Genomic DNA, 72089 nt, shown 5'->3' with positions numbered 1-72089 from the left:
CACTAAAGCTATTATGATTAATATAGTTACTAGTAACCAATTATATATTTCTGAAATGCTCAGAAATCAAATGAAAAAAAAAACTAACACCAAATAAGTGACCATAGTGTTACAAAACAACTGCACCAAACACACTCTTAAGTGTTGAAGGCAAAGCCTTTGCTTGTGAGAAGTAGTGTGCTGTGTCTCCTGATCAGATGCAAAGCATGGGAATACCTGTGCCAGAGCCTGCTCTGGACATAAGGTGCACCACAAGGTGCATGTTTAGAGGGAAGGGATGTGCCAGAAAGGTTAAGCTGCTGCAGCTCACCTTTAGGTAAGAGATGAAAGACAAGCTCCTGGGTGAAGTCAGACAGTCACTGTGGGCTGAGGAGGGAAACAGCTGCTTTTCCCAGAACAGGATCAGGCTAAAACTCCTGGCAGGAGTAGCTGTGATGTTTGGAGTAGAAAAGGAACCAAACCCAAAGTATATCAAGGCTTATTCTGGGAACTTGATAGCAAGATACTATCAGACAAACATCCTGGTATAATTCAGTATTTACAACCCAGAAAACAAAACAAACCATAGAAGAAAGGGAGATGCTGAGGGAATCAAATTCAAATATGGGAACAAACAGGAAAAACAGTTTTGAAAGACAGAAAAATCTTAGCACAAGATTGTTATGCTAAAGTCAAGCATAATATTCCCTCAAAATAAATAGTATTATAGGCATAAATTATGGTGACAGAGGAATTTGAACATTTGTGTATATCTAGCTATTTGTACAAAGACACTTAAAGATATATGCACAGGTACTTACACATACACATAAAATCACACACATACAAAGAAGTTTATTTAAAGAATCTATCCAAAACAGAGAAGATTACCTAGAATTAAAAAACAAATGCCTAAAACCTTTTTTTTTTTTTTTTAATAACTAAAAAATACTATGCAGACCACACTCAATATTTTGGGGGCTTTTGTGGCTATTTAGGAAAGACAGGGAAGAATTAAAAATCCATATCCCTGTGATCACAAGTAAAACAAGCTCCAAGGGCTGAATCAGGCTTTTACCATGAAAGACAACATGAAACGCTGGGTCAGCACAAAAGTGCCTGACTTGCTCCTTTTGTACCAAGAGGCAGCCAAAAGGCAACTTGTGTGCTTTTACAGGAACTATCCCAAAAATAAGTGAGCAAGGCATCTCTACTGTAAGACAGAAAGGGAAAAAAAAATTTTAAAAAAATGGTAGAATGTCTAAAATCTAGAACAATGTTTGAAATAGCCCTTAACCTAAAAGAACCCAGGTAGAAAAACTGGAAATGTATTTCTTGCACATTGTAATAAGCTGTAAAAGGCTAAGAGAATGTATTAGTTGTCGGCCTAGCCCTACAGTCCTGTAAAACAAGCACACTATGAGAAGCCCCATGGGACATAACACAGATGTGTAGGAGACCTGCTGTTGCAGGGGGAGGAAGGCAGAGCAGCAGCAGCAGCAGCCAAACTCATGGCCCCAAGCTCATCACACCATACTTACAGGGCATCAGCCCTAACAGGGTGCTCAGTAAATCAAAGTCTGACAGAGGACACTTGCTGGGTTTAAACCACCTATAATTGCTTCTCCCTTTACGAGTACAAACTCAAGAAATGAAGGGTAGATGTTGGGAAGACAAGATGGGCCATCCAGACAACCTTATTATCAGGGGAATAAAAAGAAATCACTGTGGCAGTGGTGTAGCCTTGAAAGAGGTGTTCAAAAGTTGTTGAATCTCCATCCTTGGAGGTTTTGAGGTTGGACTAGACACCCCAAAGTTTCCTTCCAACCTACATCCTTCTCTAACCCCATGGCTTATTTCACTTCTAACCTTGTACAAAGTGTATCATCATTTAGTAACTCACATTCTTATCCATAAGATTCTTCCAAATGGACATTTTTATAGACTGTTTATACATAATGTTTGTTTATATGTATACTTTCAATAAAACAAAAAAAAAAATCTGTGTGATGAAATACATTATCAGTTGCTGATATCAAGCTCAGACAGTTAAAGGAAGCAGAAACTGCCTAAAGGAAACAATAGTAGTTGCTGAGTTCTTTGGGCCTGTGTGTCTAGAAACAGGATCAGACATCACGAAAACCAAGTTATGGTGGTGGGAACAAGAGGGAATAATGACTTTCTGAAATATTGGTAGGAGAAAGATCTAGATTTGAAACTTCCTGGATTCATAGTAAACTATCATCAATCAATACATAATCTGAGAGAGTAATCTCAGCCAAACTATTCTTCTCTTCCTGTACAGTATTATCAGACATAGATATTAGCAAATACCTGCCACATTTCTGTTCCCATGGCAGGTCCAAGATATACAACATGCAGCAGTAGGAAAAGAGTTTTGGCATCAGTTTCTGATACAGCAACACCTTGTGCCAACATTTTGAATATCACATTTAACAGCTTACTGGTTCAGATACCCTCTATCTTATTAGCAAAACCCTAGTTTTCATTGGATTCAAATGTTTTCACCAATTCACACACAGAGAGTGGGTTCATCGATTAGTGTGGTAGGACATTAACATCAAAAGGAGCAGTGGGGCATCCAGGTGATGGTAATGCTGCCTCTGTTTCCCTTTTATTCTCCCATTTTATTGGTATCTAAAATTTCCAGGTTGCCTCCACATACACAAGAATATGCTTAAACAGACCAAAAGCCCACAGTCCAGAACAGAGTCTCCAAGCACAGTATCTGTCATTACCTCCTGAATATTTGATTTAAATTTTTCTAGTGGACAGACTTCCTTATGCTTTACAGTAAAAGGATTTTTGGAACAGGGAAGTGGCAGAACTAGTTTTATCCACTCTCGTGCATCACCCATGTATTGAAGCAGCCCTGCAGGTGGTACACTGCCAGCAGGCCACCTTTCTTTCAGGCTGAAGCCCTGAAATTAGTCACTTTGTCATGTAAGCCACACTGTAAATTGAACAGCATCCAATGCAGATTTCTGTGGGACTTTATCAGTAACTCTTCACACCTTAAAACAAAAAACAAAACCAACCAAACAGAAAAACTGAAACAAACCAACGAAAACCATCAAAAAAACCCAAAACAAGAGCTTCACAGCTTCTACTCAGTTATTTATAAATGCAAGGAGTTTCCACATTATTTCACAGTTAAGGAACTCATCAACAACACGCTTCTTTATCCATATAATTACAACCTTCAAAGAACTCGGATATGTGATACACGTCATCCTTGACAAAAACCTTGTTGACTTTCTCGATAGATCACACCCTCCCATCTGTTACTAATTCTTTCCCTTACCACAGTTTGTAGATAACATGCCTGGAAAAGATCCAAGCCTTACCAGCACACACTTCTCTGGTTCTCTTCTGGGACTCCACTGAAAAAATGGTGTATTTGTTATCTTCTGGTACCAAAGTTGTTTCACTGATTACATCTAAAATTTAGCTTTTGTATCATTTTGGTGAACTGCTGAAGCCCAGTTGCCATCTACCATTACGACTTATTTCCCATCACTGTAGCCTCACTCATCACCAAAATGTTCATTAAAGGTCATAAATAATCAAGCATTATAGAAAATCAAATCAAATCCCTAGACTTGAGATTTCAAACTGTAGAACCTCTAATCTTGGAACAAAGTACCATACATTTTCTATGGCTGTGGGCTTGGTGATACATTTTTCAATTTTTTTTTTTTAATTTTTTTTTTTACTTCAATCTCTTTCATGGTCCTCCTTCTTGAGGGAAGGAGTTAATACTTCATTGCAAAATTGCCTTTGGGAAAGTTTTTTACATTTCCTGAGTGAGTTGGAGAGATACTCTGTGTCATTTTTGCTATAATTTAGATTTAACTGTGCACAAAGGCATGAAACACCTGCCAACAGTACAATACAGCCCCAGCTTCAGAAGGCAATTATCTCTGCGATTATGTCACTGATGCTTCTGTGATTCTTTTGGTTTGGATATATTTTGTCATTTCAGCATCCATATATTCAAATCAAAAAGGGTCTGCTGTTGTAGCAAAATCTATTTAAATTATTTTCATTTCTAGAATAGTCACCCACACCCATCTATAATGTTCCCTATTCAACAACTGTGACCTTCCATTTATTCTAACATCCTGTCATAGAGAAATGGCAGAAGTCCAAAATAACTCATTGAAATGATTTAATTCTTCCCATGGAAATGAAACTAAAATGGTCCTTTTTGACCTATGGTCTACAGACTGCTTATAAAAGGGGAATAATAACTAAGTAAAACAAGCCTAGTGTCAGGCTTAAACTTATGATGAAAAGGCCTTGCATTTGCACTGCAACTTTTTTAAAGCCATCATAAGATTCATATTTTAGATTCAGCACTTACAATTAGAGTTGGTGAAACATTGGGCAGGATACAGAGGGATGAAGTGAACTCACGGGAGAGCCAGAGCCCTGCTTTTTCCACAGCTTTTTGCTACCACATCGTACAAACCTGTTGCAACGAAACAAACCAGCTGAAGCCAAGCTGAAGTGTAACAGAAGTGAGGGCTGTGAGGAGTCAGTAGCAGCCGTGGCTCCATCCCATCGCCTGTGATGGCTAGCATATCCCCTTAATCGGCTAGCCCTTCCTCTCAGCAGCAGGCAGCTCATTCACAGGAGAGCCCAAGACGGTGCCACACTGACTATTTGCATAAGGGCAGAATAGTCAGACCTCTAGTGCCACGCTGGCTTCACAGCCACACTGAACTAGCCTGTAAACTAGAGCCACCTCATCGAACACTATCTCACCCTTTGTTTACAATTGCCTATGCCATTATCTGCCACTGGTGTCATAACTGTAAACATAACTTGTAAATGTAACTTGTCCCAGCAACTATGCATCCCAGAACAAGCACAGTCCCTCTTCAGAATACCATTACCCACCTCTGCGAGCACCATTTCTAGCTCACTCCTGGTAAACCTGCCAATAAAACAATCTCCTTTAAACTGTGTCTCTTAAGACATTTGAATACAATGCACAGCTGAAGTCTGGGAAGCGTAACATTTGTAAAGCTGGGAGTGACTGAAAAAGTATGCTGCTGCCCATGGTGACTTACCCAGGGGACAGCAGCAGCAGGAGGGGACAGCAGCCGGAGAAACACGGCAGAGCAGCGTAGCTTGAGGACTGAAAACACACTGACAGGGTTACGTGGGAAAACAACCTGCACACGCACCACCAACACGCGACTTTGTGCTGCCTTGTGTAGGTGCGGCAGCCTGGAAAAGTCACCAATCGACTTGACACTGAGAGAGAGCGCTGTGATCCAAGAGCGTTTGTGACGGGAAAGTTTCCAAAAGCCTCCACGCTCCTGAGCGAGAAGTACTCGAGAGAGAGACACGACCACGCCGCGCTGGCCGCTGCCAGCAGACACTCCGGTTTGGCGGAGCGGCTCTCCGAGCCGCAGCAGCGGCAGGCACGGCTCCTGTGCCCCGGCCCCACCTGCCCTCGGCGGTACTCACAGCGGGTGCCAGCGCTCGGGCAGGCGGCGGTGCAGCGAGATGCGGTCGCTCAGGTAGATGTTGATCTGGTGCCGGCGGATGCTCTCCTCCTGGCGGCGCTTCTCGGCCGGGCTCAGCTCCAGCCGCACCGCCCGGCCCAGCTCCCCCAGCGCCCCCGGGTCCAGGGCCGGCTTGGCGTACACCGGCCGCCGCAGCAGCTCGGGGTCGTGGGACGGCGGCTGCGGCGGGGCGCGGCGGGCGGCGTGCCGGGGCGGCGGGCCGTGCCGCCACACGAGGAAGCCGAGGGCGGCCAGCAGCCCCAGGGCGAGCAGCGCGCCCTCGCCCCGGCAGCCCCGGCTCCGCTTGCCCCAGCACATCCCGCGGCCGAGGCGGCCGGCCATGCCGAGCGGGCGGCGGCTGCCGTCTCACGGACAGGGGCGCGCCTCGGCCCCGGGCAGACTCGGCGAAGTTCTCACGGACCTGCCCACGCCGCGACACCCGCCTGCCGCCAGCGCTGCCCCGCCAGGAAGCCCGCACGGCTCCTCCGCCGCCGGCTCCTCCCTCCTCCCCGCCCCGCCGCCGGCCAGCCCGGAGGGGCGCGGCGCGGAAGAGCCGGGCACGGGCGCTGCCGCGGGGCGGGGAGCGGTACCCCTGGGCGAGCTTGTCCCTCAGGAGTGCTGCCCGCCCCTGCCGCCCGCCAGCCGCCTCACCGGGAACGATGTCCCTCGGTTTCCTGGTGGTCGGAAGGCTGCTTGGCCCCCGAGGGTTCCAGCACCCCAGGGAAGACACATGGCTCCAGCCTACTCCGCGTTCTCCCTGGGGATACAACCGGTGGAGCTAGTAGTGGTCCTGACCCATCCCGGGGCAGGGAGGGAGTGGAGGCCATCCTGGTTCTGCCGGATCACACACAGCTGGGATTTGGGGAGGAGGAAGACATGTTCCCTTCTTTGCTGTCACCCTTTGAGGGAAAGGTGATCTGGTCACCCTGAAGCTTGAGGGACCTTCATAAGCACTGGTGGCTTCATGGCAGATGTGCTATTTCCCCAGCAAGGGAAAACTCTCCTGGCACTGAGCTGCCAGGGCAGCAGCAAGCTGCTTTGGCCATTGGAAGTGACTGGGATAGCCCCAAGGCTTGCTGTCTGCAGACAGAAATTTTCAGAGCTGCAGGACAGCAAGGGAGGTTATTTCCCACAGACAGACTAGGAAGAGCTTAGGGGTCAAAGGAAACAAATTGATAGGAAACCAGGCTTCATCCATTCTGCTGCCTCTAGAATAGCATGTGCTTCAGATGTAGAGCAGAACACAGGCTAAGAAGCTACAGGCACTAATGACAAGCTTTTTTTTCTGAAAAAAGGCATGTTCTTGATTGGAAACACAAGTCAACCAATGTGGCCACATTGAGAGAAATTCAGAAGACTAGTGAAAATCCCAAATTTATTATACAGATAATGGACATGGCTTGACAGAATCATGGTGGGGGGGAAAGTGTAGCGTTAGTTAGAACTTTCAGATTTGCTTCATACTTAACAACATATCCATACTGCTTGTTTTACTACAGCCCCTACTAGTATGAGGCCCCATCTGCCTAAATTTGTGATCTGGAGGCTCTGAGATTATGCCAGAGTTTCTGATTTTCCATTTGAAATACTTTAACATATATGTAACATAAATGGATACAGTTTCTCTTTCGCATGCAGAAGGGAGCTGGAACTGTTTTTGAGGTGTCATTTGCTCGGTGCATTTTCCAGAGTGTTCACTGCATTTTCCTCTGCTGTTGGAGGCCTGTCAAGATCAACCCAGCAGAGGAGTTTGGTCATGCCCAGAGAGAGAACAGCACTGGGCAGTGCTCACCAGCACTGCTGAGGAGTGAATGAAACTAAGGAAGGGAAAAAGTTTCATCACTGCCAGGGTCAGAGCATACAGCTATGAGCTCTTTCTGATTGTACATGACAATAAATATTGTATGTGACAACAAATGCAGACTCAGCTGCTGTGGAGGCCATGCTCTGGACAGAAGGGTGCTGAAAACCAATGATTCTGATTCTGGCAAGCTAGAATTCAAGTCAAGCAAGAAATCAAGTAATTTAGGTGGATTTGGAATGGGTGGGTGTATAGATTATTTCTTATTCACCTATACAGCTAGGTGTCACAGATACTTATATTATATATATATATCTATAATATATATTATATAGGAATAAAGTGTAGTTTCAGTACACTTTGTAGACAACAACTAAATATCAGTATGTTGGACATGAGAATTTACATTGCATATAAAGGAAGCCGTGTCTGGCAAGAGTTGGGTGGCACCTGTTTTTGCATGCCCAATGTTTGCTTTGTTTCCTTGCTTGCCATCTTTCTGAATAAAGGAAGCCTATTCCTGGAATGAATCAAAGGAGGGGAAATCCTCCAGGACTCCCAAGAGAAGTTACTTAGGAGATTGGGAAGAGGTAAAGAGCAAAATGTAGGACTAAGAGTTAAATAAGAACAGAGAGAAAAAACCCTCTAAAACAAACACACAAACATACAAAAAATCCCAGAGTTCTGCTGCAAAGGTTCTTAAATATTATAAGAATCTGTATTTTATTTAAATATTTTGAGTATTATGAATATATATATAAAACAATATGGATGAAGCATAAGAACATGATCACATATAAAACAAGATCTGAAATTAAAAAAAAGGGTAACAGAGAACCAAATATAACAAAACTGCTCTCAGCAGTGATAATGCTCTTACAGCAAAGTAAAGGGTGAAGACTTTCTGTGATCACCATCACAGTAGGGACTGAAAATATTGCTAGTAAGCAGTAGCTCCCTAGGGATGATGTCCAAACACATAAACCAGAGGAAATTCATCAAGAGAAAGTAATGAGGTTAATGAAAAAAGCAGAAGGAATCAATGATTTGCATTCATTAAGAAATTTGTACAAGATGTAAAGAATATGAAGGCAAAAACATGTTTTCACAAACCTTTTCAAACATTTTTGGGAGGTAAATGTGATGGGAAGACTGAACATTCTGAGCTGAAATATTTAAGGTTTAAAGAATTCTCTCTGTTCATACAAGTAAGCCCCAGAGGAAAAATAAAAAAATCTACAATTAATAAGGTAAATGAATGAGTTTAATGTTAGCCATAAAACTTGTAGCAAAATTTTCATGGAAGTTCTTTTAAGTTCTTGTTTCTTTCAGGTTGAATAACAATGGAAGTAAAAACAGTTTGTTATGATTTTTTTAGTAAGTTATAATTTCAGAGTTATGATGCTAAATACAAAAAGATAAGTAGAGTAACCAGTCATATAAAAACTCTAATTACTTATCTAGAACTATCTATTGTGCCCTTAGTTGTTCAAATTAAAACAGAAGATCAGTAGAATAATCAATACCTTTGAAAAGTTTATTTTTAAAAACAGAAAATTTTTTCTTCACCTCAAAAATGATCCAAAATATTAACTAAACTTTTCAAAAAGCACTAAGAGAAAAAGCCTTACCACAACAATATGTAATTGTACATAAGAATTCACATTATAGTGAATGTAATAGCTGAAATTAAGGATGTATCTCTTGGTCTCTGAAATATGTTTGAAATGCAGGTAATATTTAGTTAATCTGAAATACAGATTGCTTATTGCAATCTGTATTGCAAGGAATAGGTTTACTATAGGGAATACCTAAAGAGGTAAGATAATCTGAACTATTTGACACCTGTATAGTTATTAAAAGGTATTCTTATTTTTAGTGATGACATATACATTACAGAAAAAACCAGAGCTATTAAATTTTGCAAAGGATTTAAAATTTACCTCATCCAAACTTTTCCTTTTTTTCTTTTGTGTGTAAAAAGCAAAAATCTAAAATGGAAATAGAGTGGGAAGACTGAATTTTCAATAAGTTAAACAGCTTCCTAAATTCACACTTCCAGAGTAAAAATAAAGTATCAAAAAATTTATTTCAGAATAAAATTCCTAGTTTTAGAAAAAGCCAATGCTTACATATTCTAAAGGAAAAAAAAAATCGGAATGACAGAAAACATGATGTATGAATACTTTGGACATAGATAGGAAATTTGTTGAAGGAGAAGAGGAATCATCCAAGCCATAAAACATCCCCATTGGAGATAGTATTGGACCTATGGGGTCATTGTTCACCATTGTTTTAACTCTGCATAAAATCATGCTGCTCTGCTACATCTCCCCCCCTCCCCCCCCCGCAATTCTCACCTTGGCTGCTCTTTCTCTCCTTTGTTAGCACAAATATTTTTTAAATATTATTATTCAGCCTATTGTACTACCAGTGCAAAGGATTTCTTTTTTACAAAGGTGTTTGCATTGAAAGTCTCTTTATTTGAGACAGCTGTACAGCACAAGCAAAACATGAAATGAGTTCCCCCCCGCTTCACCAGTGCCAAAGGGTCCTCGGTGCTTCAGCAGGAACCCTGTTTTATAGGGTAGGCTTTGGGTCAAGAGGGAAGCTGGGTGTATAGTGCAGAGGCAGAGAGATTGAGGAACTGAGATGAGATGAAGAGCCCTAAAAATAAACAGATTAAAAACACAGACCTGATGACTGAGAAACTGTCTCCTATTTCAGAGATGTTTTATCAGGCTGATGAATGGTGTGAAATTTTCCTAGTGACAGGTCAATAAAATGAGGCAGCATTCAGTGGATTACTTGGGCAAGACCTCAGCTGTACCAGTTTGCAGAATAGTCTGTAGAACATGTATATGAACATGTACATGTGTACGTGTACACATATATAATGTACAGACACACAAAATGTCTTGCTCAAAAGGTCACATACAAGCCTGCACAGCTTAAAAACAGACAGAACATGCATGTCAAAGGCATCCATCAGTATATTTGCTTGCTGTAGATATATATTGATTGTGTATAATTTTTCTCTTAAGCTAAATCGCAAGCATGAACTGCAGGCAGTGGAAGATAAAGGCCAGGAAGCTTAGCTGTCATAAAGTATTGGAACAAATCTGCAGTTCTGCTCACAAAGCAGTATGATCTGACATGTTAAAGAAGGTATGTTATGCATGGAAACCTGACTGATTTTTCATACAGTCTCATGCAGACACAATGAATTAACATACTGAGCTGCAAATATTTTTTGAAAGTTTGTTGAAATTATGGCATATTCTGAAACCTATAAACAAAGTAAATTCCTCATAATGGTATAGCAGCTGGTGGTAGTAGAAAAAGTGAAGACGGTAATTAAAATTCTAAATCAAGAAATTAAGCAGGTATTATGTTGTGAAATTAATCTTTGTCACCCTACACTGTAGCTACTAACTACCATTTGGTTTTTAGGAATTTTTTCAAGGTTGGTTCTGATTCTATGCCTGAAAGGACCACAGTTAACTTACATAAGTCAAATGATTCTGGGGAAGCATTTTCTCTTCTGTGATGGTATTTCTAATAAATGTGTCTTCCTTCCCATTAAGGCAGAGATAAGTGTCTTCACACAAAAGATGTACTAAAAAAATCGGTTTTCTTTTTCTCGGAAGTATGATTTTCTTGTGATTCACGTCAATAAGATTTTACAGTAGAAAATAAGTATTTTACCTCTTAAATTGCCATGAAAAAATGCCATCATACTTGGGGATTTGAGATGCTACCATTCTCAGACTTTGACAATACAGATCATAAGTGAGTTAGCTGTTTCTAGTTTTATGGATTTCTATGGAACATATTGCTTGACTACTTGCATTTTTACATTTCTGAGAGGCTTTTGATTATGATGGCAATTTTATAGTTTTCCATATTACATGATCCTGAATTATATATGAGGTAGAGTGTCATGGTATGTGTCCAAATGTATTACATCCTATTACTACTGTAAGAGCAACAGAATTTTTTGTCACATAACCTGGCCAATTTGTAGTACTACATCATTGCACGTTTGCCGTATTATACTTACTTTACTACTTCCACAGGTACATTACATGCTGTAATGGTTTTCTAGGCTTTGTTTGGCAAATGATGAGTTCTGAGTCTTGAAGAACAATGACTCTTCGTCATTTATCTCTTTTATTTCTTATTATATGATGAGTAGCATCAATAAAGCTTATATCTCCTTGCTGGTGTTCCTGGTGTTTTGAGATCATTAGCAGTGGAGACTTAGGTTAGAAAATTTTCACAGATGTTGACTCACATGTGTATTCCTGCCTTATCTGTTCTGCACTTTTATGTGGGCCTCTTCTGTTCCTTGCACTTTTCTCATCTTCTTTATTTGAAAGTAAATTCTTCATTCAGTAGGGTTTTTTCTGTAATTTAAAATTATTTTAACTTTGTAGCAATCTAACATTGACCTATACAAATTAGCACAGAACTGATGAGATTGAATATCTTGTCAAAAGCAATGCATTTTTCACTGATTGGACAAAGATGTAGTTTGGACAAACCTGAACAATGTGCACTTGAGCATCTTGGTTTTATTTTGTCCCATCTTATCTTCCAACATAAGTTTTCATTATTATCTTATCCTAATGAACTGTTTGAAAGGCTTAGGTTGTTCTTTCATTGGTGAAGAAATCGAGTCCTGTATATTCCAGGGAGCTTGGTACTGCATCATCCAGGAGAATATTCCATAGCATCAAAATAAATTTGATTATTTTTCTTTTCCTTGATTGTCAGGTATGAGTTATCATACCTGTATAAATGCCTAGGATGCCAACTGAAGATGGTAATGACCATCAGACGACAGCAGCAGAACTCAGGACAAATAATTTTTCCTTTCATTTTTAAAACCCCATCAAATATTTCCTACATCTTATAAACTTATTAAAATAAGTGTTGCATCTTTTGCTGATAGGTTCCTAATAACATTCATGATATCTTTGTCTGGAATTTCAAACCATTAGTAGAAATTGATAGCATAATCATCAGCTACATAATATAAATTTGTAGGATCAACATGTTCAGTAGCTTATCTCAAAGATAAACTGGAGTGATCCTGTCACTAATTTGACTATATCTGAGCATGCACTTTGATATGGTAAGTATGACCCATTTTCCTTCAATCATGAATAATGCATTGCATTAATCACTCTTGCCATTCCCTTATTCCAGGCTCTGAAATCTTACAAAAGGTGAATTGCACCATCCAGGGTTTATTGACAATGAATAGTAAGATCCTCATACTGTTGTAATGTAAGGATGGCTGTAGGCTGTTTTGGCTGGACCAGAATTCTCCCTAGCCATGCATCTTCACTCTGATGATGGCCACTGTAAGCTTCTTTATGCTTAAAGAAATTATTTAACATAAATGTAGGCGACACGTAATTAAATATACTACACTAACACATGCTATCTGTAATGAAAGAAGTATCCCTGAAACTGTTCTATTATTTCTGTAATGATAAATATGCAAATTTTATTTTTTTTTCTATGAATGGTACTTTCCCAAAGGAAAAGTGTCCATAACTGCAGCCAAGACTGTTGTTTGCTGTAGACTTTCTCCAAGTGTAACTTGTTTGGCCCTTTGCCATGATGGTCTGGCAATCTGGATTTGCCTGTGTGTTAGAGCCCAAAAGCTGTATAACTTGGAAGATAAGGATGCCACTGCCTAAAACCAGGGGTTTGCTACATTTTAGTGGCATTTGGTAGTTTCATTATTCTCAAACTTTTAAGTTTTCCTAGTCTTCTCTTCCCCAATCCTCCTCCTGTAACAAGTGCCCTGTCCTGCCATGGAAGTCACTGATTTTTATAGAAAATTACCTGTCTGAATTTACAGGGACACAAAATGATATCCCTGAGTGACGAAGTTCAAGATTTTTCTTTTATTTTTTGCCTTGCTTTAGATGTTGTAAACCAGTTTAACCTAGAAAAGATTTCAGGATTTCCTGGGGGGTTGAAACTGAAGACACACAAGAAATTCACACTTTATGTAGAAAGATTTTAAACTGAAACACTAACCAGCACTCTCAGGAGATGGGAAATGGGTGTTTGAAGCAGAAAAGACTGAACTTCGAATCCTGTATCTCACTGAAGGGAGAGACCACTTTGGAGCTAAAGGAGACACAAAGTAGGATGGTGCAAGTAAAGGCTTAAGTATCACGTAAACGGAGTGGGGCTGACAGAGGGACAGCGCCAGGCTGTAGGAAGTCGCGTTGTGAAGCAAGAAAAAGGGATTGTTGTGTCAGGTGAGAAGAAATAAGCCCCATAGCGAAGGCCTGCTGCCATGACCCAGGCAGAAAGACACGTAACGCGGACACATTTAATTGTGTGGCGCTCAGTAACGGCGGGGAAAACGGCCGCATCCCGGAGGGCAGAAATCGCTGGCCAAGGGGACAGGAGCCGTGAGGACACAGGCGCTGGCTGGGCGAAGCGGGGCGGCGCCGCTGGAGCTGCCAGCTGGGCAGGAGAGGCTCCGAGACCCCCGGCCCAGGCTGGGATAATCCTCGCCGGCTCCGAGGAGCGCGGCCCAGCCCGGCTCCCCCTTCTCGCCGTGCGAGAGCGGCCGCGGCGCTGCGGCCGCCCTGGGCCGGCCTCCTCCTGCCAACCGAGTCCCCTCCTCCCTGCTGCCTTCCCGGCGGCGGCGGCGGCGGTCGCGGGCGGCCGAGCCGCTCGGGGCCCGGCAGCGCTGCCCATGGGGGAGTGCGGGGTGTCCCCCCAGGTCCAGCTCTTCCTCCGAGCCTGCGAGCAGGGCGACTGCGAGACCGCCCGACGCCTCCTGGGGCTGCCCGACGACGGCGGCCCCGCCGATCCTGCGGCCCCCTCCTCCTCCTCGTGCGGCCCTGAGGAGGCGGCGGCGGAGCCCCGCGGAGAAGCGTCGTCCCCGCCGACCCCCGCCGTGCCCGTGGACTGCACGGACGAGGCCGGCAACACGGGGCTGCAGTTCGCGGCGGCGGGGGGCCACGAGCAGCTGGTGCGGTTCCTGCTGCGGAAGGGCGCCTCGGTGCAGAGCAGGAACCACTACGGATGGAGCCCCCTCATGCAAGCGGCCAGGTAACGGGGGAGAGGGAGGGAGGGATCAGGGCCGACGCGGGGGTCTCCGACCGCCGTCCCGCTTCGCCGCGGAGCATCGGCCTAGTCGGCGGCAGCCCCGGGGCGGGGAAGGGAGGGAGGGCCGCCGAGGCTCTGCCTTCCCCGCCCCCGGGCTGCCGCGGGCGCTCGGCTCCCTCTCCCACCGAACTGCGGTCCCTGGGCCGAGGGAGGGCGCCCGGGAGCGCCGGGGAGCTCCGGGCGAGTCAGCGTGGGGGAGAGAGAGAGGGCGGGCGCCATGTTGAGGGCCGCGGTCGGTCGTCGCCGGTGGAGCCCCGAGTTGTCCCGGGGGATCGGCGTGGGTGAGGAAGGGCTGTCCAGTGTAGAATTGTTTAAGTGTTATCCTGGGGCGTTAGAAACTTTACATGTTAATGACGCGGTGATTGAAGCAGTGCGTGCTGTTTCTTGGTTAAGCCAGCGCAAAATTGGAGATAACGTGAACACGAAATACTGCTCTGTGACAATAGGTATATGCACGTAGCCTTACTTAATTTTCCATGTGTTTTTTTGGTTTTAGGTTTTTTTGTTTTTTTTTTTTGTTTTTTTTTTGTTTTTTCTTTGTATGTGTGTGTCTTATTGAAAACTACATCTGACAAAAAACATACTGAAGTGAACAGAAACAAGCAGTTTCACTTGACTTGCCCACGTTTGCCTAGGTGTCTTGCTGGAGGATAGGGAAAATCATTGCTGAGGGTTTTTAATGACACACCGTTGTTTTCTGCATCGGTGATGCTGTCTTTTGCGTAACCAGTGCTGTGGTAGGTTCCTGTGTTGCTAATGCTGGTGTTGGTGCTTGTCTTTATTCCTACAAGGACACCTTGCGCTCACAGGTGTGTTTTGCAGGGTTGGAGGGCATTGCTGCCCTATAATAACTGAATGCTTAACCAAGAGAATAAATGGTTTTTGTTGTTCTGGTGGTGGTGGTGGTGGTTTGGTTTTGGTTTTTTGATTATTTTTTTGTTTTTATTTTCGCTTTTGTTTTTTTGGTTTTTTTTGTTTTTTTTTTTTCATTTCATAACATTAAAATACTTGGAAGAAAAGAATCCATTTCAAAGTCAACATTTCTCTTTTCAATTAATGGCCAGAGAAAGTTCCCAAAGAATGAGTCACACAGCTGGTTTCCCGGTAAGAACAAGGAAGACAAGGTTCAGCAATTTGGTTACTCTATGCAAGTTGAAAAAAAAGAAAAAAGTTACAGAAAAAGTTTTAGATTTTTTTTTCCCTTTAATGAAAACCATATGCTCATTCCCTAAAAACAATAAAGTCAGATGAGTATAACCCCTCTCACTGCTTTCAAGAAATTACTGGCTGACATTTGAAAAATACTGTATATATAGTTGAAAAGTGTAAAGCAGAAGAACATGTTTCTCTTTTCTTTTTAATGGATAACCAGAAAAGAAACACAGTGTTTGTACAAAGGAAGGCTTTAGACTTATGTAACTGTTAATTTTCTGGCTGTGATTAGCTGTATTGCAATTGAACAGGAGGTAGCATATATATACAAAGTTAACTGCATGAAGGGGTTGCAAGCTCTATTGAGGTGATGCAGTGAAGGGTACCAGGATAGACCTCGGGAGTACACAGGCTCCAGAGGCTTCCTCCTGTAACTGTGTACTTTCTGGAAGGAAGCTAAGGACTTTGGGGCTCGTGGTTGCTTTAAGTGGTTAGTAACATTTTTTGGGGTTTCCCCAACTAACGTTTGCTTTGCTGTTGTGTACAAAGGCTGCCTTCAGGGTCAAAGTTGGGTTGTGCTAAGTGCAGTGTGCAGGAGCATTAGTAGTGCATGATACCTGCAACAAGAGCATGACCCACACATCCTGTCAAGGTATTACATTTAATAAAATATATTTTAATAAAACATATTTAATAAAATATATTTAATAAGATATTAAAATATGGGGTTGCCATTTTCTCACTGATAATTGACTGATTTGGTGTATGGCTTACAAGATTGTCTTTTGCTTACTGACAAACTAGCAGAGCCTCTGACATTCAAGTGATATCAAAACTGGTTTGCTGGTAAAACTGGTGTCAGAGTTCAGTACTCTGATCAAGTTCTTGTAGATATTCCACATAAGGAGGGTTTGGTGCCAGGTTTCCTTATTGGAAGATACTTGATATTACAAGGTTTTAACTTAGTCTTGTCTCTTGAAATCATAGTGCAAACCTGACATAGCAGCTGCAACAGACAGTTGAATCACATGGCACACCCATTACCAGTCCCTGTAGTCTCATCACCATAATGCTGGGTGTTGGAAGGAATGGGTTAAAAAACACAAAACTGTTGAGGAGGATTGTAAGTTGCACAAGTCATCTTGTAGACAGGAGTAATTCTTGAGGAGCCTTGTGTGAACTGCAGGCCAGTGGTCCTTTAGCATGAGCTGGTAATGGTGAGTGCTTCTCAACTTCTCTATCTCTGTCTGTGTGTTGCTTTGGAGATCCCCAGGTTCCTGAGATAACAAATAAATTTACTCTTTGCATTCTAGCTGCGGGAGTTTGTGGTTGTTCTGGCTGCATGCTTGTATCAGCTTATGCACTGGGTATCCCCCATTAGCAGGGAGGAATATGCGGCTGGAAGCCAACTCAAGCGCCTTTCTTAAAATTAATTTTCTGGTTGCTCAGTTTTGGTGCTTGGTGTTGTGCTGTGTATGTGACCATGTGGTCTTTCTGACTGAGGAGCAGAATACTTTCCACTGATTGTTTTAGGGAAGGCCATTCACATGGCCAGTTGTCCCACTCTGCTTGTAAGCCATTTCTCTTAAAGGTCACCTCTGGTCCCCTTGGTATTGAGGGAAGTTCAGCTAACTTTACAACAGTGATGGTCATTCACCGTGTTCTTCTCTGAGCTTCATGGGCATGTCTGTGTTCACTGAGACTTCTTCCATTGTGGGATTTCATTGGTAGTTAACAATTGGAAAACAAGGGATAATACAAATATAGGAGACTGACTCTCCAGTTGATAAAATGGTCTTTTTTTCCTTAGTTAGCACTGACTCTTTGCAGTTTTTATTCCAGTTGTTCAATAGTAATGAGGGTACTTAATAAAGATCTCTGGAAACAAGCTGGCTTTGATCTGTTAATGTGGTACAGCTGTGGAAATAAAAGGGTGACAGTGATGCTGTGGGTCATGGAAGTTATGAGTTGGTGCCCTGCAGCAGGAAATGAGGCTGGCACTTTGTTGCTTTGAGCAGACCATCCTCTTCAATAGGTGCCTGCTTTTATGAGCATGGTCACTGGTACATGTGGAATGGTTTAGTTTACAGTCCTCAGCTGATGATTGCTTTCCTCCAGAAAGGTGCCAATTGTCATATTCAGAGATGTGTGTATGATTCCTCAAAGTGTACATATTAGTCAATAGGCAAATTTGGTAACTAAGTTTTCTAGGTTCAGAGTAGGTTGTTTTTTGTAATTCAAGGTGTTAATTCTCTTCTGTATCTCTTTCTCCCAAGGTTTGGACATCTAAATGTGGCCCACATCTTGCTGGAGAATGGTGCTGATCTCAATGCGCAGAACAAGTTAGGAGCCAGTGTCCTCACAATGGCTTCCAGAGGCGGTCACATCAGCATGGTGAAATTCTTGCTGGAATCCGGAGCTTTTGTGGACAATTATGACCATTTTAGCACAAATGTACTTAACAGCAGCAGAGACGACCTTCCTGATATCACTCCACTGATGGCAGCTGCTCAGCATGGGCATGAGGCAGTAGTACATCTGCTGCTAGACTGGGGAGCTGATTGTAACTACTCTTTAAAGACAATGGGTTGGAGTCCTTTAATGCTGGCAGCTCTTAGTGGAAAGGTGTGCTTGGCACAGCAGCTCATAGAGAAAGGTGCCAATCCTGATCACTTGAATGTACTACATAAAACACCTTTTGAAATCTCTGTTGGTTTCAAACACAAAGACATGAAGGACTATTTGGAATCTCTCACAACCATCAGGCCGCAGGCAGGTATGGAATGTTATTTTTTTTCTCACTTTCTTGCACTTCTGATTGTGTATTTAGAAATTGAGGAGCTTATTTTGTATGGGCATGACATTCTTTGTAATTTGCAGCTGGATTTTTGAAAGTGTTGGGGTAGGCACACCTTCTTCAGCAGAGGTACGAGTGCCCAACTTCAGCAGATTTTTTTCCACGTTAGGATAAAATTCTTGTCTGTATGTGGCTGTTTTGGGGACACTTTTCTAGATATTTATGCAATAAATATTTTCAAGATATTTATGCAAACCAGCACAGGGAAGTGCTTAACAAAAGGGTTTGAAAGAGCTGGATTTTCCAATTTTGGACTGCTTGCTATGAGACGTAAGTATGTGGCTAGCTCTAGAAGGATCACTTTCCACTGCCATGTGGACATGGCCAAAACTGTTGTCTACATTTGGTGTCACTCTCGCAGGTCAAACTTCCCTTGTACTTGAAGAAGTAAGGCAAAAAATTAGACATCTGTTTCTGCTGTAGAGAAGATGTTAACTCAGATATTGACTTATAGGTTATTGGAGCTTTCATGCAGCCATGCTGCCAGGCAGAACTGATTCATTGTAGATGTTTGCTCATGTCCAGTCTCTTGAAAAGCAGACATCAGTTGGATAGAGTACACAGAGATCCATGGGATTCACTAGTGTCCACGTGTCTGCATGTACAGGATGTATGTGCAGGCAGAGACGGCCTCATGAATCTTGAAAGTGTTCTGTGGTCATATGACTTGAAGAATTGAAGGACCCTGTTTAAGTGAGGGGACTGAGCTTGCTTTAAAGATTAATGTTTATCAATTGTGCTGGGGGGGAATTTCTATCAGCAGGAGGGTAGTAACTCATTTGGGCAGGGAGGGGAGTAAAAACATTATTCTTCCACACAAATTCCTGCATTAGTTTTTGACCATACTTCAGTCTCCTCCTGGCGCTGGAATCTTGAATACCCTGTGAAGAAGAAAGATAATTTCTGTCATATGGAAGACAGGAAAAAAGGAACTTTTTATCTGATCCATCGGTGTAGGTAGGGCGAATTGCCTCCTAGGAGAAAGCAGCTCTCTTCCCACTGCTGTTCTTGGTAGCAAATTCAGAACTACCTGGAATGGCTTGAGTGTTCCTGTCCTTGTTCCTTACATAGGCTTACCCAGATGGGAGTCTTTCCTTCTGGCATCTTCTCATGGTCTGCTCCCTGAAACTGCCTCTTTTCCAGGGCTTTCACATGGCAAGCATGGAGACTGGTCCCTTCCTAAACTAGTCTTTTGAAATCTGTTTTACAGGGGTGAGCTCATACACACAGTTCCTTCTATAAGACCACTTTCTGAATCAGGAGAAAATGTAGGACCTATCACTTTATTTCCTTAAATAAGAATTTCCTTAAAATAAGAATTTCTTGGGAGTATTTTTGGCTTTTCAGCAATTGTTTTTGTTCAGCATATTAAGGTGACTTCCTCTGGAATCAAACTGTGAACATAAACCATCTCTGTATTTCATAAAAATGCCAGAATTGGGCTCATGAAATCTCTCAGTGTCTCCTTGTTTTCCATAAAATTTTGTTACCCCATTGATTCTGCAGTAATAATTTGTCTGTAATAATTTGTAAGACAGATGATGGTATTTTCTGGCATGAGTGGAAGGTGAAAAATATATCACTATTTTTCCCTCATCTTATATAGTGCCAGAAATTTTGAAGCACTGGTAAGCCATGTAAAAAGAATGATTCTTCACTCAAAATATTTCAATTTGTAGTAATTACAGTTCTTATTATGGGAATGGTTATGTGGGAACTGAAGAATATAATTTCACAAGTAAATTGACACTATTATTTTTGTGACCTTTCCAAATTAACCTGGAAATACTCAAGAGGAAATAAAACTGGAGCAGCTTGTAAAACTCCTTTTGAGTCACCTTTCAAAATAATCCCATATTATTTGAGTGTTTGCTATTGTACAAGGGATTTTACCAGATTGCAGACCCATATTGTAGTTCTTTAGTGGATATTTTGGACTTCTAAGCAGGAAACAAAAGCATTTCAAAATTGAAAAGCCTGTGCTGGTGTCTTATTATAGTTTCTAGCTTTAGCTCTGCACAGAGGACCTTACAGGTGAGTCATTCTTGTCAAAGGTAATAAAGAAGTTGTCAATAATTTTTTTGTTCTTATTAAATGCATGCCTAAACATATGTTTTATAGTGCTTTAAATTTTTAATAGTTTTTCCTTTAAAAATTCTACTAGAAATTTTTGCCTTTTTTTTTTTTTTCTGATTGCTAATAGGAACATTTATATTCTTTCAGATTCAGAAAAGAGTCAACCTGATATCTTTAATGCTTTGAAACTGGGTAAGTACTGCCTGATTCTTCCACCCTGTCTAGTTCTGTCTATCAAACATGTTTGTTTGATAGCATGGGAAACATGATTTTTGTGTTCCCACTTTTTACATGTGAGCTACCAAAACATCTTTGTGGGAAAGCCTCAAGTCTGTTAGATTTTTAGAGTGATCATGTGCCCTTCTTCTACCCCTGTGATTTTTGAGATTTACAGATGTTAGTGCTGGGTCAGAAGAAATATTATAGGAGGGGCCAAATAAATACTGCTCAGCACAGTGGGTTTCATCTTTTTACTTGACTATGGATGGCAGCACTGTTAAAAAAGCAATGCATTAGGTTAAGGAGTGTCCAGGGTTCAAAGTAAATTCTGGCATCTCTGTAGGTTCCAGGGTTTCTGTTTAACAAAGTCTGTGCTCTGGGTCTGTGTTAAAAAAGTCACCTGCTGTCTTTTACCAAATTGGAACATACAAATAATAGTTCTGTGCTTTTCTATCGTTCCTGTTCCAAGAAATTAGCTGAGTGGCATTGGTGGCTGTGAGTTTCAGTGAGTGCATTCAAGTGGCTGCGGGGTTTGTCTGGGATTCTGACTGACTTTCCAAGGAAAATGTTCATGCCTGTGATTGAGTTGAAAGCAGCCTATGCCATGAAGTAGTTTACCTTCTGAAGGTCTTTATAAAGGTGAAGATTTTTCCATTTGCATGGCAGTTGATGATTTACTTGTTCTTGCCCCTGTTCCTGTGGTGGTGCACACAGTCACGCAGTTGTTTTGTTTCTTTATCTTCTTCTCTGCTTTTGCCTGCCATAGGACATCAAAAAAATGCAGGATGTAGGTAAGCTTAAGCTCTCTGTTTAAGGTAATCCTGAATACCTCATACATATCTTAAAAGTGGTCCTACTTCAAGATTTAGGAAAAAACGCACAACCTTGTTCAAATACGTTCTGTAATGTATTTCATACTGCTTTTCCTAATCTAGACAGGAACTCAAGTGACTAGAAGCTCCTTTATGTGGAAACCTGAAAATTAGATTAACTTTTAAAGAGCTGCAAAGATGACTAATGATGACAAACAACTTTGCTCTTGAGCAAGGAGTAGGGAAGTTTTGTATTGGAGGCGTAGCTCAAATACAGGAGGCAGAAAAAAAGATCATTGAGAGTATAAGAAAGCTGGAATAAACTCCATGGGATCTTGCGGAATTCTATCAGCAGAGGTTTTTAGAAGCAGTGAACTATCTCTGTAAGAGGAACTTAAGGGTTAGTGCGAGACAGGGCATTATTCTACCTGTTTAAGGCAGTGGATGGCCTCCAACACTTTTTAGAGTGCCTTTGCATCCACCTACTTAGATTCTAAAATCCTTAGTTCTGTGGTTGCAGCCTGTGGAAATGGAACAGGGATCTTTGAAGGAAAAATCATGGTGCCTCAGTACCATCAATTTTCCTTACATGACATCATCTTACAGTAATTTAATAGAAATATTCTTTAGTTGTGTCTTCACATGCAGGATACACTGCAGTTCATACAGCCTTTCTTAGTCATTAATTTAAAAAATAATTCTTGTAATGGGATTTCACCTTAAGTGTACAGATAGAGAGAAAATGAGGAAAATACAGTGCCTTATGCAATTTTACGTAGGCTGGAAAGATGTACTAATTAACTAACATTTAGATTATGTTTTATCACTGTTTTACAGGAAACTTTCAGCTGGTTAAAGAGATCATTGATGAAGATCTGAGTCAGGTTAATATTACCAATGTTGACGGTGCATCTCCTTTAATGATTGCAGCTGTAACTGGGCAGCTGCCCCTTGTTCAGCTCCTTGTTGAGAAAAAGGCTGATATTGATAAACAGGATAATGTTCATGGCTGGACAGCACTAATGCAGGCCACGTACCATGGGTAAGATACGTGCTCTCTTTGTGTCTAGCAGTAAAGAAGTTTAATTTTTCTTACCTCCAAATAGAAAAAACCCTTTTTGATACTGACTCTAGAAGCAGAGAGGTCTTACAAGAAATTAGGAGACTCATGAACTCAGTTTTTCATGACTCTTGCACTGCCTTCAGCTTTTTGGAGCAGATCTGAGTCATGTTTTGATAACCACAGTATAAGAAAGACATTAAACTATTAGAGAATGTCCAAAGGAGGGCAGCACAGATTGTGGTGGGCCCTGAGGGGAAGCTGTGTGAGGAGTGGCTGAGGTCACTTGGTCTGTTCAGCCTGGAGAAGTCTGAGAGGAGAACTTGCTGCAGTCTGCAACTTCCTCAGGAGAGGAAGAGGAGAGGCAGACACTGATCTCTGTGGTGATCAGGACCTGAGGGAGTAGCCTGAAGTATCAAGGCAAGGTTTAGGTTGAATATTAGGAAAAGGTTCTTCCCTCACAGAGTGGCTGGGCACAAGAATGGTCACAGCACCACGCCTGACAGAGTTCAAGGAGTGTTGGAACAAAGTGCTCAGAGACATGGTGTGACTCTTGGGCCAGAAGCTGGGTTCAGCGATCCTCATGGGTCTCTTCTAAGTCAGGTTTTTCTGTGATTCTGTGATGTTTGGACTTTAGAATGAATAGAACATTTGGGAACCTGAAGCAAGCTCAGTAAGTACAGGGAACATAGTGCTCCAGGCTGTCCCCAGGAGTCTTGCGCACATTTCGGCTTCCATCCTTTGATGTTTTTCAGTATTGTGAAAGATACTATCACCCCTCCTGCCAGAGTTGTAAGCCTACATGAAGCTATGAAACTTCAAGGCAATCAGCCTTCCATGTGCAACATTTACCAGTCTTAAAACTATTCCTGTGTTCTCCTACAGCTTTTAGTTTTCATGGAGTTTTTGGAAATGGAACCAAAAGAATTGTTATTTTCTGTAAAGCTTCTTCCTAAATCTAAGTAGATGGTTAGGAGTCAGACCTCAGAAATTGCCCTGGCTGGTACTTCATATATGATATCTATCACATACTTGACACTCACTGAATACAGGATATTCAGTTTAGGAAGGTGAACTTTTCTTTGTTGTTGTAGAAGAGACCCTCAGCAAGGTGAAGGTTCTCTTCAGTGGTAGTACATTAATTGTATAAATGCAGGTATTCTGCGCCAGATTTTATTTCTGGTCAGCAAATCTCCTTGGACTATGCAAGTGCAACAAAGAGGGGAAAAATAGGAGGTCAAGTTGTTTGCCTTGTGAAACTTTTCTGAAGCAGTTCTTGGGACCTTTATTGACAGTAGTGACAGACATTCCACAGAAATCCACTAACATCAGTTTTTCTGGTGCAGCTGTTTCACTTAGCAGCAGTCACCCAACATGCAGCTGGAACAGAAGCAGCCAGCACAAAGTGATGGGCAGGACTGCTGGTATATCCTCTTGCTGGTACTCAGGTACTTCTCTTGTTGAAGCGCACACAAAGCTGAGTCCTGCATGTTTTCAGATACTGGCTGTTCAGTTTACTGGAGGACTGGGTTATGAAGATTCCTTTCACTAGTATATCAGTCAGTCTTCATAGTTAGGAAGCTTTGTTAGTAATTTTGTTAATATGCTTAACATTTGAGGTAGTGGAATTTTAGGAGTCTTTGGTATTGTTCATGCTTAAGTAAAGCTATCTAAAGGACACTATCTTAGTGAAAAGACCAGAAGGACGTCCCAGCCCTGGAAGTAAGGGTGTGACTTTTTGGGAACTTACAGCTATCCATGAAGATACCCCTAGTCACCCAAGATAGTCCCAGCATCGCAGCCATCTATGAAACCATCTCAGTGCTGTCTGGTGTCATAGGTAAATAGTGACAGACAGACTGCATCCAGGAACATCTGGATCAGTAGAAGAGCAGCATGAATGCTGCAGAAATACAGTTGCTGTGCTAAGTTTTACTCTGATGAGCAATCATAGTACAAGTGGTGGTAGTACACTAGCAGTGTACAGGAGCCCTGTGTGTAAAGCCACATTCAGAGTGCCCTAGTGTGGGTAGAATACCTCAAGTGCATAAATAAGTACTTATCCTTGTAATTCTGTGCTTTGTATCTGAGCCTTTTTCTTAGCATGGAGAGTTGCAAATTTTCATAACATCTGGAAATCTTTGGCCTCCACAGAGCCTCAGCTAACCCTTCCTCAGGACCACAAATAATATGAAGGGTCTTGGGCTTGAAAGAGGGAGCAGGCAAGGTCTCTCTGAGCCAGAGGCACTAAAAAATTGTGTCTCTCCAGGCTCTCAAGGTGCAGCACTGGAAAGCAGGATGGAGGGATGATAGTTTTAAAGAAGAGGAGAAAACTAATAGGAAATGCGCAGAGGAGTTGTGGTGAGGATAAGCAGAATTTTTGTTAAAGGAGTAACAATTCTCCATTTCAGGCTGATATTGTGTGGAGTGAGTTCAGGAGTGGAAAAGTCATCTGTATAAGAAATGATGCTCTGGAGTAGAGATGTTGAGATCCATTTTTCAGCTTCATTATTAGAAGTTGAAGTTACCTGTTTGTGCTTGAGAATGTTTTTCTCTGTGTTGCTGATGCATGTCAGAGTTTGATTTTGTACAAGATCAGTCACTGCTCAAGAGTTTTGTATTAAATATATTTTCCCTAGCTTTGTTGTCTGTTCTGTTATTTCATGGGCTGAATTAAGTATTGTTTTTAACTCACAAGGAGTCCTGCTTATTTATTCAGGTGTATCAGAGGGGAGAGGGGCTAACTGAAACAGGATGGTGAGTGTCTTTTTTGCAGCTAGCTTTGAGGAGCTTTTGTTGGAGGTGTTTGTATTAGTTGGCATTTAATGTTGATTGGTTTTGCATTTTAAACACCTCAGGGAAGTGATAATGTGCCTGTTCAATTATATAATTTATAGCTGTAATTAGGTGAAGTACTGCTTGGAGTTTAAAAGTTACCTTCAGTCAATTTGGTTTTTCTGGATGCAATTTCTTAATGTGCAAGTTGTGAAAATGACGTTGCACTGAAGTATTAGTGATAGCATATGATTACTACTGAAATGTCCTTTGTTGTTCCATCTGCTTTTCTGCCCTAGGTATTCATTGGCTTTCATGGGAAAGGTGTTCAGCAATATATTGCAGTCATTTCCAAAGGATCAGCTTAAGAAACTGATTATTCAGATTAGGCCTTTAAGGCTAACTGTCTGCATGTCAATTAATGTAATTCATCGTGGGTAAACAGTGACTGACAAAGGATTTGTGGGAGCTTTTGAAGAGCTCGTGAACAAATTTTACACTAAGTTAGCTGTAGAACATGTAACACTGATCTCTGATTGAGGAACAATGTTATATAAGGTTGAAAATGGAGTATTGGGGGCTTCTTTCTTAATTTACTTGTTCTTTAACATGATCAATGTCTTTTTTTCTTCCCTTAAAGAAACAAAAACGTTGTAAAGTACTTGTTAAATCAGGGAGCTGATGTTAACCTTCGTGCAAGGAATGGATACACAGCTTTTGACCTGATAATGCTGCTGAATGATCCAGGTATGCTATTTCAAAATGCTCTGGAGAAATGTACGACATAAGCAAATAAACATTCCTTTCAATCTAGAAAATACATTGCAGTTGCTAGTATCCTCTCATGTCCAGGCTGGACTGGACTGAGAAAGGACACTCTGAAAGTAGTGGGGTTTGAGTTAATTGGTTAGATGAGTGTATCATCTGATACACTCATGGGTGATACATCATGAGATGGGTTAACATTTGTGCATTCCTCTTGCCTTTGGTTCCTAAGATGCTTGGAAACTGTGCTGTTTGTGTCACCAGAGCCAGCTGAGTGGCATTTGATTGTGGACGCACTGGTATTCTGTAGTGTCATCAGCACAGAGCTATGAGCAGGAGCTAGAAATTGCCCCTTGCCAAAAAACACCAAAGGGACAAGACAAGGAGAGCACAGTAGGAACAGAACTAGGCAACTCCTGGCTGAACCTCCCTCTAGTTCTGCAAAGGCTGAGAATAAATCACACCGTCAGGGTTCAGGTTTGTTTGGGTGTGCTGTCGGACAAGGCAGCATGCTTTGGGGAGGCTTGAATGAAACTAGTATTTTTTGTTGCAGTTTGTTTTACATGTATAATTTGTTATTGTTAACCTTCCTTGGTAACTGACTTGATTTATCTGAAGCTAAAACCATTACTGCTAATGAAGTCTCTGAATTTACATGTTATGGTGATCTTGGTTACTGGCAGATTCTTTTCCATGTCAAAAGTAGATCACTAATAGCAGAACCTTTTAGACAGTAAATACAGAGCATTATTTTAGAACTAATTTCTGTGACAGAATAGTTTGTCGTGCTACTTCTTTCTCTTTTGTTCAGTTCTCTCTGCCTTTCTGAAAATCCTACCTGACTCCTGTACAAAATGCAGATTTACAGAATTTTATTTTTTTTTTGCTTTCCTGTCTCCTGTCATGCTTGTTCTTTTTTTGTCCTCTTATTTTTTTTCTTACTTCTTTTTTGTCCATCTTTTTTCTTAACATTTCTTTTCAGTTCCTGTATTGTCCAGGCTGAGCATCTTCTTTCTCTTTGGGATTTACTTTCGAACTTTTTTTCTGCAACTTACACTTGAGGAAAGAGTCTTCATTTTCCTTGAATCTATTCTGTGTCAGGTGAGGAAAGGGAGCATCTCAGTACTGTTCTTAACTTGTACAAAATGTGAGAGGAGGCAGTTCACTTGGTCACACATGTCTGATTCCAGCTGAGTAGCATGCTTATTTTTATTGATAAATACCTTTAGAGAAATAATAAGAGCCCTTGTTGTGGGGAGAAAGCATGGGAAAAGAGGTCAAGAAAGAAGGAAGTTTTGGGGGTTCATTTGCTTTGTGTTTGAGAGGTAGATCCATTGCTACTTATGGGATTAACAGGGAAAGTGTCAGTGGCTGTAGTTTGGGAAAGCAAAACAGGCCAAACATTATCTTAATTTGCTTCCTTTCAGACACAGAGCTTGTAAGGTTACTGGCATCAGCATGCATGCAAGTAGATAAAGACAAGAATAAACTGAACAACAGATCATCTCTGCCTTGTTCCAGAAGCAGGCAATCCTTAAATGTCCCAATGTTGCCAGATGACAAAGGAGGCCTAAAGGTAAATATATTCATTCTTGATAAAAACTCATTAATTCCTGTAATGTATAAACAGAGAAAGCAGTTGCTAAGTGTTTTGGATCTAATATGTAACTGGGTTTGTTGGGGAGTTGTGTGTGTTTCTGAATTCCTTGTTGACAATGTGTTCTGTTTTTGTGGAGCATAGCATGTATTCACCTTTTTGTCAGGTGGCAAGGCAGTGCATTCAATGGTTTGCATTGAAGCATTTCAGTGCCTAGAAATAGATTGCATGATTAAGTGGAAGGTACTGCGTTCATTAGTTTGGAACTCAGTTTCCATTATGATCTTGCTTATAAGTCTGAGCAGAGGGTAGACTCCTTCATTGCCATAAATGTTAACAGGCTACTGACATTGAAAATTAAAAAGATCATAGCAGAGATTTGAAGAGTTGTGGAGGAGTGTGCACTTCAGGCTTACATGTCCTCTGGCATGCTGTATCCTTAACTCAAAACTGATGTTAGTAGGAAACAACACGGAGTTAGAATAAACGTATGCCAACTAAACAAAGATACTGCAACTTGCATTGACTGTTTGCAAAAGAGAAGGAAAAAGAGTAATTTTTGTAGTTGTTCTCATTATTGTTGCTTATTTCCAAGCATTAGTTTATTTAGGTGAATAATCTTATGGTGTATGTCAGAATTTCCTGGAGTCCATGATGTTGTCCTTTAAGTGTAAATATTCCAGGATCTTGAAAAAAGTCATGTTAATTTCCAGGCTATTTTTGACATGAATTTTAAAGGCCATTTAAAGTTCTGCTTTAGAGCTCAGATCTGTTTTGCAGATTTAACTGTGAAGGAACATGTGGTTGTTTTCATATGATTATGCTATTATTCAGTATGATAAAACTTCATTATCAATTTAGATGGACCTATTTTACTTAGATGGGAAATTGACAGATTAGTTTATGGCTTTATGGAGTACAGATCTGTGAAAGTGTCCAGTTCTTTTTCTCAGGATTGGGATTAATGAGCAGAGAGACTGCTTTCACATTTGGATTTAGGATGTTTATTTTTCTTATCTATATTACATTTTTATAGACAATAAGCACTTCTACATACTAGTCTAATGAGCTGCAAATGGCAAGGTAGGGCTCTGTCTATAAGGCCTTTTAAGTATAAACTGTTTAATTACCAAATGCTAACTAATTTATTTTTACTTTTAACCCAATAACTAAACACCCATGTTCCACACTGCACACTTCTGTCTAATCAGTCAAAACTATGAAGAAGAAAGAAAGGCAAAGACAAGCTAACACCTTAGAACCTCCATCTAGTCTGTCATTCACTAGTATATCTCAAACTAAATTTTAAATATTTCACTCAGTGACTTAACATAATTTTATCTAACTCACACAGTCACATTCTTAGTCTTATTTTTGGAGTTGTTAATATGTTTTTGTACTTGATATGGCTTTACACTCTTAGTTGAATCCTTCTTTAGTGGAAGTTTTTGTGGAAAAACAAACATAGCCTTTGCCTTAGGTTATTAGCAAAAACACTTTTAATTTGCTTTGTTTTTGAGTTTTTGATAGATGGTTTTAGCTGTTATATTGATGGGGTCAAATTGCTAAATTAAAGTGACTTGAACATTGTTTTGACAGACAAAACATTTGGGTCTGGTGGCAAACCTTCTATCTAGGTAAAGTTAAGGCCTGGCTAGGGCCTAGGCTTTAAACTTGAAGGATATCTTAACTCATTTTTAAAACAAAGGCTCTAACACAGATCAACAATGGATTGGATTGCTACCCTTCCAGTGTTACGATACAATGGCTTGAATTAGGGTCATAGAAGATTGTGAGGTGAAAAAAAAAGATTTCTCAGTGATAAGGATATACACACAAATATTGACACAAATGTAATATTCTGGAATATTTACATAATTGGTCTCAAAACTACAGAATATTACAGTGCTTACTAGTCATAATCAAACACTTTTTCAGCAGAAACTGTGTTCTGAATAGTTCTATAGTAAATATAACCTGGAATGTAATCTATTCTTCCATCACTTCTTAATGCTTTACCAATCAGCCTGTCTGACCACGAGGATCTTACATATTTACATTACATTTACAAATACTCAAAAAGGGCAAAAATGATATTTTCAGGTTTTCTGGCTGGAGGGCAGTGTCATAACAGCAATATCTCTTTGGGCCAGCATGTGATGAGAGGCTGTAGTGAGGGTCCTCTCCTGGGATTTGTAGCAATAGTGTTTCTGTGCAGGCAGTTGCTCTGTGGTGAGCTGGAACTGTAAACAAAAATACTTCTGGCAACTCAGCGAGTACAGCATTTTTTTGTCTAGATCAGTGCAAATGACAATGTGGGGTCTGCAGGAACATGGCAGTGTAAAAGTGAGAGGGAATTCATGAAGCTTTCTTGGCTTTACATCAGGAGACAGAATAAACACGCCAAGAACATCTTTGACAGATGTTCAGTTCTCTCTTCTTTCACTTGGTGAAGAAGATTCCCTGATCCCATGGTCTCCATCAGCACCCAATTCCACTGCTTGATGCTTTTTGAGGTCAGAATTTTTTTCACCCTGATTTAACCTAGATCTCTTTTGTTGCCCATTAAATTGATTGATTCTTGTTCAGCAATCACCTTCATTTTAATAAGAACTGTATAAATACTTTGAGAACTATTATATTAATTTTTTTTTCTAGTCCAAACAAAATTGATTAATGCAAATTTGTTTGTCGGTTTTGTTTCCTAAACTTTTTACTATTTCTTGTTTGTATGTTATCTGTGAAGATGAGGATTCTAAAATGATTGCTGAGACTCTGACTAGGATCACAGTATCACGTAAACAAAACTACATGCAAAAACTATGTCACAGATGTGTTTCCTGTTATCAGTGAAATTCACTTTTTTTTTTGCAGCAGCAATAACACTGTGCATCTATACTTAGTTTCTGCTATGTTGTGACTGATTTTTTTCTTTAGTACACCTGCTTTGTTCCTTTCCTATATAAGTACACTTGATTTCTTCTTGCATTCCAGTTTGACCTCTACTGAATAATGTCGATTTGGCAGTGTTTAAACTTAGAGTGTTAAAGATCCTTACAAAACTGTCTAGATGGATGTCTTCTATAGACTTCAGAAAAACATGTTATGTTTCTTTGTTGTAGTTGCTCGTGAACATTCCTAAACCTACTGCACAAAGTATGTGTTGGGGTTAGAGGCATAGAAGATAGGCCCTTATCTGTGGTGCCTGGCTCTGACACCCAAGAGAGCACTGAGTTTAGCCTGAAACCATGGAGATGGCTTTTGAAGTTAAGCAGAGAAACTAACAATGTGAGTGTGTAAGTTAGAGTTCTCTTAAATCACTGGATGAAAAAGAGTTTGGAGTTTTAGTTATATTAATAAGTGAATCCAAAATGGAGACTTTGGGGTGTTGTCTCTTCTTCTTGTTCTTCTTTCTTCATCTTCTTCTTCTCAGGGTTTTTGGGTAATAATGAGGGATTGGATGGAAGAGTCCGTAGTGCAGCACACAGGTGTCAGGTCAACGGGTCACTAAAAGAAATAACTTACTTGGCATTTGATTATGGGATAATAATCCAATATAAAGACCAACATAAAAGACCTTGAAGAGATTCTCCATTTTGCACCTTTCTATCCTACTTTATGTAGCTCCTTGTACTCTGTATATATGTAATATAGATAAGGAAAGAATAAACAACTGAGCCTGAACATGAGAAAATAGCCTCTGTATTGTCAGTCTTGGTCCTGGGGAAAAAAACCCAACCACCAGTGTCACCGCGACAAGTATGTTCTCCCATCTTGAGATCAAATAATTTGCAATTCATCTCATTTTTTTGGCTGTGGTCTTTTCCTTTTATTAATTTTACTTGAAGCATATGTTTCTCAATTGTTTGATGAATGCTACATGAAATAGCAGTAAAAGCTTTATTAAAGTCAAACTGCATTCCAGCTTTTCCTCCCTTCTGCTCTTTTGACTGGTTACTCTGTCAAAAAGAGATTCATTTGGTAGAATTTATTTTCAACAAACCTATTCTGGCTGTGTCTTATGAACTGTGATGACATAAAAAGTTTTTTCAGTTATGCCTTTTCGTGTTGAGCATTTTGATCAGTAAATTTTCAGATTTTCCTTTTTCAGTAGTTGTATATTTGCCTTTTGCCTGATTTCTATTAATTCTTCCATACTCTTTAACTGAAGATAATCAATATTTGTTCAGAGGTCATGTTGCCTATAATTAATCTGGGGTAATTTTAATCTATATTGTCTGGTTTTAATTTGTGTAAACTCATTTAAATACTCTTACTCTGTTAAGCAAATGTACATATATTCCTGCCTTCCTCCTATTAATGGTATTCACACTAAAATACCTGATTACAGGTAGGCTGCTTTTGAAGTTTAAGAAAAATAAACACTTTTCAGTTTCACCTTTTGATCACTATTGTCGTTAACTAGTAGACTTTTTATTTTGTGATGTGTTTCTTTTATTTTTAATTTGTGTGTGTTATTGGTCCTTGTTCCTTTACATGCTGATAATGTAGTGGATATTCATGATCTCATTGTTCACCTCTATCACACAAGAACTGTTAACTGCTTTGTTTCTAACCATTTCATGGCCTCGGTGTGAATAGGTGGGTAACCACAGCAACCACCAAGCCACAGCTAAAATGCAAGGAGAAGATTTATTTTGTTACCTCAAGGAAGAGGCTGGGTGCCAGAGACGCACAGGGACCCAAGCTCCAGTAGGCTCAATCCATCCTGTAACAAAAAGCTTTGGGCGTGTCTGTGAGTGTGTTACCTCTACACAGGAATTCCACTTCTCCAATCAGGCAGAGGATGAACAACACTAGGCATAATAAATGGAGTTTTCCACACCTACATTTTTAGCATTCCCAGCTGAAAGGTCACTTTGAGTAGAAACCCTTCTCTTCTTCTGTTTGATTTTAACCCTTTCCTCCCAACAGTCTCAAAAACAAAGTTGTCCCTTTTCCATATGCAAAGATTTTATTTCCTTTTTTTTTTCTTCCTGCCTGTTCCAGTTCAGCATTCACATTCAGTTTCTATTTTAGATTAAAATTGTTTGAGGGCAGAGATTTTCAGTTTTCCCCCTTACTTTTTAATTCCTAGTATTATAAATGTCTAAGGTATTTCTGAAATGGCAACACCATTTTTCTAGTTCTTTGATACTGTTGCCTTCTCCCACTGCTAGATTTCAACCTTTTTATAGACTCTATTTTTAACCAGAAATTAATTTTTGGTACTTGAATGCCTCAGTCTATTTAAAGCCCTTTATTACAGCTTCTGTACATGTGTGATGTGGTAGGGGTATATGGAGAGGCTGCAAACTCCTGCAACAGCAAACTAAAAACTCCAGAGATCAGACTGTGAACACCAGAAGACAAGATGAACCTCTCCAATGTCATTACTTTCTTGTCGTTGAGCAGTAGTTTTCTGTCTGGTAACATAGTGGCTCTACTTACTCCATTTTGGGGTAGTTTGTGGTAAGTGTGTATTAAGGAAGCAGAAGCACTGTGAGTAGGAGTAACTACTAAGAGATGTTGGGCAGTTAGAAGTGATCTTGCTTACAGAAGCAAGTGACCAAAACCAAGAAGTTCAAGCACTCTCTTTTGTAAGCTCATTGTACTCTGTGTTAAAATTAGATGAAATTCCAGTTCCTTTTGGAAGGTGAATAAATGCTGAACTGTGGGTTTTATTGCTTTCTCAGAGCTATTTGTCTCTCTTGCCTTTTTTCATCAGATCTTTGTTGCTGAAAGTAATGTAAATCTTTATTAGTTGTGACACCAAAGAGATACAGAGGTCTGAGAACTCTATACATTACTAATGCTCTGTGCAGATCTAAAACGTTTTTAATGGTCTTCCGCTACAAGGATTAATAAGCAATGGATAAGAAAGTTGCAAAAACATATATCAGTGAGTAGCTGAAAAATACTAAATGCCAAGAAGAGAGAAGAAATATGTATCGCGAGAAGGGATTGTTACCTGGATTTGCTATCACCTAAAGCCACTTATCTACCATAAAGTGTTGTCACTTTAACATGAGTTTTTATAAAGTGTTCCAGAAAGGAAAGGAGAAACTTTACTATGAAATAATCAGAAGGTACTTATAATCTGATTTACCTAGAAGCCACATAATTTTTGGTGCAAATGGCATAGGTTTTGTATAGTCTAGAGAAATATCTTGCAAAAGACTTGAAGCAACTTGCACTGTCTGCCTGTAAAAATGTGCAAGTCTGTTGCACACAAAATTTTATTTTGAGCAAAGATAGTCCTCATGTGTAACAGGTTCCACGTATGTGATACCTGTATGGATGGAGGTTATATTTACATAGTCCTGAGGTTTATGTTGTTTTCACAGCTGCTATTTCCTTGCCTTGCTCTTTTTCGGTTTGTAGTCTTTCCAGTCTGGTTTAAATTATCTGTATAGCAGCACTGTATGGATTATGGATCTTTAGTTTGAGATAAATCCTATCAGACCTCTTCAGGTTTGCCACTGGTTTTGAAAATCTTGACGGGAAGCTTTGATGCATATTACATAAGCTCATATGCACACCTCTAAAAAGCAGAAAATAGAGATGCCACTCATTGATTCCAGAGAGAGTCAAAATTGATGGTGAAATTGGAAGTTAGTGGGAAAATTAAATATTTGCTGTATAGCTACAAAAATTCCCTATTCAAATTGCCCTAATACTTCTATCTACTTTGGCCTTCTATATACTGTGGAAAAACAATTTAAAATACTTGTCAGGTAAAATAAGGGAAGAGATGATTATTACACATACAGTGAAGGATTCTGTTGGTAACTGCAAACCACTTAACAGTGCTTTTCAGTTCACTTCAAAAATTCCTTGGTAAAGTTATTGCTGCTGAAAGGATTGCTTATTTATACATTTCTATTCTTCTTTGTTTTCTTTTAGTTGGAACTAAATTGTTGTGTCTTCTTATCCATCTAGTCCTGGTGGAGCAGGATGTCCAATCGATTCCGCAAGCTGAAGTTGACTCAGACATTGCGCCATGGATTTCCTTCTAATGAGTTTGTGCCTTTTCCGGATGAGACCGAACCATCATTAAATTGCACTATAAAAGTAGCCTCACAGAGTGATACAGACACCTCTGGAAACCTTGATGCTGCTACAGCTTGGACCACAAATAACAAAGCTAGTGGTAAAGGCAGAGTTGTCTTGTGGGAAATGAGCTCTTGTGGGGTAGTCAGGATGATACTATTTCTGGATTTTACTGGATTTACTGGATTAGCTCTGCTTTAGCTTCATATAAGTGAAAAAATGTATTTACAGTCTGTAGAAAAAGAGATGCCCATTCTTACTGTTGATCATGCTGAGTGCAGCATCATTTAAGCAGGAAAATATTAATATAACCATGTTGCTGTTCTTTAGTGAAAACCATTAAATTCACATGGGTCACTGAAAAATGTTAATATATTCAATAAACTAATCTATGTAATGAAAACAAATTTATTTAAACAAATAAGTAATTCTGAGAAGAAAGAGAAATTGAAAAAGCTCAACTTGTAAAGCACATCTACTGAAATTGTACAGCTCTCCGTGAACATCCCCCACTGTCTGTAATGCAGAGTAAGTTTGGCTTTAGCTGAGGTGCATGACAGTGTCACTGGAAATCTTCATACTCTGTGCTTCCTGAGGGTAGAGCTGTTGACTGTTTAAAAACAATGAGCTATTCTTAGAAACAAAAGTAGAAACGTGTAAACAATAAAACATAATTTATGTATTTTTCAGGTGCAAACACTTCAAAAGGCGGAAAGGATGATGAATTATTGACAACTATGGTATGTTGCAGTGTTCTTGGCGTCTTCAGCCAAATTCAGAGGGTCATGTAGCTCCCGTAATTTCTACAGTTTTTTGCTTCCTGTCCAAGTCACTTTTAGAAAAAGAGCTTGTTTATAGTCACTAGATAGGAACTGACAGGCCTGGATACACTGGTAGTTCTTAGACTAGAAAGTTCTAAAAGTAGTGTGATATGGAAGCTGTACTGAATTCCTTCAAGAGTTACCATACCTTTGTTTGGTCGGCAATTAAATGGTAAAATAGATGGAACAGCTGCTTAGTTGCTGACAAGCAGTATGAAGTGAAGACAACATGGATGGAACGTGGTACAATGGAGGTGTGAAATTACTGGTAGAGGTAACTATTAAATATTTAATTTGGGAGGTGTATTTGTGTTATTCTATTTCTTTTGTTATGCTGTAGCTTTATATTCCCCTGCAGCTTACTCCCTGGTGATATCATTAAATTTGGCTGGTTATTACCTTTATGTTCTTTTGTAAGACATTTGAGTTCTTTTGTAAGAACTGTTGATATGACTGACTGACAGAACTCCAGGGAGCAAAATCAGTTGTGGTGTTTTTATCTCTTTCTGCAGTACACATACAGCAGGAACATAGAGTTGCTCACTGTTTCCAGGCATCCTGTCTGGGAATACAGAAATACAAAAAATACATTGTTATTTCTTTGGAAATTGAGAGTTATTCTTCTTAAAGTCATCTTGAGCAATATTTAGTCCAGTAGAGACAGTTTCTGCCACTTAATGAACTATATTCATTGTATCAAATGAATAAGCATAATACTGAGGGGTGCCACAATGTTCATTGGTGTTTGTCTTTCATTATGTGTTGTACTTCTTCTCAAATAGTAATTCTGTGTCTCATTTCTGTTCTGTTTAAATGTGTTTTCATCTTTTTGCTTAACTTAAAACTTTGAAACTACATCACCAGCTCCCAGTAATCTGTTTTAAGAAGTGACTCTTTTCCTCCACTTTTCTTTATTCCCCTGTCTCAGCTGAGGAGTAGTGCTCCATTTACCAGGCTGCCCAGTGATAAGCTGAAAGCAGTGATACCACCTTTCTTACCACCCTCAAGCTTTGACCTTTGGAATTCTGACCGAACCCGACTCAGCAAAGATGGCAAAGCTGAACAGATGAGAACTGCCTGGCCACAGAAAGCAATCAAGCACGATTTTAACAGCAGTGGGAACTCTGATACAGTAAGCAGACTGAATGTGTGTGAAAATACTGTGTTATGCCTGGGCCCTGCTGACTGGTGAGCCACTCTATTTCTGATTAGAAATTGCCTTTAACCCACTGTCTCAGCAATGGCTTATCCTTTTAAGCAGTGCTGCTTAGGAAGAATGCACATTTGTGTGGAAGGAACATAATGGAACAAAAGTTCTGTATGAAGTGAAAGAACTTTTTCTGTTTGGTTTGGTTTTGAGGGGGTTTGAGGTTTTTTTATTTTGTTTGGTATTTTGTTTTGTTGGGGGGTTGTTTGTTTGTTTTGTTTGTTTTGGGTTTTTGTTGTTAACCAGAACCATGAAGAGTGTGGTAGAAACTGCTCTGAATTGGAAAAATAGCAGGGACAGGAAAAAAGAATGGAAATTGATCCATTTTTAGGAACTGAGCGGGAGGGAAGAAATATCAGTAAGACCAATATACAGACATAATATTCTGAAAGATTAGCAATAGATAAAATTGTAGTAAGTAGTGATCAAGTGGACTTGAAGGCACACAGCTTTAAATTGGAAGTACTGTAAAAGACTGGAAAAAGTCTTGATTATTTCTGTTTTTTTATAGAAGGAGCTTGCCTGATTCCATAATATTTTCAGTGAAAATGCAAACCAAAAGAAAAATAGGTGGTTTGGCTTGAGATAGGAAATTAAACAACCTTGACAGCCTTCTCTTTCATAATTGGATAAAAAGGAGAAGTTCTTACTCCCCTAACTGTACACTGCAGTAGCTAGATGTAGAGAGGACTAGTCCAGAATAGTGTTTCAATGTCAGTTCTAGAAATGGGACAATGAAGACATTTAGGAGGAATTTTTTCTCTTTTCCTTCTTTTAAGTGGGTGTTAGCTTAATACCAGTAGAGGTGACTTAGGTGGAATAAGGCAGAGTATTAGAAGGGAAGTGACAGGAAGATAACAGGAAGGCAAGTATTAATCATCCCAAAAAAAGATGGTTGTAATAATGTAACTGGATAATTGGCATGTGTATAAGGTGAGGAACAGAGAAAGTAGGGGAGGACTAGCCATCAGTCCTGTGAGGAAAGAAGAGTCTTGCTGAGGGTATAGGAAGGAGGGAAACAGTAAGTTAGAGATGGAAGTAGTGATTTGAGCAACAGGATAAGAAACATTAAAAAGCTGAGCTACAAAAGCTCAAATGTCAAATGGCTGGCAGCAACCAATGGTGTAAAAGAAGTTAAGAAGGATGTGACTGAGGATTTGGGTAGTGTATAGCTAGATCAGTAGTGCCTCAATTAATTAAACTCAGTAGTGTAGCTGGCTGTTTAGATTGTAGGGAGTATAAAAATGCAACTGGTGGAAAGTAAGTTTATATCACTTCTTGCAGCTTAGTTTGTAAGAAATAGAGATATGATGAATGGGAAGTTTGTAGCTGTTTTGTAAGATGGTAGAGACAAAGCCAAGATTCTGCAGGAAAGAAATTTCACATGTGGTAATTTTTATTCTTCCTCACTGTTCATAGTACTGTGTATATCGCGTCTCAGGTGCATCATACATGCTCATTTGTGTTGGCCAAAGATTAAGAAGAATTAATGGCTTAATATGGTGCAATTTCTTTCACTGAATAAATATATTCTATACAAATATATATTTATATAAGTATATATTCAGTATATATGTATATGTAAAATAAGGTTCTTTCTGATATCCCCTTTGTTCTTCAGTGGAATTTTCAGAACTTGGGATAAATAAAACAGTGGTTGATGTTTGCTCTTTATTTTTCTCAATCAAGAAAGAACAAATTATTTTTCATTTTGTTTTCCAGACATCTGTTAGCAAAGGTACTAGGCCAGTCAAGTTATCAACGTTTACAAGACGACCAGCATCTCCTTCAAATTCCAACAACTTCAACCATTCTCCCCATTCTTCTGGTGGTTCCAATAACATTGCAGGAATTAACAGACATGGAGGAGAACTGCATAACAGATCAGGTACCATTTTTGTACCACCAGGTAGAAAGTAATTTGTATCTGACTCAGTTAAAAACTGTGATGATGGTAGAAGATACTAAACCTTTTCTGAGCAGTCCTACCACTGTACAAGCAAAGCTTCTGTAAATTTAGTGGATGTGGGATTGGACTTCAAACACCTACATAAGGGAAGAAGAGCCTCACATCTGTTACAGAAGTCTCAGTGGTCACCCAATCTCATGCACATTTTACTAGACCCACCCATGGTGGATCAGGTGGATGCTGGCTCATTGCACCATGGATGTCATAGAGCTGACTCCTATGCATGTTGCTTAACTTTCTGTTTAAAATAAAAGTCAATTTTCAATTAAAACCAAAGGCATGCATTGTACCTAGTAGTTGTTGAAGACAATATGGTGAATGGCTCATGAAAACTATGTCCAAGGGTATGAAAATCAGCTCTGTGTGTGTATACACAAGGCTGGCTTCCCTCTTCTGCAACTGATTTCTGTTCTGTATTCTGGAAGCTGCTGGAGAGACCTGAACCTGGCAATTTTCCCTTGCTTCATCCAGTCAGTTTTTAAATGAAAGTGAATGTTTGAGAGTTAACAGACATTTCAGACTTATGGTTTCCTTTACTGGGTTTATTTTACTTTTATTCTAGGTGGCAGTGCAGATAACGTTTTGTCTCAGATTGCAGCCCAAAGAAGAAAAGCAGCAGGCTTACCTGAACAGAAACCCAGCCAACAGTCCAGTCCAGTCCAGTCAACTCCTTCATCTACCGTGTTGGATTTGCAGAGTGCTCAGATTGTTGGCAATGGACATGTTGTAAAGGTAATGGGAAATGTAAAATTTCACACTTCCAAACTGGCTAATAGGTCATATCCAAGTCATGAGTAGCTGGTGCACAACATTGCACAGCCAAAAAGGAATGAACACTTTTTATGTTGGTGGCAGCTTTTCAGCTCTACAAACCTTACTTTTAAGTACAAGTCCACAGAAGATGAAACCTAAAAATAAAACATTTTACTTTATTATTAATTTCATTATATTTTAAAAACCAGTAAATGTAATGCTTAGTCTTAGGGTAGATCTGCACTATTGTGGTTTCTCATTATTTCTTTCATGGTCCAGGTCCAGTGTTTTATGTTAGTTATTCCTGGATTTTTCCCTGAAGTGGTATAGTTGGTTTCTCTAGCTAGTTTCTCTTCAAAGGCTCAATCTGAATGCAGAGCATGACATAATTTGTACAAGGATATGCTGACCACAGCATATCCTATATCATATCGTATAAAGGATGATACACATAACCAGTCTGCTCCACAAGGTGTCATTTTTAAACAGTAGGCCATCACCAAAATCCAGTTTTGCTCCTGAGGCTTTACTATCTGTACTGACTTAGCTGTCAATTCCCTGGGAGAGCTTTACCCTCATCACCTGCCCTTTTGTGTGTGTGTACTTTGAAGTTCTTAACTGCTTTATACAATATTTTTGACAGTTAAGATTTTAAATTTTCAAGATCTGCAGAGGCACAAATTATAAAGCAACATCATAACAGAAGATGTGATACACAATTGAGAAATTGATGGGTTTGTTTACATAGGGAAACATTGCATTTCAGAGAGCAAGAGAAGGAAAACATGTAATTTGGGGTTTATATTCTAATATCTGGTATTCTGGAAATGTTACAATATGTGAGCAAGAGCAAATTTCTCCAACTTTTGCTTATGTGAACTCCAAGCAGCTCTGTTTGTTTTGTTGTGTTTACATCTTTCAGTGAGGTTCTTCAAATTTTGCCTGAGGAAACAAAAATGTCCAGTGTATAAAATTAATACTTTTTCAGTCTCATTCTGTGATGTCTTATGGGAACAGTACGCGATACTTGTATTTAATAAGTGCATAAAAATGATAAATGAAATTGCAGGGTTGTTCAGAAATTACATGGAAATTTCTGGAAGACAGAAATCAGAAAAAGAAAAGGTGCAACTACCAATGCAGAAACAGTTTCCATGAATTGTCACTTTGTCTGTGATCTGTCAGTCCTGATTCTGGAGGGACTACTGGTTGCTTTTAAAAGATGAGATTGGGACCTAAAATTTCTAACTCAGCTGGACCACCAGAGTCTGAGGATTCAAATCAATTCTTTGGTATATGGTATTCTTTCCTCCCTTTCTATCCTGTATAACTGCTCCCTGAGTTATAAATGATCCCTGTCTTTTTCTGGTAGACAAAACCCCTTTATCATACTCTTGCCTCATTAAAGTCTTCTCTGCAGAGCAGCTACCAAATGCTTTTTCTTTCAGAGGTGGTCTGACCAGTATGTTTTAATTAAACTCTCAGCATGTCCTCTCAGCTTGTTTTTAGCTTGGAAATAATTTCAGAAGAGCTCCTTGTGTGCCCACCAAAAGTCTCATTTTTCTCCAGTTATATTAATTATCCCACCAAGAGATAATACCTGTGCCTGTGAGCTTTGGGCTGCATATCCCATGGCCTTTTGTTGTGGCAGTGCTGACATTAAAAAGTTTAACTACTGTTTCCACTCACAGTGGGATACATTAGAGGATAAAAGAGTAGTGAAGTGCAGTGTGCTGCAGATCATCTTATGGAAAGGCTGTTCATTATACTGTTGAGAAGATTTTTAAACAACATTTTTGCCACTGTTTCGGAAAGGCAACAGCTTTTTCAGTGCCCTTTGCTTAGATGTCTAGACGAGTTTCATTCTGTCCACCAGTAACAAAATGTGTCATAGTGTGGATCTCACTATAGGTATTCATGTGTCACACAATGGAGGTGATTTTTGGAGATTTCTGTTGGGAGAACACAATCAAATATGGATGCATACAGGCTACAGAAGCTAGCAGTGTGTTATTGTAATCAGCAGTGTAAATGCTGGTTACTGTATCAGTCTGTATCCATTGAGGAATGGCTTGTGTCCTCCCATGAGGATCATGCTGTCTAAACTTTGAAATAGCTGATCTAAAAATGCAGTGATATTACACTGATGAATTTTGGAAAACTTATCCATGAGGGGTGAGATGGTGCAAGATTTAAAGAAAAAAAAAATATAATAACATTTTAAAGGATGATGTAATTTAAATAAATGCAGACAGTGTGCTAAGGAGGGAAGACCATCCTGCAACACAAATGGCCAGTAACAAGTTAGATGGAAATTTGGGACAAAAAGTTGGAGTGAGTTCATGATGCTCATTAGGGAGCTCTCAAGTTTGTATCATGCTACATTACTTCTAGCCAGTTCAGTGCAGGGCTAAGGAACTATTACATTCTGACATAGGATAGAGTAATGGAAGAATGTTACCACTCAAATAAGTTTTACCTTTTAAATCTGCATCTTTTTCACTAACTAGAAAAGTTCAATTTATGCCACAGTTCCGTTTTTGCACAGAAGCAAAATTGTAAAGACGGGAACCACTGTCATTCTCATTTCTCACATTGTTACACAGATCAACTTTTTTATCAGTTTGTTGTAGTAGCCTGAGTGACAAAAAGGTACTTAAACTCTGAATTCTGGAATCCAGTAAAAATTTACCTTCTTTTTGGATCATACAATGCAGACATCAAAATGTATATGTAGATCAAAGAATTTAGGAGATGAGGCGCATTGACTGTTTTTGGGAAAGACTGTTGATATGTGTTCATATGTATATTCTTATTACCCATTTTAACTCATGTATTTTCCTGTTTTCCGTGCCTCCAAATGAATTAAATATTTTCAAAATTCTTAATAAATCAGTTGATTCGTGTTAGGCAATAATACATTTTAGGGCTGGCAGAAAACTTCCATTCCAGTGCAGCAAGCGGTTTAATGTGCCCAAAACTTATTTTGTGCTTGCTACATGTTTCTGGTTAATCCAGCATGAAGTGCTACTTTAAATTGACATCTCATACACTTTGAAAATCTTTACCTGAGATTTAAATCTCTGAATGAAAATCCTTATTTTCAAGTCAAAGTAATGAATTTTGCTTCTGTTATTAAACTGTTTTTATCTCAACTGCAAGTTTTACTTCTGCTTCTGCCCATTGCAAGGGGGGTGGGGAGGTGTGTGAGAGGCTGTGTGGTGCATAGGGGCCACCTGTACTTAAACCATGATAGTCTTTTTAGAAAAAGAATAATTGTAGTGCTTGTGGGCAGTATTGCTTTACAATAAATAATTTTCCTATTACAAAATTACAGCCTTAATAAATGTATTTTTCTTGATAATTTTGAGGAGACAGACTTTGATCTGGGATAAAATCACTATTGCTTCAATTATTTCAATATAGATCAAGCAGAAACTTCTAATTGTGATTACATGCTCTCAGAAATGATATAGAACTCAAGTAATAATGAAGCATCATGTATAGGTAAACATTTTTTGGATTATTTTTTAACTGAAATGATTGTATCATTAACTGCAGCAAAAACTGGAGATGAGCAAAAGACCTCCATCTGGGACTTCATCTACATCTAAAAGCACATCACCAACTCTCACACCTTCTCCATCACCTTCCCCATCTCCTAAGGTTCAAAATGCAGAGTCTTCTGTCTCTTCTTCTCACAGACACGCCAAGAGCAATGGCTCCAGCAGTGGTACTATTACAGAGGATGGTGAGTAGCTCCCTGTAATTACAGGAGATTCATTCATCAAGAATACTATATATTTAAAGCCATAGATACACTGGACTTGTGTGTATCTGCATGAGAGTGAGGTCTCTCTTCTTTCTAGAAAATATATTACAGTGTTTCTTACAGTGAGATTGGTGTTCCTGCACTAACTGCCTTTTTCCCCTCTCAAAACCTGTGATTCTTTCCATTTACAGAGAGACTGGTAGCACCTCAAAGCTAGCATAGAATAGGTAGGCCACTCTTACATGGCCACATTTTTGCCCTTCATGGCTTAAGGCCTATTTTTCACCCTTTGCTGAGGCTACAAAATGCATTTTTTCCACGCTAGATATTTTTTTTTCTTAGTAAATGCAGGGAAATACGTCACTACAGAGATAAATTTTTTATCCATAGCAAGTCATGCATACATGAAGTTGGTTAAGAGCTGTATTTTTTTATTTTTCTAAATCACAGAAATAACCTTATTACAACCTCTTTTTAACTTAAAGTCATAAGAAAGAATAATAATGTTATTACTTTTCTAGTGAGATTAATACCTTTTATATTAGACTTTTAGGTATAAATTACAACTTTCAAAAAGTCACTTTACTGTGTTGGAAACAGGATATCAATAACTTTGTTTTCTCTTGTAAGTATTTCAAAGAAGTGAAGGAAATAACATGACTCAGAACCTTTTAAATAAGAAATGGAGGCACTTTGTACTATTTTTTTTTTCTGAAATTGTCTGTATTGATTTTGGTTTATTTTCACTTATGCCATCTTTGTCCATTAACACTGTAATTCCATTTGACACTGAAGACAGATACTTGACCCTTTTTCTGTCCTCTTCTCATGGCTTAGCTGTAACATATTCTAGTGACTGCTCGAGCAAATCCTTTCACATTTAGTGCCATTTTATAGTGATGTCTTGATAATATAAGAATTGCCAATTTAGAGATACATAAAAGAAGAGAACTCACTGTTGGATAATGAGGCAAGTTCCAAGCCGTGAGCTAGAAGCTTGGAAGCTTGGTTTTGTGGCCACACACTAATGCTAGGATACTGTGAGTTGCCTTGTAGCAGAGAAAAGATTGTTTGTCAGAAACCCAGCTCTGGTTTCATTGTGTTCATAAGCTTTTGTAGTTAAATGCTTCTTTAATTCGAGGGCTTCTTTTACTGGGGTGTGATTCAGCAGCAGCAGTAAAATGGTGATATGCCAGTCAGTAATCAGAAGTGTACAGAAGGTCTGCAGTGTTAGCTTTTCTTTCAAGTGAACTTAAACGGCTAAGAAAATTGATTTGCATTGACTGTTACTGTGAAGAAGCAGTAGGCAGCAGCATTCAGGGGTGTTCTTTGTTTCTCTCTAGGCAACCACTTGGTGGACCATCAACAGCTTGGCCCTATTCTGAGAGCCAGTGATGTAGAGAATCAAGAAAGACGAAATCACGTTAGAGTGAAAGAAGGCTCTGAAAACTTGGAGAAAGGTAATCCTACCTTACTTCTGTAGAGTAGTGTAAAAGGAGGTGCTGAATAGGAGTAACATGGAAAAAGCAGTAAGAGCTCCAAGAACCTCGGCTTGCTCCAGGGATGGAGGTAAGGAGACAAGATAAGTGTAGAGCAAGCGAGAGTGGTAAAGCAAAGGACAGACATGTTAAGCAACAGTAGTAAAACGGAGAGGTTTCAGGTACCCTGACATTAATCCATGGGAAAAGGTTATAATTTTCAAAAACGTATCATGGGAACTTCTCCACATTGTTTGATGAAAAATATCATCTTAGAAAACAGAATTCTCATTAGAAGATCCTTAGATATATTATTAATGTTTTTTTCTTATGGGTTGTTAGTTGCCCTTCTCATTTTTCATCATATTGGTGTGCTTAGAACTGTAGGCCATAGCCTTAGTGTAATAATACAGGACCTGGAAGAGGGGTAGAGGAAGAGAAAATGGGAAGGGCCTACACCTGAAAGCATTCTCTTATGTGTGAAAGGTGTTTGGTGTTACAGTTGTTCATGACAATAAGACTGAGCTCAGACACCCTGGAAGTTTCTTCCCGTATCATGGCCTACAGTTCTAAACACACCAATATGATGAAAAATGAGAAGGGTAACTAAGAACCTGTAAGAAAAAATCATTAATAATATATCTAAGGATCTTATAATGACAAATCTGTTTTCCTTCTCTAAGATGATATTTTTCATCTAACAATGTGGAGAAGTTCCCATGATACATTTTTAAAACTGATAGCCTTTTCCCATGGATTCTTGTCAGGGCACTAAAGCTTTTAGTCTGGGACCATGTCAACTTTTGCAAATCATGTTAGGCATACCAAGTTAGTTGAAATTAAGGTAAAAAAAAAAACCTAGCAGAAAATAAGATTCAACTAGAATTTTTCTCTTCACTTGTCTTTGGACTCTCCTTTGTAAAAAAGACTTCCAAAATAGTATGAAGCAGTGTATTTATCTCAAGGTACTTCATGTATTTTGAGAAGCTGTAGTATGAGAAGTATGAGATTTATTTCTCTTTCATGTTTCTAGTGATGATGAAAGAAAAGGCAAAGTCAAAAGACAAAGATATGAAATAAATGAAAGCAAAGTATATTTGGTAATGGACTAGTGAGATCTTTAAAATGAAAGTGAGTTTATATGAAGAATATTAAATATAGTTTTGTTTTATAATGTAATAATTGATGTTCTTCATTTTGACTCTGACTTCTTAGTTTCACTGACCACTTAGGTTCTTAAGGGGAAAAAACAGTTACTTGTGACAGCAAAATAATAATAAAAAAAAACTTTAGCTGAGAGAGGTAGTGTGTAATTAAGAAAGGTAATGTCAGGTTATTCTGAAAGTGCACTTAAGCTTTTTAGCTAATTACATTTTAAATGTGTGGAAAGAGTCACTGTCAGGTCCTGCAACATTAAATTTCCTTAGACTTTGAGAGGAAGGACAATACTCAGTGCTCTTAGCCTTGGAAGATGAGCTGGTAAAAATTAAATTCTGTCCAGTTTTCATCTTAGCTGAACTTCAGCTGTCTATGTCCAAGATGCGTGGATGTTGGGCACGTAAGGAGAAGAGAGTTCAGAAAGATCTATGTTCTTTCAGTGCTTTGAATGAGCAGATGTGTGGTTGCTTGTTCTACACTTTACCTTCCTGGATAATCACATAGAAATAAGCCTTTCAGTTCCTTGCCTGCTTGAGAAGTTTTGCTGTCTATCTAACCTGCACAATCTGGATCAGCCATCTGGGGCCAAGCACCCACATTTTAGGCACTGAAGTGCCTTAGTTGTCCTTACTGGTTTGGTTTTGTAAGATCCTTTTAATGAGATAGAAAAGGCAATACAATGGCATTTATCCTAGCAAGGTGAGACTAGATGGAATTACAGTATATGTAAGTAGGTGAGAACAGAATAAGCCAATATTTCAATTTCTAATGGAGAATAAATGGGGTTGTTTTTTTCTTACTGTAAAAGGCTGTGGGAAATATAGGCTTTAATATATATTTTCCATTTATAATGCCGAGATCATTAAATTTTTTTCTAATCTATGGGTGTTTTCTTTTGTTTTTTTTTTGTTTTGTTTGTTTTTTTGGGTTTTTTTGTTTGTTTTGTTTTGTTGTTTTGTTTTTTTTTCCTGTTACTGCAGATGAGCTGACTGGCATCCTTAAAAAATTGTCACTTGAGAAATATCAGCCTATATTTGAGGAACAGGAGGTATGTCTTTTCTAAAAGATCATTTTTTTTTTTTACTGTTTTAATGAAATAGGTTACAACACATTGCATCAGATTTATGATCCAGAGGTAAGTTCTACAGCCATTCCTGGTTGCAGAGAGAACCTTGAAACATGGACAAAGTGATATTTGTGGCATTCTCCAGAGTACTGCAAATAGCAGAGCTTTTTATGCTTAACCTATAACTTTTGTAATACATAGGGGTTTTTATTCTCTCTGATGTTACACTCTGCTCTTTCTATATATGTCTGTATCCAGTGTGGCTAAACAGTTCATAGGACATACTGTATCATCCCTAGAATCACAGCTGGAACCTCATTTTCAGAAGGAGAACAGCAGGGTGTGAATCACCGAGATGGCTGCTTTATCTTCTTTATCTGCTCTGCATAAGCAATAGAACTAAATTGGGGAGCTTAGGCATCGTGGTAGATGAGAACTGTGACATTGACTTGCTGAAGGATACAGTGAAAGGAAATGTTGCTGAAAATAAGTAAAATTAATTCATTACATTGTTTAAGGTAGGATCAAATGTGAGCAAATATTGTGTGCTTATATTTGGTCAAAGAAAAATGAAGAACAAACATGCATTAAATTGACATTGCCACAGAGTTCAAAATTCAGCACAAGCTCAGACAATTTAGCTTCATCACAATAATAACAGGGTTATTATTGTTCCCCTGCATGATAGGCAAGGGAGCATTGTCTAGAAATTAATATGCTTAGTGTGTGAAGGTTATATCAATATGAAAAGTTTCAGATATTTGTTCTTATCATAGCCGTATGGATATGTTGTTAGAATAAAAACTGATGTATGAACAAGACCTAGGTTTTTCATGAGGAGACTCTGGAAAAGTAAACACAATATTCTGAAATTCTAGAAATACTTAGGGGGAAAGGGTGAAGAAAAGAGAGAAACTTTAAGTTTATTCAGGTAGCTGCTACTGTGGGCAGAGGAATTTCTGTGGAGACTATATATTCTGTATTAATAGAACTTGATGGGAAAAAAACTAAAAATCCATTAGTATTTTAGATGTACTATCGTGATTAGTTGAATGATTAACAGCAGGTTAGAAGCCTTACAACAGAGTGGTAAAGTATGTACCATTTGGTGCTGGTAATTTATCAAAAATTCTTTTTGCACAATATTTACACTAAGTCTACAAATAAAGAAACCCAACAGACCACTTTTAAGCTGTAGTTATGAATCTTTGCATAGGTAAATTTGTCTTACCTTTTTTTCTTTTATTTCTTCTTTTTTTTTAATATACAGGTAGATATGGAAGCTTTCCTCACGCTTACTGATGGTGATTTGAAAGAGCTGGGTATTAAAACAGATGGATCAAGGCAGCAAATTTTGGCAGCTATTTCTGAACTGAATGCAGGAAAGGTACATTTTTAAGTCGTGTACTTAGTAAACTATTTCAAGGTTTCTTTATACAATTAGTTCAACATACATTTTGAAATTAATTTGTGGATGTTAGTTAGAAAAGCTAAATTAATTTTTTCCAAACAAAAGTGTTCCCCGTTTTGATTAGTGAAAGGTCTTCCTTTGTGGCACTTTCTGTTCTCTTTCAATAACTCTTTCCTAGTCCAGTGAACAAGCTACTTGTAAACATGAGCAATATTGCAGTTTCTGAATATTGATTTCAGCATTGCTAAAAAGAATCAGCTGGCTGCAATAGGCAGCTAGAGAATGCAGTATAAGAAGAAAGATGTTCTTTGATTAACATAATAGGTTTTGATTCCTCTGTGATTAGGTGAATAGCACGTCTCTCATTTCTTACACTTTCATTGCCTTTGAATTTTATGTCAACATAAACAAATTTGCCAAGAATGATGTGCAGTAAACAGCTCTCAGCAGAGGGATTTTGTACTGGAACATGTCTTTGATTAGGCTTGCTGATGCTTTTCAGCAACTTCTTTAGATATGAGGTCCATTTGCTCTCTGATAGTGAAAGTTCAGAAAAACAAAAAACACAATTTCCCAAAGTCAAGATCAACAGTAGTGATGAGGCTAAAAATTAGGGGAGGTGGATGATGTTCCATACTAAGATATACCATAAAGATAAATATAATAAAAATATTTCTACTGTTGTCCATTAATTTCAGGAAAATATTAATTCAGCGTTTTTTATGAATGTCTGTAAGGTAAGGATTTGTTATTATTTCTAAGTGTATGGACATAGACACACATATTGACTCATTTGTTGTGTACTCTTAATAAATTATCTCTTAAACAGAAATTTAAGAATACCTTATTTTATTTTATTGTTCTTTTACAGGGTCGAGAGAGACAGATTTTACAAGAAACTATACACAACTTCCACTCTTCCTTTGAGAGTAGTGTTAGTAACACACGACAGCCAGGTCATTCCCAATGTAAGTAGCACCTGAAAAGAATTGAAAAATCAATTACAGGTTGAATCACAGAATCAAAAAATCAGTTAGATTGGAAAACACCTGAGATTATAGAATCGAACCTATGACCAGACACCACCATGCCAAACAGACCATGGCACTGAATGCCATGTCCAGTCTTTTCTTAAAGACCTCCAGGTATGGTGACTCCATCATCTCCCTGGGCAGCCTATCCCAGTGTCTGATCACTCTTTCTGTGAAAGAAGTCTTCCTAGTGTCCAAATGTGTGGATATTTTATTTAATACTGGCTGGAAGATAGAATGGGACAAACAAGCCAGTGAGCTGGTTTCCTGGTTAATGAAGTCTCTTGCTGATACTGTAGAGAAGATTTCAACATAAAAAGTAGAGGTATCTGTAAGATGTTTATACATCCTTCATTACTATCTGAAATAAGGATAAGATTTTTGTTGTGCATTACTAAACACAGAAAATGGATGTAAGTATAGCAAACCAGAGTATACAGCATACTGTCTATAGTGTCTGTATGTATATATGTAGCATCAGTGAGAGGTGTTCCTGTATGACACATAATTAACTTTTATGTTCTCTTTATAGGAGACACTTTAGTATGATCAGGTAGAATAAATATATTCAAGATTTACAATTTGGCAGGCTGCTATGTTAATTATATATGTATGTATTTATGCTTTTAATTATTTCGCATAGGTGGTATTTTTATAGAATTATCGATAGTTGGTTTCTTTGGAATACATGTATTCCAAGCACCAGTGTTACCTGCTAGCCAAACTGGAGAAACTGCCTTCTAAAATGTACTGTCTGTAACCAAAACGTTCAGGAAGGTGTTGCTGACCTGTAGTAAATGAATACATTTCCTATGCTCTCAGATAAAAAACCTGCAAATCTCCGTCCTTCCAGCTGCCTGAGACAAAGGCAGATACTCATCTGTTACTCCAGATTAAAGCATAGGGCACAACCTATTCCCACATGTACTTCTGTATCCATGTTTTAGTAGAAACAACAAAAAGCATTGAAAAGCCTTGAGAGGTGTACCATGTTAAAAGTGCTTCTTCTTCGATTGTTTATTTTGCTACTTTCATTCACTCACAAGATAATTACATTTGTTTAGGGGTTATGTTAAATAATTCAGGTATTTTATGCTTCAGGAAACCTTAATAATGAGCTAGTCCCAGTTGTTTTAATCTCAGTCAGCTGCATTTCACTAGATATGAAAGCAGATGCTACCTGTTGACCTGCTGATGTCTTGGGGAAAACTGGGAATTGCTGGGGTAGTTAGTGAATGTGGGCTATTTCCAGTATTCTATGTAGTCTGCTTGGCTGAAAGCCACTATCAGGTGTCCCTGTATGCACTGTGCAACTTTCCATTCTCAGCATAGTCAGCATGTGTGGGAACTTCTGGATGTCTCTTGGTAACATCCCAGAGCTGAAGAGCCTCTTCTGTAGGTATTACTAGGTGAGCAGAAGCTGTTTGGGATTTGATTACATGGTGCAAAGAAGTGGAATTACTCAAGAACCAAAGAAGCATAGAGGTATAATGTGTCTCCAAGCAACTTTCTGACCTTAAATGTCTTGAAGACATCAATGGAAAAGAATGGTGGCTCAGAGTTGAGGAGCATATCCTTTTGTAATAATGGAGGCAGCAGTTGCTCCTGTTGAGCTTTTGACAAGACGCTGCAAGAAGGCTGCCATAAGAGATCTGGCTTTTGGGTTTTTGTGTGTAAGAGCTCCATGATATAGATTTGGCTGTGAAACAGAAAAAGAAACACAAACAGAGAAGAGGAAGAGAACATGTAGCTAAAAGAAGTTCCTGCACCAGGTAAGCTGCTTTTTACTGTAAAAAGTAGCAGTGGAATCCTTATGCAGTCTCTGGAACTTGAAGTAATTTCCAGGAATATGTAATATTTTAGAGCATAAGAGCACCTGTACCAAGTCAGATCCAGGGTCCATTCAGTTGTGTTCAACTTTTTCATCCAGTCTCATCTGACACTGATATGAAGAGCTACTTACTTTCATTTACTGTGAACTTGCTATGTCCTGACTTCTTTTGCTTCATCATACTGGATCAGAAGATACAGTGAGCAGTTGTTTTCTTTTCACTGCCTCCATGCCACTCATGATTTTACAAATCACTGTGATATTCTTCTTCATTCATGTGTTTTTCCAAAGGGAAGGCTTATAGGTTGCTTTGTTATTCTCTATACTATAGTTTTTCTGACCTCTTTTCCTTTTCTACTATTATCTTTTTAGACTTGGGAGATATCAGCCTAGCATACAGTATTCAATATGTAGGCATATTATGGATTTACATGACAGAGTGACATTTGTTTTTCAGTTGTGTTCTCTGCTTTCCATTCTCTTGCCCTTTCCTAGTTATTTCTGGTACTTTGCTGTGTTTGCTATAATTGAAGACTGAATTGGTATTAATTCAAATTACTTTGTACAACCCAACTGATCTACTGAGTTTGAGCTCACAGCCTATAATTTTATATAAATAAACATACATCTTCTTTTCCATTTGCCTTCATATTACTTCATATTTATCTTCACCAAATTTTATTGCTATCTTATTGTTTAGGCACAAATGTCACATGAAGTCCTTTTCCCAGTCTTCTGTTTACCTTTTATTTACATGAATAACTTAGGAAGGTTTGTCCCTTCACTCTATATGCCCTTTCAAAATCATATAGTGAATATACTGTTCATATCCTGAATATCCTCAGGCAGATCCCTATGAAATACTAGTGATGAATCCCTCTACTGTGGAAAAAAATCACTGTTTACTGCAAACTTCTGTCCTCTGCCTCCCTAACACATTATTTTTCCACACAAGAAATTTTACTTTTACCCTGTGGGTTTCTTACTATCTTAAGGGCTAACCCTGGACCTTGTGAAATGCCTTGTCAAAATACAACCCCTTTTATCTATATGACTATTTGCACCTTCAAGGAATACTAGTAGGCTGGTGAGGCAAGACTTCTAAATCCCTTCTTGATTGTTTTCCACAAAAAATTTCAGATTGTTACAGTTTTTACTAATCTGGTTGGTATTACTGTCCATCTCGCTGGTCACTGTTTCCCTGCCTTTCCTGTTGAACCATTAAAAAGATTTGCATCACTGTTATCACATCTCAGTTACTCAATAATTTAAACAATAACCTGTGCTCTGTACACAACGGTTCAGCTGCTTAATCTTTCTGCTTCTCTAGGACATCTGCCTTAGAAATTTGCTATTACTTGCTTTGTGTATTTGTTTCATATTAATTTTTGCTAGTACTTCAGTTTAAGGTATCTCCCACGTAAAGAAGGTTTCTGAAATGGAATCCTTCCTCCCCACACCATGCCAGGGGGACACTAGGTTAGGCTGTGTGAATTCTGTGCTCCAGTCCTTGCCTGACCTGCATAAGGCAGAGCAGTGAAAATGATTCACAGGTTACTGGATCTGTAAGCCATGGTTTGGAGGCGCCATGAATTCTGAGAAGGCAAATAGAACTTTCATAGAGAATGTTCCCTCCATCTCTTTTTTTAATGGAAATTAATTGGTCATTTTTAGAAAATTCTGATAAAATTATTCATTCCAAGAGTGAATGTTTTGGTGGGTTTTGACACTTTAGTAGTTTTGGCTACTATTACATATTGGAAAACTGACAATGCACCCTATCCTTGATAAGAGAAACTACTAGGAAGACATTGCTTCTTTATAGCCCAGTGAATGTGTCCAGCAAACACAGAATTACTGTGCTGCTTTACCATTTAAAAGAGATGACCAGCCCATGGAGGCATGAGGCAAAGTGACTGCTCTGAGGAGAAAAATGCTTCTCCTTTGTCTGGATTCCAACTTCAGTGAAACAGCAAGTGGCAGCATAAAGTCCAGCTTTCTGAGAGAATGGGATTTAACAAATAATATCCCAGGAAAAGTTTCTGTTTGTGGTTTGAGGTGACCTTTTGCTTACCTGATTCCAGTAAAAAAGAAAATTTGACTTCCTGAATGACTAATTGCCAGATCTAATTGTTCAGTTTAATTTGGGGGGCTGTGTCAAGATTCATGCTCTCATTATGTGAGTGCAATCAAGAGGTTGAACAGATCTGGCAGTGGTCTGCAGGTTAATTGAAAAAAATGACACCAAAGAAGACAGAGTTGAATTTCAACACAAACTTGCCAAATCAGAAATGGAAAGCTGAAAAAAGGTCATGTGGATTCTTATGGGAAAAAAAAAAAAAAGTGGGGGAGAAAAGCAACTGAAATAATTTCCTCCGGAGGAGGACATAAAATCCTATATGCTAGTTATCATATATGTGTAAGGAAGTATTACATGTTAAATCTTCTGATAAAAAATGGCAACACTTCCTGGAAGTTCCAGTGCCCATTTTTGACTTGCAACAGAATTTGCTATTTCCACAAAAGTGTCATGAAAAACGCAAGAGAGCATCCAAGATTTATACTCAGAAGAACAAAATCTTTTTCTGCTAGGACATTTCTTAAACTCATTATGAAAGAAAAACCATTAAGATTGGTTGGAGGTAAAGCTAAGTACCAGTTAACTTAGTTTGCCTTCTAATGCCAAGTTTATTGAAATGTGTGAAAGAAAAAAATGAGCCTTGTCACTTGGTACAGGCATCCAGCTGCTCTCCCCCATGTAAACACTTCTGACAGGTAGGAAGAAAAGAAAAAATCCAAACATCTGATATGCACAAAGGCACACAGGCAGGACATAGATATCAAAAGAATAAACAGAATATTCCCCAGAAAAAAAGTTTAAATGAAGAGTAGCTATGCCTATGATGAAAGAAGAATATGATGCCATTCAGTCTATTGTTAGTGGAAATACTGGTCTTCCAGTTTCTTTTTACATATTATAGTATGTTATATAGATAGATAGATACATATGTATCTGCAAATACAGAATTGTTTGTGTATTAACTTTTCATTTTTGGATTCAGAAATATCAAGTGGAAATCATCCAGAGGAGGGAGTTAGAGATTGAAGAGAGAGAAGTAAAAATAGGAGCAAAATCAATACAAACTTGCATATCAAAATCATACAGGATTCAGGTAACTAATTACTGGAAAGGTGCACATTGAGAAAAGAGGGATACTCAAAACTTGGTGGCAGTAGGTGGCCTTTTCACATGAGTTTGACTTTTTATACCTTATCCTTACAGGACACAGCTTAACATGAGTAAAATTAATTACAGGATCAAAGTTAGGTACTGGTATAACAAATGTGTTGGGAAATGTAGGCCTGTTTCCAGTAGTTGTGGAATTGTTCTCTTGTTTGCAGCTGTGAGTCTTGCTGATTGCGGTTTTTCAGACTTCTTTTTTTTCCCCTCTTACAGCTCCTGGCTGCTCCTTAAAACCACAGGACGCCTTTTCTTCTAAAAGGTAGCTACTGGAACAGAAGTGTTTGTTTGGTTTTTTTTTATGGTGAAGTTTGGCATCTGACTAAGTAAATCCATACAAATCCTTACCGTTGAAAATTTGAAGTTAGTTCTGACTACACTGACATAGGATTTTCTGCAGTAACATGCTTAAAATACAAAACCCACAGAAAGTCAAAGAAAACAATTAAAAGATTGTTTCTATAGTTCAACCTAAGTGTTGAAGTGTTCAAGGCATCAGTGGTCTGGGTTTAAGAAGAGCAAAATGAGAAGAGCAGGAAGAATGGATGAACATACAAGAAGATGGATGTTTCATTCCACTCTTGCCCATAGATGAAGAGCCCATGGGAGACTACATGGGCATGGTCAAGAGCAACAAAAGCATAGAAGATGGCAAGAAGGCCACCACACCTTCTACATGCGGAAGTACATAAGCTGAATATGCCTCTATTGATTGGATACAGATAAAGGATTACAGATTGAAAATGTAATGATTTCATGTGACGAAATATAAAGAAGTAATGCTGCATTCTTCAGTAACCAAAAATATACTTTATCTATTCAATATTATGAGGTTAGAACAGCAGTAAAAGTAAAAACAAAATACCTATTTGTAAAAACAGCACTTTATTTGAGGAAATGCATAATCTGTCACCAATATTTAAACAGAAAGAATGTTAAAATATTTTATATTGTTGACTTCTTTTTGAGAATAAAACTATTTACGTGATATTGGCTGTTTTTTTGTTAAATAGTAACACTAGCATATCCTTAACAATACATTTTTACAACTTAATTTTGTAGCAATTTTGAAATGGAAGTTACAGTAATTACAAGTAGAAATAATTTTCTGCTTAGTAAATACCATTTTTGTTAAGCAGTTAAAATGCAAATCATTGGGACTTAAAAGTCATCAGAAGCCTCTGACATTATATTTATCTTTCTGAAGACTCAAGTACTGCAGGTAAAGGCAGGAAGATCTTGGAGCTCCAATTACTTGAGTGCTCTCAGTACATAACTAAATATTTACATTTCTCCATGCTCCATGCTGTACTATAGCTCATGGCTGCTTTTTTTGCCTTTGAGAGGAGGTGAGTTTGAGACAGAGTCCTGTATTGTGTGTCTGTGTCAGGGCTGGCACGAGCAGCTCTTTAAGCTCTGGTGTAGACAGCAGGGGTCTGGTCAGTACCATCACTGGGCCTCAAACCCCAGTATCTGACTGGGCTAGAGCAGAAGTTTGATTCAGTTTTCCAGACCTCCACTGGCATTTGCCAGGCCCTAAGGCATCCAAAGCACCCAGAAGGGATGCCAGACATGACACTACATGAGGGTTATGATCAGGTGGTTTGTTGCAGCCACTTGGACAAAGAGACCATTCAGAGATTGAGACTGTAATTTATTGACTTGTCCTGATTTGTCATAGACTTTCAAAGGTGAAAAGCGCTTTTTTTTTTGTTACTATTTGCTGTTCATTTTCTGTGTCCTCCTTTTCAGTTTAAATGAAAACCTTTGTTAGTAAACTTCGCTTATGTCATAACGAAAAGTTATACCTTCTGGGTTTTACAGAAGAAGGAAATCCTACAAAAACCAGTTCTTGTTATGATTCAGTCTAGTGTTATAGACTATTGACTAATCTGTAGTTATTAACCTAAGATTTTGTTGAGGAGTACTGGTATTTTACAAGAAGCTTTTATAAGTTTCTTTGAATTTAATTTTCTTTTTATGCACTTTGAGCATTAATGAAGATGAGATTTTAAATAAAGATACTTTGTTATCTGGAAATGATTCAAGCAGTCGTCTATAGTATATCTCATGCTTCAGCAAATGCGTTAGAAGCCAGGTACCTTCTCAAGGGAATAACTTTGGTTTCCAAAGTGAAGGGGAACATAAGAGTTCATGCAAAGAGGTTTCTTTAATACTGAGATCAGCTTAATTTACAATTACTTGGCTTGTCTGACTCTGACACTAATAGCCTCAAACTTGCCACTTTATTTTATTTCAAAGCCCTCTTGGCAGTACAAGGGTACATTTAGTGGGAACAGGCTTTGTCCATTAAAACTGAAACTTCTTGTGCTATATTTAAAGCTCATTTGGAACACTTAATTTCCAGTCTCTCAGAAGTTTGTATTATTGAAATAATCTGTTAATGCAATGTCCTCTTAAAGTGTCACAGCAAGGAATTGTTTCAAAGCAATTTTTGCCACTTGTCATTCATAGCATTCCAGTGTGCACTAAAACTTAATGGAGTTAACACGCAGACATAAAAACAACAGCAAACAGATACTTGAAGTATGATAGCCATATTCCCAGCACTGCAGCTTTAGCACTTTAATTGGCCTGTTACTTCTCTTGAGTTTTTATTCCTAAGTATGTACAACACTCTCAAAATAGGTCTGTCTGGTCTGAAGAGGAGTAGGATATCAGGACTGTTAGCAGAGGGATAATGCTGTACTGGAGCAGGGTTCTTGAAGGTGATAAACAGGTTGTATGTGTTGGAAAGCAGGCCCATTCAAGACACTTCCTTATAAATAACCAAAAAATATTGTGTTCATATATATGCTTGATACTGTGAGTCCTTGTTTTTAATATGCCTGTGTGATTTGTTACCCCATAGAACTGGTAGCTTCCAGTTGGCTAGTGCAGAGATTTCCTGTTTTTTCTGAGTTGTGGAACAAAACCATTGCACAAACAGCAGACAACAAAGTGCAATAGGTGTGGTCACAGAGGGCCTTATTTCAACTGTTCTCCACAGATTTCTCCATATGTTTTTTTCCAAGTCACTCTCTGCTGCCATTATTTCCTAAGAATGGGAAGAATGAATAGAAGGAAAACAAAACTGAAAGAAACTATAGATAGAAGCACAGCTACTAGAGTGGGATTTCTGGTTTTCTTTCCAGGATCTGCCTCTCTTCTAGGTTGTTTTTTGAATAGTCAGAATTAATATTGAATGTCCTGGGATTCACTTACTTCAGCAGGTCAGGACTCCAAAGTGCTTACTGTTTATAACAGACTTAGTTCAAAATTTGTTGCTCCTATACCTTTACTTAGAGCAATCAGAAAGTGTAATTCTCTGTGCTAGTAATTAAATGGTGTATGCAGAGATCCACTTTTCTAGCTGCTTGGGCCACAGAATACAAAACAGAGCTCCAGTTTATAGATGCTTCTAAAACATTGTATTATATCCTGTCATGCATTTTAATTGCTTATTTGGTGTATGTGTCAAGCACACGCACAAACTGTAGTCCTTAGCAATGCCACAGATATATTTTACACAATCACAGAATGGCTGAGGCTGGAACGGGCCTTTGGAGTACATCTTGTCCAGTGCCCCCCTGCTGGAGCAGACTACCTAGATCTGGTTGTCTGGGATCCTGTCCACTTGTCTCCCCTCATCCAGCGAGATGCTCTTCATAGGAAGGTATCAGGTTTGTTAGACATGGTTTTCTCTGTTGCCAATTTGTGCTGGCTACTCCCAAAGACCATCTTAAAATAATTGCAAGTTATTTTCAGGGTTATTTTCTCCATCACATTCCCAGAAGTCAAGGTGAGACTGATAAGGTCCAGTTCCCTGAATCCTCTTTCTTGCTATTCATGAAGATAGGGATGAGCATGTTTTCTTATATTGTGCAGATACCTTGGCCAATCACCACAACTTTTAAAAGATAATTGAAGCAGGTTTGCAATGACACCAAACAGCTCCCTCGGTACTTGTAAAGTGTGTCCCATCAGGTCCCATGGACTTGTCTGTATTGTACAACATCTCTTGGAATGCCATGGAAGAATATTTTGTCATCTGCAAGTGACCCTCAGACAATGGTTGTTACTCATACTACACATCCGTTAGTCCTTTTGTGGTTTATAGACATCCTTACAGTGAATTTCATAGTGGTTTGTCACCTCTATTCCAAGCATCCCATAATTTTCATTGCACAGCAACAGCATTCATGGTTACCATTCTCTGTGCACGCTGTGTTGCTTCTCAGTTTACACAGTGATATATAAACTTTGTGGTTTTCCTTCCAATTCCTTGGACAAAGAGAGTGAACAGGTTGCAGCTAAAATTTGCCAACACTTTTTTGTGTTACCAGCATTCAAGGAAATCAAGCATGAAGTGGGCAATGGTCTTAAAATGCTGAGACTTTGTTAGGCTCTGAATATTCTGAGGAAAAGGACCTAGTACATACTGAGGACTGCAATACATCCTGTATTTCCTAGCCCAACATATAACTTCACTCTTGCCACTCATCGTGCAAGTACAATAAAACTAATTAAAATAAGTGCACTGTTAGGAAACAGGCTGTTGGATTTAGAAACAGATAGCAAATCCTGCCTCTCCTTAGTGTAGCCACAGGTGGTCTGCTGTGTTTTATCCAGATTACAGACTGTGAAGTCATGCTGACTAGTCCTATGATGCAGCCAGCCAGCTAGTAGACATGGGTCCAACTCCCAGGTAAACCAATCACTCCAATTTCCATTTTCTCCACAGCAATTATTACTTGCAGCCAAGCTCCTCCTTATTTCCTCTGTGTGAGGAGAGATGTACCTTCTCAAGTATGCTGAAATACAAACTTGGACAATCAGACAATGATACTGACATCTAACATTAATAGTGTCAATTCTTTGCTTAATTTAGAGGACAGTGGTGTTCTCAGATTAGGCAGTGCCCCATGACAGCTCCTAAATGTACTGGGTTTTGTGATAGCACTGCTTAAACATAATAGTGCTTTTCTACTTGTTTCAAGATGCTTGCTGAGAAGTTGTAATAAAATGCCCCTTTTTACCTTTTGGTAAATAACTACTGAACTGAAGAGCCAAATACTGGCCTGATTTGTACCTGTGTAACTCTACCACATCCAAGCCACAGTGGATTGAAGTGCAGGGAACTGCAAAAGAATCTGGGCTAAAATAAAGTAGAAATGAAGGATCCCACCCACATGTCTGGTTGCATAATTTCTGTGCAAGCACAGTGTGCGTGCAAGGAAACCATAGGTATGTTTTTTGACAAGGAGCTGCAGAATTTGTTGTGTTGCTTTAGCTATCTTTTTAATCTTGTTGGTGGCTTACCTCCCTGTTGGCATTCATTATGCCATTGTTTAACACCTTGAAAGGCCTTCCTTGCCACTCTCTAATCTGATGAGTATTTATTTGATAAATATTACAAATGTTATTAATGGACTTGTTTTATAATGCATTTTCTGCGGATCAAAGCAACACAAAGAACAGTTCATTTATAGAGATGAGGGGACAAAGAGGACAAAAGAAAACTAAAAAAAACCCAACAAAAAACACTATAAAAACCTGACTTGATTTGATATATCAACAAAACGAAGCAAGTTGTTTAGCCCTATTATGTGGAAATTAGCAATAGCCTTCTCATATGTTAGCTGTTGTATACATGTGAACATTTTAAATTAATTTGGGAGAACTGTTCATAAGCACAGCAGGAGAAATGCCTCATTTCTCTCCTGGAGACAACATGCAGTGTTAGAAGCATTGCACAGCCATTTCACAAGCAGAGCGTGCCAAACAACTAGCAAATACAGAAGACAGAGCTGATGATAGGATAGAAATCTGTACTATGCTGTTTTCACCTTCTATGTCTGGCTCCCCACATTACATTGGAATCCTTTTAGTTTACTTAACACACATAAAGAAAATCTAGATTCTTCGTTTTGTTCCTTTAAGATGTCTGGCAAAGACACACCAGTGATTTCCTAGGTGAAACAAGGATGATTCAGGAAGGGAAGAGGAGGAGAAAGACACTGTCCAATATTTTTTGCATTTTAAAATTAAAATTTGCACAGAAAGTTTTAAAACTTGGATGACAGCTGTATGGCTTATATTTTATGTTAAAATGTAGTATTTTTAAAATCAAAACAAAACCACACACATCTAGAAATTTCCCATAAAAACATAAAATAAATGTTTACTTTCCATTTGCAACAACAATATTTTTTCCAGCTTCGCTGTCCCTGTTTGTGTACCTGCTTTTTTCAGTCTGTCATCCTAGGTTTTTTAACACTCCCCAATGAGCTCATGTTCTCTGTAAGTGCTTATTATCAGAGCCAAGTGCGTGTTGCAATCCAGATAATTCACCACTGTGTTTCTTTTTTGTTACACATGTTAAACATGTATATTTATAATGCAATTAAACCTCAAGCTGAGGTCACTAGATAGAAGAAGTATTTATTTGTCTCAAAAGTTTGAATGGAAGACTATGTTCTTGGCATTAATTATCATGTGATGAATTTGGGGATGAGTGTGTGACCAGAAAGGGAGTACATCCTGAGTTCTGCTCCTGCTTGACAACAGACACGTTGTGTGATGTTGAGTAAATCACTTTTCTGCCAGTTTCCCTTCACCAATAGCCTAGTAATGTTCCATCCTTAGCTGCAGCCACCAACACTGTCAACAGAAAGCTCCAAGAACAATTAACATAAATTAAAAGCAGTAGCAAATGCTCTTTGACATTATTGATATTTTCTAGGTGTTGAAATGAGAGTAAAAACACAACAGAAACATTCACAATTGCGTTGCTGCCCAGATAGGAACACCACCATCCCCAGGCTTTGGATCATGCTCCTTCCCAGGATTCATGGTGTCATGTCAGGATTCATGGCAACCTCATGCTGCAGGAGTCAGCATGAGGTTGCCAACTGCTTGACCAATCTGATTGCCTTCTATGACAAAATGTCTGATTTTGTGGATGCAAGGGCAGCACCTTGACTTTTGCAAAGCTTTTAGCATCCTGTCTCACAGCATTCTTGTATCCAAGGTGAGATACCATAGTTTGGATGAGTGGGTAATTAGACAGATAAAAAATAGGATGGTCAAGGTTATACTGAGGTGCTATTACTACTAGATAATAGTAGTAATAGTACCTCAGTGGTTTATCCAGCAGAAACTTCATAAAATCCAACAGGGACAAATGTCAAGTCCTTCCCTTGGGAGGGAAGAACCCTGAGCAACAATACAGGCAGAGTGGTGGGAAGCAGCTCTGTGGAAAAGGATTCGGGGGCCTTGGAGGACAGAAGGCACAGAAGGCCATCAGAATCGTCTGTTGTAGCAGCCACAGAAGGAGAGGGGACAATCCCTCTCTGATCACCATTTGCTAGGCCCCGCTTCATCCACTCTGGGGATCTGCAGTGCATGAAAAGCCATGGATAAACTAGAATGAGTCCAGCAAGGGCATTAAAATACTTGAACACTGGAGCTCTTACCCTGTTAGGAGAGGCTGGGGGAATCGGGTTTATTCAGCATGGGGGAGGGAGGGCTACATGGGACCCTCTGATAGCTACACAGCTAGTGAAGACAGCAGCCTCCTGCTTCCTTTCGGGAGGTTGTCAAGAAGATGGAGTCAGGCTCTTAGTGCTGCGGGTAGGAGGACGGGAGTCAATTGTCAGTGTTGAAAGAAGACTGCCTATCAGTGATATGCCTATCAAAGACAGCCAAGCAGTGCAGCAAGTTGTCCATAGGGCTGTGCATCTCTCAGTTTGGCAGGATTTTGAGACCTGAAGGGTCGAAGCCCTGGACAGACAGCTCGTACCTCCCAGCTGACCCTGCCTTGAGCAGGAGCCGGGCCGGAGCACTGCGCCACCTGAGCTCAGCTGCTGCACCCTGCACCCTCCAGCACCCCACCGGCACCGGAGGGATGCCCTGAGCACTCCAGGATGCGAATTGCTACGCGAGGACCGGCTGATATCGGCGGACCGGGCGCCAGGGATCGAGTTTAGCTCTCTCCCGTTCACTTTTTAAAAGTTGGAGCCTCCGCTGATCTCTCGATACCCTTATCTCGGGCTCCTCAGCCTCCACGGCAGCGTCTTGAATTATTCATTGCTATCGACCGTCCCAGAAATCACCGTCCCTCAGGCGAGGCGCGCTGCAGCACCCTGACAATGATGATCACGGAGGAGCGGAGCAGAGATTGCCGGGGCCGCCCCTCAGCGCCGGGCCCGGCCCGGCCGCGCAGTCAGGGGCGCCATGGCGGCGGCCGCCCGCCAGGGGGCGCTGCCGGCTCGGCGTTGGCCGCTCCGGCAGCGCCCCGGGAATGAAGGCGGCGGCCCCGGGCTGGGCGGGAGCTGCGGCGGCGGGGCTAGACCGTGGCTGGCTCTCGGCGTCGCCCTTTCCTCAGCGAGCTGTTGTGGGCATAATGGACTCTCCGCTTTGACTCGCGTCGCCTCGTCCCCGCGTTTCCCAGCAGGGGCGAAGGCCTCTTCCCGAGCACCGCGGGCGGTCTGCTCTGGGTCTCCGACATAGCGGAGGGAGTGGTGCGACCTCCGGCCCTGAGCTGTGCCCCAAGGACCGGGACGGGAGCTGGGAACGGGCCAGCGTGGCCGCCCCGGCAGTGACAGCGTGCCTTGGGTGGGGAGAGATGCTCCTGAAGCGACTGCAAGGCCTTGGTTTTGCTATGCCCTGAGCAGAGCCTCCAGGTTTACTGGGAGAGGGCGGCTGAGGGGCCACCTGCACTGGCACAACTGGAAACGCCCTCGGATCGATTTCTGCCCCACGAAACACAATTGCTCAGTGTAGGCTGATGCTCTGGCAGCTCCACGGGATAGTGGGTGAACTCCCCGAACAGACACAGGGATTCAAGCCCTCTCCTGTTTATGTATAGAAAAGGAGAGACCACAAAGTAATACCAGTGAGTGAATGCCAAATCAAGTTTTAAGTATTATCTAAAGTTGTCCTAGTGCATTCATTATGCTGTGTATTTGCTGTAGAAATAAGGTATAGAAAGACGAAGAAAGAGAGCTGTGACAGGAGCAGCGTATTCGCAGGTACGCTTCAGAACACACCAGTGTTGTTCTCTATTGCAGTCAGCATTCCTACTGCAGTGGGAAGAGATATAACTGTTCTGAGCCCTCCAGTCTGAGTATCTGTTAGTTTAAACCATTTGAATCAAAAATATTTATGGTAGTGAAAAATCTCTGATCTGCTTAAATTCTTCCAAATTTAGGTTTGGCGTTCAGCCATCATTATTCCCTGTCAAATGGTTTTGTGAAGTCACCCAAAATAATGAGATGTCACTTGCCGAGATACATTAATAATTAGAAGGATTTATTGTAGTAGGCATCATGGGAAAGTGTAACTTTCCCATTAGATGTCCTTAATTAGAAAAGAATGTGTCAGATTTCAGATCAACGTAGGGGAACTACAACTATCCATTAAAGAGAGAAGGACAAATAACTCAAGTGACAGCTCTTGCAGAAGTACAAAGATTTAAATACTTTATAAATTAAGGGGATTGAAGGTGCTCATTTTCATCTCTAAAGCTCTGCGACCTGTCTTCAGCATCAGAAGGGTACAGTCTCCAAACTGAATTAAACAACGTAAAGAGCAAGTGCTCTATATAATTCTGACAATTGAATATTTGTGTAATCAACGGTTATGCCTTTTCCTGTCTTTCAGCAATGGCTCCTTAAGGTGGGCCAAACTGCTCTGGAAAGTACTTGATTATGCTAATATGAAAATTTAATAGTGACAATGGCATCTCTTGAACCACAGGAGCTGTAGCTAATACACTTGTTCAGTTGGTGGCAAGATGTGGGGTAGAGAAGTGGTCTGAGTGGCTTTAAGATAAAAATTGGAGAGAGCTGTTAGATAATTCTTACATGTGGGAGGCATTACTGTAAATCCAAGCAGAATGAGGTGCCTAGCTACTTAGCCATGTGCAAGGAGTTAATTTAAGTACCCATCTTTTGTGTCTTCCTTTGGCTCTAGGTAATTCTTCACAGACCCAGGCCAAGGGTTTTACTGGGTGTTAGACAGAAGCTAGAAACTAAGTGTAAGCATCTTACAATGCTTACATTTACTTAGTCATGAGTGGAACCAGTTCATACTCATATTTCTGCTCAGTGCTTGGTTAGGCATGTATTTTATTTATGCAGTCTTAAAATCATGTCATGAATGACATCAAAGCAAGAGTAATTTAAGGAAGGGGAACATGTATCTACAGTTTGTTTCAGCTTGCAAAGAGATGATATTCTGAGATGGGGAGCCTTGAAATTTTGCACCATAAGCAAACTACTCAATCTGGGAAGTTGGGTCTATTAATCCTATGTCAGTTATGCCTGAAAGTTACTACAAGCTGATTTCTGTGGCCTACAGCTTCTACTTCAGCTTTTTCTGCACCCTCTGTGAAATCACTAACACTGGACCAGTGCCCAACTGACAGGTGGCCACATTACCGAGTTATCAGCTTGTTTCCTGCTCTTGATAAGTGTTTCATTAGGGCTGGTTTTGGGAGGAAAGGTGAATTTGTTTCTTACGGGGAAGGGAAATCCTTTAGCACAGAGGCTGAACCTCACAAATAGGGCCTTGTTAAATAAGCCTTTAAGATTTACCATTTTGTTTTTGTTCTTTTATGAGCTTTTATCTGAAGAATAGTTGCAATCATTAGGTTTGGATTTAGAAAAGGATATATCTGGTTTACCTGAAGGAGATAGGTGCTCAAAAATATGTAGTTCTGTGGGATTGAAAATGTGTGTGTTTAAAACAAAGTTCAGGTAGAACGTTAAAGACATGACTTGAATACTCTTTTGAAGTAGTGTGTGGAAGCCATCTCTTCTATTTTCAACCTTTATCACATATTAAATGCTAAGAGTGCTAGGGAACACAGGATGTGTTCCTAAGGGATAAAAAACACCTTCCTTAAATTATTAGCAACCAGCATTTGTGTTTTTAATGAGCTGAAATGAGAAGTCTTGTAAACTAATTTGAACAAACTACAGTGTCATACTCAGAGCAAGGTGTCTCAAACATCAATCAACTCTTGAAAGTTTGTTTGTGAGATACTTCTCTAAGAATCTTTCATCCTAAAACTGGCAGTAGATCTTGAGAAGATTCACATGTGAATGCCCAAGAGATAATGTGTACTGAGGAAGGTGGTATAAATATTCCACTTTTGAAGGCAAGACTAAACAAAGCTCATCTGCTCATTAAAGGGTACTGAAACCTGACTATTTTACATACTGTCTTGTAAATGAGAGTTCCTGAAACACACCTTTAGTTTCAAACCTTTTCTGAAAAACCTCTGGGGATAAGCAAGGTTTGGTATGACAAAGAAAACATTTTATTCAGCTTTAGGAGCTGGAATGTCTGCCTTAGGAGAGTGTTGCATAGGATGCCTATACATCATACCCTCAGTAGAGTTGCCTATTCTTGTAGTAGTAGTATTTTTAGTTTTAAATTAAAATTTGCCTGAAGCCACAGTTGAGTCCTCAGCACACTGCTCTCTGACTAACGATGCAAATTTAAATTGAAATATTCCTTAAAAACCTCTTTAAAGGTTAGCTGTCCACTTGGACTCAGTGAAGCACCTTTGACTTGAGGAAGTGCAGCAAGTGCTTGCACTTTAAAATGTTGGACAAGTTATGCCGGAGAAAGAGACAAAGAAAATGGTTGAAGCCAGATCACTGCCCATTTATTTCTCTGGCAGACAAGGGTCTTCACGTATCTGAATACAAAAATATTAGGGCTTTTGCATCTTAAGAATTTCTGTCACATGAATTCAGGTTGGTCAATCAACATAGCTGTTCACTTTCCGTGTGTTAAAATACATGCCTGATGTAATTATGCTGACTTAATTTTGCCAGTAAAAGCAATGTATTGAGCAATTATACAATGATGAAGTTTCCCAAACTAAATGGACAATTGGAAATTTGGTTGTTTAGAGATCTTAAGGTAATCAAATATACGGACAGATATTTCAGGAGATATAAAATTTACCTTGTATACCCCTTGATGTAAAACCAGGTATTCAAAGTAAACCATGCCTATTTTTGGTGGTATACCCTGTACAACAATCGTGAATAATTATATATATCATTACTTATAGGAAGCAACGTATGCTCATAGTCAAAATAAGAGCTTAGACACCGAACATCTTCCTGTTTACTGGGCTTTCGGGACCGTGTTTAATATGAACAGCTGCAGTGTATAGAGCTCTGCCTGGGGAAAGTGAGCCAGCTGAGTGCTTTTGGGTATCAGTTTCTGAGTACTGCGTGATGTTGTAGTAGGTGTAAACTACAGGTGTCATAAGCAGGAAGACAAAATGGAAAAGGTCTTCTGTAGACAAGAAGACACCTCATGTTACAGACTGTGGTTGTCCTGGGGAAACTTCACCCACCTGATTATATCTTCCAAAGGAACAACTAGATGGACATATGCAATCCTGGAGGTTCCTGAACAGTATTTCCTGATGCAAATGATAGAGGATTGAGTGGGGACAGGTGTTCTGCTGGACCTCATAATTAAAAATGGGGAAGGTTGAGGATATGAAGGTTGAATTCAGTCTTGGCTGCAATGGGATATGATGAGATAGTGGAGTTCAGAATCCTGAGTGTAAGCAGGGAAAAAAGCAAGATCATGACCCTGGACATCAGGAGAGCAGACTTTGGCCTTGCAGGGAGACTGTTCATGCAGATTCCTGTGGATTAAGGCCCTAAAAGGGGCCCAAGAAAGCTCTTTCATAGTCAAGGATCTTGACCTTGCCTCCTCCAAGGTCAAGAACAGTCCAGTGCAACAAGCAGGAAGTCAGGCAAAAATACCAGGAGAGACGCTATCTGAACATGCAGAAATTATATAGGAAAGCCAAAATCCATCTAAAATTGAATTTACTGGAGGATGCTAAAGGTAGCAAGAAGACTTCTTACAGTACAAAATTAGCAAAAGAAAACTAGAGAAAATACATGCCTGCTGCTGAATGGGGCGAGGGCCCTGGTGACACACGATGTGGGAGAGGCTGAGCTACTGAATGCCTTTACCTCAGTAAAATGCCTTTACCTCAGGTTCCAGAAAGACCTCACTTCATAAATCTGAGGGCTGAGAGACCAAGGGGGAAGGTTGGAGCAAGGAAGTCTTAACCTTGATGGAAGAGGTTCAAGTTAGAAAATAAACCAACTGCACATATGTAAGTCCATGGGCTCTGGTAGGATGCACCAATCAGAGCTGAGGGAACTGGTGTCATCCAAAGGCCACTCTTGATAATCTTTGAATGACACAGTCACCAGAAGTGTCTGAGGGCTGGAGGAAAGCAAGTGTCATTTTGTTCCCAGAAAGAGCAATAAAGAGGAGGACCCCAGGAACTACTGGCCGGTTAAAGCCTCATCTCAGTTCCTTTGCATATGATGGAGCATCTAATCCTGGAAACAATTTCCAGACATATAAAGGACAAGTCATCACCCCAGGGAGTCATGCTTGACCACTTGATAACCTTCTATAATGAAATGACTGCTGTGGTAGATGAGGTAGTGGATATTGTCTGCCTCAATTTCTGTAAGGCTTTTGACACTGGCTCCCACAAGATTGTCATGCAGGAGGTGATGAAGTATAGGTTGGCTGAACAGAAAGTGAGCTGGGATGAAAACTGGAGAGAGTCCAGCAAAAGACCACTAAGGGAATTTTGCCAGCACATTAGAATATTTGAAAGGAAGGTGCAAAGAACCAGGTAGCTGGGGAGTCTCCATCCTTGCAGATACTCAACAGTCATGGTACAGGGCAGCAGCTAGTTTTAGGCGGCCTTCACTGAGCAGAGGGGTTGGACTAGATGACCTCCAGAGTTCCCTTCCAACCTCACCCAAGCTGTGACTCAATGAATTTACCATGCTTTTATTTTGGGGATGAAGACCGAGAAAATAAATAAATAAATAAATCTAATCTATATTTGCAACCCAGTGACTGAATCACGAAGTATAAAATGAAAGTAAGGAAAAACGCTGCAGAAGGTCAAGACACTGCAACAAGTAGGGTTGTACTCTGACAACTAACAAGTAGTTTCATTCCTCACTTTGGACTCACTTCAAGTAAAATGACTGAATGGTATCCACAATGACGGGGAATTAAACAGCCACATGAAAGATGAATTCATTTCTCTGTTATGGAAGGAGATTATATACAATGTGTAAGAGAGGCCAGAGAGAAGAGACAGTACTTACTGGGAGGCCTTGGTGTTGCTTCAGGAGTTCTTACCTGTTCCGAAGAGCTGGCAGGCAGAGCCACTGCTGATCTTTCTCTGCTACAACAGAGCCACCCTTACTGCTTACTGACCAGGAGCTCCACATCAGGGTTCTGGAGCAATCTGCAGGTAGGGCAGGAATCCATCATGTTCACTTCTTCCATTTAATATACTGCTAGATACTGCTTGCCAAAGTATTTTACTCTATTTTTTCAGTGAGGAAGAGATCCAGGGACTGTTGCCAGAGGAAGATTTGTGTAGCCTTATTGATATAGGAGAACTTGAGCTGCATGAATTTGCAGTCATCCGCAAAGAAGGCCTCAGACCTTAGACTAGGTGAAGTGGTTAAATGGGGATCAGTATGAATCCTGTGAGAAGTGAGTTTAAACATCTGCTTTAATCCTGTAGAGAAGGGAATGTAGAAATGGGCTTCCCAAAACATTGTGGAACAAAAGAGGGGCACATGAAAAGGATTTTCCAAGGAGCATGTCTTCCTTTCCATTGATTTGTCAATTCAATAGCTCCTTGCTCCTCGATGTGCTGGCCAAAAATGGTCTCTGTTTGGAGGTGGAGGAAGTTGATAGAAACAGTTAACATGTGCCCAAGCTCTTTTTATCTGCCTGACTGTAAACATCTGTGGATATTAGCACAGTTTGTGTATATTTTTCCAATTATCATGGAAGTGAGCGTTGCTGCAGTGTAAGCATTTTCATCCATTTGTCTTTTGAGTAAACCCAACAAAAATAACCAATACCAGAACACTGAAAGCATTGCAAAATCACTAAGTGTTGCAGCTCATACAGATGTCCACTTTGACCTATTGTAACGCCATAAGTAAAATTCTCAGTATTTTTGCAGGCTTCGTTTACCTAGTTTCATTATCTTTTTAATCAAATACCTCAGATGTGTTTTTTTTCTTTTTTTTTTTTTTCACATGTGCAATATGAATATGATTGGAATGGTTGCAGCTTTCTATCCAGTAAGTGTGACTTTATACATAGAACAGCTCAAATATAATTACAAGTATGGACAGAGTCACCAAAGCATTTTCTATTCCATGTGACCGACAGGCCTGAATCGGCTATCACTGCGCTTGATGAGTGGAGCTTCTGCTTTGCATCCCACATTTTTTCAAAGCATAATGCAGTTTCTATTTCCCTGTTGTTATGATTGTATGAGACAATCCCTAGCTTTAGAAAAGGCAGCAGCAAGTCAGGGCATTAAAATTAAAGGGGAAAAAAATCTACACAAACCACTTAAGCACACTCATTATTATGGCCCTTGCTACCTCAGGCCACTGGAGAACTTATAATTTAGTCAGCATTATGCAGTTTGAAGTGTTTTATGTTCTGCATGGGAGCAGGCTGCAATTCAAATATCAGTGGCCATGAAAAATATGCACATACGTTTAGTATGAAAATCTCCAAGGGCATAACAGAAGAGACGGGCACATGTAGCTGCAGTGTGATGGAGAATTTCTGTGAATTAATCATTTGGACATAGTTTATCACCATTTTATATTTTGCCAGAGATGCTACCTCGTCATTTGTTGGGAAAACTTATTATACATGCACATCTTAGAAAGATAATAAGGCCAAAGCCTTTGATGCTTAAAGGCAACAGCCTTTGTTAGATTCTGTTATGACACAGACAACTTCTCCACTGACAGAGCCATTCAGATAACAAGAGTAATTGCTTATTTTATCGAGTTTAGGGAATTGTGCTCCATTCTCCCTTCTTGCCTACTACATTAGCTATTATGACCCATCTTCTACTATAATTTAGGGGGAGTGGAGTACGTGCATTTTTAAAGCTTTTCTTGAAAGAATAGAGTGCTGTATTTACATACTTCCTTCATTATTCCACAGGGCCAAGACTTTAATATATTCCTTCCAAAGAAGCAGAGTGGCATATGCGTGCATGTGTGCATCTCCTTCTGTGTCTAGGTGTTTGTGTGCAGTTTAGTGTCTGAGTGGGTAGGGGAATGAGAAGGGCTTATTTAGTTGTATCTTTATGCCTTCTTCTGACTGGAGACAATACCATTGTAATTTGTATTAGCAAAACTACAAACAGAGCAATAGCTTCTGACACTTTAAAAGAACTTTATTGACATCTCGAAACATGTGAGGAATTTTAAAGTAGAACTTTTCCATCTGTAAGTCCTGGTTTGATCAAAAGCCTGTTAGTAGCTCCAGATGTAGCAAATGAGGCTCCAGAACAGATTCCAGCTCCTTTTGGGTAAAAAGGGAAAGAAAAGGCTTAAGTTTGATTCAGCCTAATCCTGACAAAACTGTCAAAAAATAGCATTGTAAGGAGAGAATTTAAAAAAAAAAAAAATAAAAAAGCTTTCAAAATGTATGTGCCAGCCAAAGATTTTAAAAGGTTCAAACACAATATTTAAGGTTTAATATCATAAAATGCTGCTGTGCTTTACAGTTTTATTACTTAGAAAACCCAGTTCTCTCCAGTATGAGCATGTCCTGGTTCTGGACAAGATGGGGTTAATTTTGCAGTAGCCAGGAGTTACCATGGCTAGGACCCAGAGGTCATTCTGTACCTCATTTTGGGGGACAAGGGGAAAGGACTCCCCTTCTGGAAGGAAGGGCTCTCTTGCCATCAGGGTGCTGTAGCTGGAATTGTGGGCTCCACAGTGAGCATTTTACCATGAATCACTCTTTTGCACACTTTTGTTATTAATATTGTTGCTGTTACTTTTAGTTTTATTTTTTCATTGTTTCCAGTAAATTGTTCTTAGCACATTATTCTCTACCTTTTGTGCCTCCAACTCCCCTCTCAAGTGCACCACAGGGGAGGAGCAGCGGTATTGGTTTTGGTGGGAGTACTAAATTGGAGAATACCATTCCTAAACCACAACAGACCACTATAGCAAAGCCATGAAATGGTCAGGATCTGACTTCTGAATAAACAAAACCCAATACTGATGTTAACAGAAGGACAATTTTCAAATGGAAGTTGGGAATTAAATGGAAACCAAAGTGAGTAGTACCTCTTCCACTGTATATAAATAGAATAATTTTCCGGAAGTGTAACCAAATATGAAGGCCGGTTCTGAGCAAATTCCAGCAGCAGTTTCATAAAGGAGGAGTTTGTGATTTTTCTTCCTAACACTTTCACACTCCAGACACACTTATTAAGAGGCTGTTACATGTAATTAAGAACTTTGTGTTCCCTAACTCTTTTTTTCCCCCTGATTCATGTGAATCCCCTGGTAAAGTATCTGAACTGACTCATCTAGCATCCCTGCTATCAGCTGGGTAGACTGGATGCCAGCTTTATGTCCCTG

General features: G+C 39.5%; 2 protein-coding genes across 6 annotated transcripts in view; one reads left to right on the top strand and one right to left on the bottom strand.

The window, feature by feature from the left end:
- Nucleotides 1-5991, bottom strand: part of GALNT12 (polypeptide N-acetylgalactosaminyltransferase 12) — a 49998-nt gene extending 44007 nt beyond the window's left edge. For all 3 annotated transcript variants that reach the window (XM_015619744.2, XM_019005807.1, XM_019005808.1), the window contains exon 1: nucleotides 5482-5991. In XM_015619744.2, coding sequence (XP_015475230.1) covers nucleotides 5482-5861 — 380 coding nt within the window. In that variant the 5' untranslated portion in view covers nucleotides 5862-5991. The remainder of the gene's footprint in view (nucleotides 1-5481) is intronic.
- An 8007-nt stretch (nucleotides 5992-13998) lies between these two features.
- Nucleotides 13999-55563, top strand: ANKS6 (ankyrin repeat and sterile alpha motif domain containing 6). Of its 3 annotated transcripts, XR_001519612.3 has the most exons (18): nucleotides 13999-14412; nucleotides 17898-18397; nucleotides 20702-20746; nucleotides 22423-22627; nucleotides 26061-26167; nucleotides 27613-27761; nucleotides 34725-34935; nucleotides 35526-35575; nucleotides 36585-36788; nucleotides 38586-38751; nucleotides 39395-39564; nucleotides 43147-43336; nucleotides 44701-44817; nucleotides 46974-47041; nucleotides 48330-48446; nucleotides 49342-49438; nucleotides 50901-51273; nucleotides 54790-54876. XR_001519612.3 is itself a non-coding variant. In XM_015618829.3 (17 exons), exons 1-17 carry the CDS (start codon nucleotides 14054-14056, stop codon nucleotides 54837-54839), a joined length of 2805 nt encoding a protein of 934 aa, XP_015474315.1. In that variant the 5' UTR covers nucleotides 14000-14053; the 3' UTR covers nucleotides 54840-55563. The 3 variants fall into 3 exon arrangements, 2 of the variants coding, with proteins under 2 accessions (XP_015474315.1, XP_015474318.1); XM_015618829.3 differs by lacking the exon at nucleotides 50901-51273 and having other exon boundaries at nucleotides 14000-14412; nucleotides 54790-55563; XM_015618832.3 differs by lacking the exons at nucleotides 13999-14412; nucleotides 50901-51273 and adding an exon at nucleotides 14773-14915 and having other exon boundaries at nucleotides 54790-55563.
- Nucleotides 55564-72089: the final 16526 nt, after the last annotated feature.

This window comes from Parus major, chromosome 2 (assembly GCF_001522545.3).
Source record: "Parus major isolate Abel chromosome 2, Parus_major1.1, whole genome shotgun sequence".
In the NCBI taxonomy this organism is placed as follows: Eukaryota; Metazoa; Chordata; class Aves; order Passeriformes; family Paridae; genus Parus; species Parus major.
This window is presented reverse-complemented; position numbering and strand designations above follow the sequence as displayed.

Coding starts and splice junctions, on each gene's coding strand:
- ANKS6 (XM_015618829.3), top strand. CDS start 14,054: ATGGGGGAGTGCGGGGTGTCCCCCCAGGTCCAGCTCTTCCTCCGAGCC. Junction 34,936..35,525: donor CACAAATAACAAAGCTAGTG/GTAAAGGCAGAG, acceptor TGTATTTTTCAG/GTGCAAACACTTCAAAAGGC. Junction 49,439..54,789: donor ACAGCCAGGTCATTCCCAAT/GTAAGTAGCACC, acceptor CCCCTCTTACAG/CTCCTGGCTGCTCCTTAAAA.